Raw genomic sequence first — 69,622 nt, forward strand, 5'->3', positions numbered from 1 at the left:
GAACCCCTGGAAATGATTTATACGAGTGATGACGTCACCCAGAAGCTGACGTTTGTTTCAAGGTGTATGTGACGGTCAACAGATTTTTAAATTTATTTACAATAAGTGATAAGTTTGTTCTAGTTCCAGGACAACTCTATAGTGCAATAAAACTAAGTTCATCTATAGAATTAAACGATAAACATATTTAAATATCAGAGATTAAAAATATATGATGCATATCTCATCTCTTTTTTTATTTCTTAACTAGATTTTACTTTTGTAATGGTATATACTCTGCTTATGTAAAGGCGCGTGTTTGTTTGAGGGGTGTTAAGCTTTATTTCATCTCCCAAATGTTTCAAGGCTTTACGAAATGTGTGGAACTTTAAATTCCTCCTAGATTCAATTGAGATCCTTATATTGTACATTTTGTTTTTATAAAACACCAAACAATAATGCAATGTATTGAAATGCTCTTGAGCAGAACTAAAATTATGGCATTTATTTGTGATAATCAAGGAATAGAAGAGAAGATGGAGTGTATACAAATGTGACAACATTCACCAATAAGACACAGAGAGGATACAATATATCTTCAAGTCATAGACTAGTATTTAATCATTTAGTTTACAAAGTGGAAGAATACTAGATGATACCATTTTTGCATTTGAGTTGTAAAGGACAAGGTACGATAAGGCCTGTTTTTGGTCCCCTATTTTCTCATTTTTCAAATTCTGTTTTGGAAAGCTACTTATTATGTTAAAATATTCTCTGAGGTTTTGTTTGGATGAACTTCAAAACCACTAATTTTATATTATATTGACCTATACTGTATGCTCGACTTAACTTAGTAACACATTCTTTTTATACTGTCTTTCCCCCGATTTAGATTACTCTCGATATGCTTCATATTTAGTTTAGATGCCTGTTATTTGACACCACCGTACTTTTGTGCCAATAAAGTCACAGCTCTCTGCAAGCTCCCGTTATGACTGCATAATTTGTTTGTGTTAAAATTAAGAGTTTTTTACTCAGTTATATTCTTTTTTTTTTGTGTCTTTTGTATCGATTTTTGTTTTGTTATTGCTGTACATTTGTTTATTTAGACTAACACATTGTATGTTTTTTGTAGCCTTCTGAACATTTATGTTGTCTTACTTAAGAACATACAATTACAATGAAATGATCACCTCATTTTGAAACATGGAATGTTACAACATGATTCCACAAGATCGTGCCTCCTAACATTATGTATGACGTTAATACTAATACGAAATCTATTTATGAACCCAATGCTCTGTATGTTTCAAGACAAGTCATAATGTCACTATCAACGGATAAAATCTTGTCAGTAACTGAGAACATTTTGTATGAAGTGTTGGTAGTGCTTGTTTATCATGCAGTTTTTCCTTGATTTCTCTAAAGTATATGTATTGCAAGAAAAAAATACTTTTCTATGTTGACCTCTTTCGCTTTTCTTGAAATTTTCGGTACTCATTTTTGATGTTAAGAAGCAAAGCAAGAAAACCATGGATGTCGACTTAATTTATCGTTTTGTAAATACGTGTTCTGGTAGTTTGCCGGAAAGTTTAACAAGTTGTTAAAAGATCCAAGCCGATATAAACCAATACAGTATCGTTTCTACCTGTTTAGTATTTGTTACTTATTGATCAACATGCTTAGGCTCAAAATAGAGCTAACCGTATGGTTTTGCCACTTGAACATCTTTTAAGACTTTCAGATGACGTTTATTTGCATATGTTGGTGAATATCTGTTGTTTGGTTGAAGCCTTCTTAGGGTTTATTCTATTTATTTAAACAATCATGGGCACTGGTCAACAATTATTTTCGAAATATCACAATTCAATTCATACACACATGTTGCATATATTATTTATGATAAATGTATCATTAATTATGCAATGTTTGCATAAGTATGCTTTGCAAGTAAACAATCAATAATCTACGTTCATATTGTAGGAATTATTTAGTGCTGAAACATAACGAATGAACATCGACACTAGAAGGACAATGCACAGTTACCCAGATGAAATGAAAAACAACATTTATGGATTTATTTTTTATGTTTCTGTTATGGTTTCGGTTTCATAATCTGTTCTGTCTTTTCGTTTGTAGTCCAAATTATTATAAAATTGCCTTTCCATACATTAACGATACTGTCGTGGAAATTGTTTATATTGTAAAATAATTGTATAATGTTCGAAATTGCGTGTTAGTGACATAAGCGCAATACCGTTTTTTATATCCTGTGCGGTTTTTCGTTGATGGAGTATGTTTGTTGTTGTTCTGCAGTTATCATGTTGTGTCGACTGTTATATTATTTGTTTGTGCGTTTCTCTGTTATGGATGTTCTTGCGCGTGCTAGTGTTCTATTTCTGTCGTAGAGTATTTTTTTAGCGATATTTTTTAAACATTGCTTTAAAGCGGGACGTTTGACATGCCAGTAAACCAGGTTCAGCCTAACTTTTTTTTCTGAAATATCCTGAAACACGTCAGGAGTATTGCAGTTGTTGAACAAATAGTCAGTTTCGTTTGTGTTGGTGTTTGTTTTTGTTAAACTTTGGTGTTTATGTTGCTCCTATGTTTTCTCGTATTATTAATAGCGGATGTGTTTTCCTTAGTTTTGGTTTGTAACACGGATTGTTTTTTCTCAATCGATTTATAAAGTTTGAACACCGGTATACTACTGTTGCCTTTATTCATCATTTATTTCATTTAAGCAAGATAGTTAATAAGAGGCCAAAAACATAGCGTTAATTAAAAGACAAGCACCCACACAATATATCAACTCTAACAATACCAAATTCATTCACGAAAAAAACCCCAATTATATGATAATTTTTTTCAGTAATTTCAAAACGCAAACATGCTTTAGGAAACATAAAAATGGTTAAGTACCTTTGAAAATCTAGTCTAAAGTCAAACAACCCTTATTTAATCAATATTCAGTACTGTAAAAGGTATAACTATCTTTGTTCAAGCTTTATTATGAGAGCAAACCACTAAAGTGCACCCTAATTTGAAAAATGGATCCTTGCTCAAAACAAACCAAAACCACTCTTATATTATTCGAAGAAAGAAGATTTTTTAAATGGCAAAAGATTCAAAGATTTTCCAACTCTGTGACAGTAAACGCGTATTTAACTGTTGTGACACATCTTATCCCCTTTTCCTTTCATTTTTTACTAATTTCTTTAACCATATTTGATGTTCCCAACCTTGATAAATCCGAATATTCTGACAAGGGATGAAACAAATATCCAATCAAAACCCTTTCCTTGATATGACCAAGTGGAAGTGTTTTCTAATTTTGAAATTTCATCCTTTGACCGGGTAATCCTAGTTAAGACGTTAGGTCGTGAGTCAATCTTATATGAAAAGCAAAATTTGGATGGGAGAGGCTTTTGAGATGTTGAAATACACGAACATTAACCATCCTCAGTTCTGAGCCTAAGTGTAGACGAAACGCACGTCTGGTGTACTAAATTATAATCCTGGTACCTTTGATAACTATTATACATTGAATTTCAACGTCAGTAGGAGTTTCAATGTATATCACAATAAAGCATCGTAGGTGCATCAGAACTGTCAAGATTAACTCCCAATTTAATGAAAACTATGTCAACATCTTTGCGGTTAAAACATTGACAAACTAAACAAATCTCGCTTTTATCATAGATATGGTCTAACACAAATTAAAGATCGAAAATATTATGTACTTGATATTGCAGTCACCTTATGATTTGAGAACTTATACCTTCCGGTGATTTAGGAGAAAATAATCATAACAAATCAATAAAATTCAATGTCAATGTCTTGAAACATGTGCTTCTGTTTTTGTCTGCTTAAAATGATACATTTTTAACTTAAACTAAAGCAGAAAGTATGAGAGACCTAGTTTTAAAAAAAGCTAAAGTTTATTAAAAATGACACTACCATCCTTAACTGATGTACATGCACAATTTTGTTAACCGTTAAGTCAGCTATAAAAGACTTAGACAGAACTATCAGTTATTTAGTACATTGTACTTTAAATTGCACATTTGTTGACAACTTAGGGATTTTGCGGATATTAAACTGAAGTTGATTACATTTAAGTTTATACAACCTAATCCGATTTAATACCTTGTTTAATCATGAATACTATTTCTATGTGTTTTTTTTTGTAACTGACATACCAGAGTTCAAAATGTGGGAAAAGCAGAAATAAAGCCGGAGTACACAATTCCGCACTTCCTATTTAATATTTTGACATAATTTGATATGTGGATGCACCGCATAAAAAAAAGCAAATAGCGATCATTGTGAATGAGACACAGATCAATGAAAATGCGCTTTATAAACCCATCTATTAAGCAACACTCACCAGGTCTGTTGTCTTAAACTTGAAGTGACGAGTCAGTGTTTTACACCGTAAGTTTTGTAAGCTTAAAAGGCTTCAAAATGTAGAGGGGGGATAGGGTCTTTTTCGGGACTCCAGGATCGGGTGTTTTTAAGCTCGGGATTTCGGGATTGACCCTTTCGTGTTCCCCGGGAATTTATTTTTTTTCGAATTTTGGAATGTCAGGATTTAAATTTATTTAAATTCGGGACCTCGGGATTTCGGGATCTTCTAGTCACCTCCTTGTTCCTTAACTTGTGTTTTTTTTTCATCAGCTGTTTTTAAAGTCATATGAAACGAGTGATAATATATATAATGTTTATCCTCTTTAACCAATGCATTTGAGAATGAAAATCACGAAAAACAGTTGAATTTTAAACATCAGATGATAAAATACTACAAGCACTTGTAGTCGAATAGCCAACAAAATTTTGACATAATAATGCATGTATATATCATAAACTTAGTTTTCTGTGCACGGTTGTATAATTTTTTACGGAAAATTTTGTTTAATTTTTTGTTTAATTTTTTTTTTTTTTAATTTTTGTGTTTTGAAGCCGTAGTTTACCGATTATCACCTTATAGTAAACAATCAACAGAGAAGCACAGATATTGAGCAGCTGTATAACATGTACAATCAGATAGGAGTTTTTTTCAGTGACAGATCCATGCGTATTGCGATCACCAGATATTTACGAGAGGGGTCACACTAAGGTAACTTTGAATACAGAAAATATGTCGGCGAATTGCTTCCTGGAAGCAAGTAATAAACAAAAGTTCTTCTAAATGTGAACAAATTCAAGAATTTTCTTCAAAAAAAGTATATGTAGATAAGTTTAATAATAACAACTATCCATTTTGTAACAAAAAAAAACATATGCATATTTTTTTTTAATTTGAGGTTTTATATGACTTTAAGCATTTTTTGTCATGCAGTAATACGCTAATTTCTCCGTTAAACTTTACAATGTATCACAGGCAAGGATGGCTGTTGCCAGATCTTTAACATATTTTGGAATGTTTGGTTTTAAATGCTTACCAACGTATTTGATTAAGGCTTTAAACTTTTGATTAAAGCACCACTGAAGAGTCATGTGTTGACGAGGCGCGCGTCTGGCATATCAAATATAATCCTGGTATCTTTGGTGACTTTTTCCATCACTCCATTTCGGATAAATATAAACAAAATCACGACAATCAGTTGAATTTTAAACATCACATGATAAAATATTACAAGCACTTGTAGTTGAATTGCCAAAAAAAATTGACATATTATAAAACAGCTAACACCAATTCAGTTTATTTACCTGGTATAAACATGTATTATTGTTCAAAATGACAAAAGGATCAGACACAAGTTTTACAACTTAGTAACGTCTTCTCCATTTAACTTACGATTCTCTTGTATTCTGTTACTAATAAACAGAAGACTTCACAGGGTTTGCAACAGTATTAAGAACGAATGCAATAACTTTTTTGATTTCCTTTAATACCTCTTGAAGTTCCGTCCAGTTGTGGTTACCAATTGATGCTTAAATAAAAGAAATGATTGGAAATTAAAGATTTTTTTATCAACCAAAATGGTTGCACTTAATGTGTATAGTATAACTTCAGTGACGAAGATGAACTATGCACAACAAGTGTTTTAATTTCAAGTTTTATACAAAATTTTCGGGAAATTCCCTTTGTAAAACAGCTAGTAATTTTCGATTTGTTTTATCCTTCATGGAAGTTGATGGATTTTGGCTTTTCTATTATGTCCTTTTTGGTAATATAGCTCCCAAAGTATTCAAGTATTTATACCTCTTTAGGTATAAATGTTTCGAATTTGAATGTTTCTGGTTAAGATAAATCTTCCAAATTTATATAATATTATTTACAACTCCGTCAGAAAAAATGTTACTTTATATTAATTTGGCTATTATCTTATTTATCCTTTGTGGTCATATAGATCTCCATCTATTTCGCTTCATATTCATCCTCGTTAGTAAAACATTCGACATTGAGCATTCAGATGAAGGTTAATAAAAAAAAAATATTAATATTTAAATCATTTTTCTTCATCACTAAATTATTGACTGTTGACCTTTCAAGAGGACCTTATACTGTTGGGGTTTTGGTTTTTTTTAACAAATTGGCGTATTCAGTGTTGTCTGTTGGTCATGCACATTCAAATCTAATCATTATCGTAGCATAGGTTCATTGCTAGTCTTCAAGTTGTTACAACAGATCTTTTGAAAGTTTTCCATATCTGGCTTCAATTTACTTGTTTCTGTGCTAGGCATTGTTCTACTCAAGTCTGCAAACTGTCTGTACTTAGCTTTTTGCATTTATAAAATAACAGATTATTTGAGACTATCTTAATAGTGTATATGTTTTTAAAACAATATAACGATTGCAAGACTAAATAAGGGTTAAAATATGGGTTACATTCTTATTTGAGATTAAAAAGATTACTTTTTTTACTTTTTGGTGTCACCAATCATACTGATTTATGATGATTCAATATAAATCTTGCTGAGAGATTTATTTTATGACGTAACAAACGCATTTTTAACATATTTATGTCTATCAAGGTTAGAGTTGTATAACTTTGATATCTTGTTTACATTCTAGTGTTTATATAATAATGCTGTATCACCATAACATTAAACACATGTAACAAGACCGACAACTGTACTATACGTTCTACATTGATAACATGCAATGATCATTGATAAATAGTTTGCTCATTCATAATGATTGTACAAGTTTTTATCAACAACACACCTTTTATTTGAGATGTCCTTTTTTATAGTTTCACCTGTATTCCTTGCATTCAAATATTGAACTTTGAGCGTTCCTGATGAGGCTGAACCAAGAGCTGAGCGTCAAAGGCATGACATTTATAAACTGTTGTTTTCATTTTTACCGACTGTATATGAAATACTGTACAACAAGTTAATATAAAAGAAAAAACATCCATATTCTAATGAACGGTTTCAGCGAATAGTTTCTAGATTACAGAAAGGACAAAACATTGTTGGACAGACTTTTTCATATCTCTTAATGGCAACCGAATCATATTGGTAACTGTAACTAATTTTGATAAAAAAAATATAATTCTACCATTAATCTATAAAGTTCATAACTATATATTTGAGTATTAATCCTGCGGTATTTTTTCAACAAATTGGCGTATTCAGTGTTGTCTGATAGTCATGCATATTCAAATCTAATCATTAGCGTAGCATAGGTTCATTGCTAGTCTTCATGTTGTAACAACAACATATCTTTTGAAAGAAAACCAACAAAATGATGACATGCTGCAAAACACTACAGAGAAAACTGCGTATAATGAACTTATCTTGTGGTGAGTTGTCTCATTTGCGATCATTCCATATCTTTTTTTTTAAATATATATAAACTCCAAACGAAGCCCAAACTCAATACTTGGAGTTGCTAAATTTTGTTTTAGTATATATTTCTAATTTGCCCCCTTTTATTAGTTTGCTTTATAATGTATAATACACGTAAAACAACTTCCTGCTCTTATCCTCCAGCTCTAAAGTAAATCTCATCGGTCCTGTCATTACGCAAAAGTGTAATTATGTATCTACTATTCATTTTTGTATGTGCGAGATCGTATTGTCAGAAACTTATAACGATACGCAATGATATAGAAATTGAAGCCAGTTAAACTTTTAATGGGTTCGACACATCTTCCCTACCAAAAGCGTTTGCGGTTGTTATGCTACTTTATCCGTAAACCATCCTTTAAAACTGACCTTCTTTCAGATCAGTACTTTGTGCTTCAGTGTTTTTGTTAGAATATTTTGCTAGTCAATCAATTTCACCTGATTTTCATAGTTTTTTTCTCGTGTTGTATGTCCCAAGTCAGGTGTATGTAGTTCATTGTTTTATTTGTTGTTGCTGTATATTGTGTTTGTTTTACGTTTATTGTTTGAACATATATCAGGCAACCAATTTTCTTGTTTGAATTGTTTTATATTTGTCATATAGGGGCCTTTCATAGCTTGCTACTCTTTGTCATTATTTTGATCTTGTTTTCAAATCCCATCCTTTGTCGGGTATTTGAAGTAACGACGTAACGTTGTAAGACAGCCTTTCATAACACATTTTCATAGGAGAGGCGTTTAAGGTGTTGAAATACATGCATATAATGCAGTTTAAGTTTCACAGCAGGAGTTCAAAGGTGAATCGGAGTGCAAGCATGTACAGTAGAACCTATAACATAAATAAAGGCAACAGTAGTATTCATCTGTTAAAAACTCTTAAATCCATGGACAAAAAACTAAATCGGGGTAACAAACTAAAACTGAGGGAAACCCATTAAATATAAAAAGGGGAACAACGATACAACATTGAATGTAATACACACAGAAACGGACTAAGCATTAGACAAAATCCCATGATAATAACAATTATAACATCAAAACCATTTATTTCAAAGTTTATTACAACAATGTCAATAATATTGCTGTTAAAATATAAGTAAAACCATTTATTTCAAAGTTTATTACAACAATGTCAATAATATTGCTGTTAGAATATAAAGTTAAACCAAAAATATTGCCTTTGCTAGATAGATGGTCTTACAAAACAACATTTTGTACGCGGGGTTAAAAGTACTCTTGATTTTCAAGCGTTACACTTCCGATGTATAAGTGAAAAAAATCACAACAAATCAATAAGTTCAAATGTTAATATCTTGACGCAATACAGAAATATTTCGTTCAGTACTTTTAAAAATTCTTGAACCGATATCATTTACCCTGCATAAATAAAAGCTTCTATAAAAACACAAGCACGAATAATAGAATAATAAGCCGTTATCTCAATTGTAATAAGGTTTTTAAAGATTCTTATATGTGTATCTATGAAAGAAAAAGTACAGGTTATACATGAGATTTATTCAGGCTATAATACTTCAAAATCTGAATTCTAATACTTTACTGTGTATTAGAGGGTTTGTACGTCCACTACTTTACACATACAACTACTTTAAAAACCATGCACACGTATATTAAAAAAACAATATCCATAGAAAAGAATAAGTGTTGTCCCACATATAAGGTCGTTGTTGTTAAGGCTTTTCATATTGGAGAAACACAAAATCAGTTCCCTTTGGGGAATTTCCGCAGTATACATAAGGGATTTCTTGATCGTTTTAAAAACAAAATTATTATCAGTGTAAAGGTACTTGTTTTAAAACTTTTGATTCATATTACAATATATGATTAGGTTTGATATTATATTTAAGTGGCGCAATTGGTGACAATAGGAAAACCTTCATTCTGACGATAAACTTTATTGCTTAAACGTACAAAAAAGTTGTCAATCAGAAAAATCAACAGATTCATTTATCACATTACAGTTAAAGTAAGTGTATCTCGAAACGACAAAGGTATGAGTAAGGATACCTTTTGGCCCCTTGCAATCAAATACATCACTGAGTCAATACCGCTGCTATCCATGATCCCGAAGGTATCATCATCTCAACAGTCGGGGTTTCTGTACTGGCATAATTTACTAGTATAACAAATCTTTCAGATTATAATAGAATCTTGATTGTTGTACCCTATTTTATGACATTTTTTACCTATCCGGATGAAGATAAATCAAGAAATCAGCTTCGGTTTACTATTATGTCTGAGTTTTTTCATTCATCTTTGTCAATAATGGCATTTTATGCAACGATCATATAAGAGAGATTTATCTATCTATAAACCCGAATTTAATCCACCAATTTCTACATGAGAAAATATCTGTACTAAGTCAGGAATATGACATTTGTTTTCTACTGGCTTGATGTTTTTGAGAATTTGATTGAGCCATTTGATTACGGATTTTCCTTTTTAATTTTCCTCGGAATTCGGTATTTTGTTATTTTACTTTTGTTTCGGACGCATAAAATTTATAAATGTTTTATTATTTATTTAACAAGTATTAAAGATCTACCAAATAATATCCTTCGTGAGATGTTTCAGTGTTTGAATTGGTGATATATACTTCTATGACAATGACCTATGTACCCTTAGCAATTAGAAACATTCTATAAACGTTTTACAGAGTCCAAAAAATCACCCTCTACAACAGCTTTAAACCACTCTAAAAGGTAAACTTGCATACTTAAAATATATTCTATAAGGTTACTTCCAAACATCAGTAGTTACAAGTACACACCCGTGATATCCCGAGTCCGTGACTGATTTAAAGTATATAACTATGCCTAATTATATATATATAAGCCTTATTTTAGTAATTGGTATTGTCGATTATAAGATACATAGTTTTCTCTGCTTTCAAATCTTTCTGATTGAACCCGTCGACTTGGAACTTATCAATTATTGGAAATATTAATTATTTGGAAAACAAAAGGTTCTGGCTATCCAGGAATGGAGTATTTTTTAATCAACAGCATTGTCCTATATTAGTTATCTTAGACAATCTTGCTGATTGCTGAATAAAACTACAATAGGGAACAATTTGACAATGATTGAATCTAGTAGTGTCAGCCCTTTGATTATGACCCGTGTATGTAGCAAAATCATAAATACACGGTTTGGTGGTGCGCCTGTCAAATGCGGAACGTACAGATAAGGTAATAGGTAACAGGTGAATATAAACTATTGGTATCGGTATCGGATTCGACCCGGAACTTGTTAATTATTGGCAATATTAATTGTTTGGAAAATAAAAGGGTCTTGAATGGAGTAATTTTTAATCTACACCATTGTCCTATATTAGTTATATATAAAATGGAATTCTTTGATTTGTCGTTTTAACCCGATGACGGCTGACAAATTGGACCTCGTAATTTTAGTATTATAGATAACTGCTTATTCCTTTAATTTTTTGTTGGTACCCTTGATACCAAAAATAAGCGAACTTATTCCTATAAGAATATGATGAAAAATGATACGGAATGTAAAAAGAGGAGGGACAATGCAAGATTAATAATTGAAGAAAATTAGACAATTCCTTGGTCAAAAACAAGCATCACGTAATGATGTCTTAATGGTTTTTGTTAGATGTTTTTGTAAGTCAATCAATTTCATCTGATAACATGTTTTAGTTCGCCACATTCTATTGCACATGTCAGGAGCATGTAGTTTATTGCTGTTGTTGTTTTATTGTTGCTTTATATTGTGTTTGTTTTTCGTTTATTTTTTGTACATATACTAGTATCAAGCAACCAGTCAACTTGTTTGATTTTTTTTTTTTGATTTTTCATGTCGCGGCCTTTCATAGCCTGCTACGCTTTATCATCATTTGATAACCAATGATTTATCAATGATAGAATGAGAGCGCACGAAACATGCGTATTATCTTTTCAAAGTAAGAGGAAAATTGTTTGACCCATCAAAATATAAAAAAGAAGATGTGGTATGATTGCCAATGAGACAACTATCCACAAAAGACCAAAATGAAAAAAACTCTATTTTAATTCCTGTAGGTGTCAAATCTTTTTCGTTTTTTCAAATGTTTTGTTTATAATTCATTCCTAGTTTCTTCGCCCCACACCCTTATTTTTTGGTGTTTAAGCGTAAAACGATGATTAACAACCAATAGTATTTGTGTTTTACAAGGTGTGAGTTAGACCAGGTACGCTTATTTTCTTGTTTTCAAATCCCATCCTTTGGCCGGGTTTTTGAAGTCACGACGTAACGAGGCTAGACAGCCTTTCATATCAAATTTTCATAGGAGAGGCTTTTTGGGATATTGAAATACATGCATATAATGCAGTTTAAGTTTCACAACAGGAGTTCCAATGTGAATTGCAATGCAAGCATATGCAGTTTAACCTATAACATAAAACAGTTATTCCCAAGTTTATTACAACAATGTCAACCATTTTGCTGTTGAAATATAAGTAACTCAAACAAATATTGCCTGTGTTATATAGATGGTCTTAAAAAAACATATGGTATGCGGGGTTAAAAGCCTCTTGATTTAAGAACCTAGCATTTCCGGAGAATTATAAGGAATCATCACAACAAATCAATAAGTTCAAATGTCAATAACTTGACGCAATATATAAATATTTCGTACAGTACTTTTAAACATTCCTGAATCCAAACATTTACCTTGCTCAAATAAAAGGCTCTATAAAAACACAAGCATGAATAATAAGGCGTCATCTCAATTGTTAATTAGGTTTTTAAATATTCTTATTTGTGTATTTATGAAGGAAAAAAGTACAGATTTTAAATGGGCTATATTAACGCTGAATTCAAATACTTTGCCTTTTATCAGGAGATCACTACAGTAGTGTAAAAGTTAATGTTTTAAAACTTTTCTTTTAGAAGATAAGGTTTGATATTAAAGTGGAGCAAAAACTTCATTTTCACGATACACTGTATTGCCGAAACGTACATAGATGTTGTCAATGAGGAAATTCAACAGCTTAAATCATACATTACATAACAGGTACAATAAGTGTATCTCGCAACGAAAAGGGTATGGGAAAGGCTACTTTTTTGCCCCTAGACATCGAATATATCAGTGGGTCAATACCGCTGCTATCCATTCACGATCGTATAATCATCTCGGTCGTCGGCGATTCAGTACGTGGATGATTTATACCATACCTTTCTTAAATTGTTCGTTTATAAAACCAAAAATGATTGAAAATAAGGTACCAAATCATAAGGTAACGTTGACCTTAGATGGATTTGTTCTTTATTGTTTGGGTTCCTGTTGGTCATAAAGCTCTTCATACGGTTCTTATACATTCTTGTCGTTGGAACATTTAGCATTCCCGACGAAGATAAATCAATCAAAATTTTAGATTTTGATATTCAGGTATGATTCAAAAAGATATTTTACTACATATTGTGGTGTGTAAATTATCTTCCGTGTATAGTAAAAGATGTTACTAAAAAAGGTATTTTGACGAACCAAACAAAATAAACGGATTGAAATTACCAGTAACGGTGCATTAGATGCGAAATTCATGTTCACTGATTTTACTCAAAGTCTCATGTTTGATATATAACCAACTAAAACGCAAAAAAAAATTAAAATGCGTATAAAATAAACAGTTATCAATGCATGTACGTAATAATATATCAGAATTTCGTGAATATCCTGTGTTAGACGCGATCAAATTAACCATAGAATTGACCTCCGAGGACTAACAACGGTCAGAATACCCGATATACACATAATTATAACTCTAAATTCAAAGAATGTAGATAACGACATCTTGCAATTGGATTTGTCTATGTCAGTTTGATTTGTTATAGGTTTAAAAAAAGTTTATTATCGTTTTTATCTATAATAGAATGATTTTTTTTTGGATCGAATCAGTCAACGAAATGGTTCACCTTTTTCTATATCATTGTTGACATTCTTTTCCTGTAAATGTTTGATAACTATTAATACGTGAGTAACCAATATCTAGCTAATGAGTTATTTAAAGGTCAAATGAATACGGATTTAATGAGGCTGCATTATTCATTTGCAAGTGACCAATACATTTACGATGTTTATTTGCTTATTTGACTGATAAAAGCGAATAATTATTTCATATTTAATAAATGATTGAAGCGATCAAAATCATAATCTTTTTTTTGCAATTTCAGTGCCCGAATATTGGCTATGTTCGAATTTGGTTACAATATTGACACATTATGTATTTGTTTTCTTAAATCGAGTATGAGCCTTATCATTCTCGACTTTGAAAAGGTTAAAAGATGGGACATATCATAAATCATAACCGAGATTCAATTTACTTTTTAGAATGTTCGTATCACCCATTGATACTGATTTACGATGATCCGAATATAAACCTTGCGCAAAGATTTATTATAGAATGTCATAAAAGAACATAAAATGGTAATCGAGGTTTAAAAGATCTTTCATTCATATCCTGGTCATAACCTCTTGTGTTTATGATATAAACGCTGTGTCACAATAATAATAAACAGAAGTCATATGAGTCATATATTAATAAGTAACATGTAATGTTACGACTGAGTCTTGATGTATTGTTTGCTCACTATTGTTGATTTAACAAGTATATTCATCCTTAACAGTATTGTTAAAGTCTATAACATGAATATGGGTGTGGATGCATACGAGACAATTTCACGAAATACTACCGGATATCAAATAATTGTAATGATCAGTATTTATTGTTGTTCATGATGACAATAAATGTATAGTCTAACTATCAAATTGTGCTAGTCAAGAAGCACGTCAACATAGTATATGCCAGTGTTTCTATGAAAAGAAATTCGAAACTATGCGGAGACCCACAACTCATATAAAGTCAAAAGGGGATCTACAATTTAACGAAAAAGGAAAGACGGGAAAACGCATAACGGTTCGGAGAAGTGATTCATATACATCAAAAATAGAATATCATACACCAATTGATGTGTATTGGAAAGAAACAGTTTCCACTGCATGAGGTCATATTTTTAGTTACACGTTAAATGTAAAAATTGGCCTCTGAAACATGTTTTCAATGCTATTTTAATTTTCATTGTATGATGAGTACATTTCGTCTTTACCTTTTGGATATCTGAACAGTTTCATAATCAACCATTGGTGACGTCCGGATTCTAGTTAAGAAATTCGCTGTTTTTTTTAAATTCTCTGTTAGTTAATTTGGTCAAGATTATAATTTTCCTGTTTACAAACTTTTATTAGACATACAAGGATTTCCTTTTCCGGGAAAAAGCAATATCACGAAAATAATAAACTCTGAGGAAAATTCAAAAGGGATTTCTCAAATCAAAAGGCACAATCAAAAGCTCAAACACAGCAAACGAATGAATAACAACTACATAGATTACTTATTGGTTCTCAATACTCTTTACACTCATATTTTTTTTAAAGCGTTACTGAAGAGTCTTTTGTAATCAAATCACGCATATGGGGGACAAATTTATAAGCCGGTTTTGTTTGTTTGTCATACGATCCCTAAAGATACTTAACAATTAAAAATCCCTGGCTTTCAAATTTTAAGGTCTAGGCATTTACCGGTATATTAATAGTAGCACCACTGGTGAGTCTCGAGTAGAAGAAACGTGTCCAGCAAACCAAATGCTAATCCTGGTATATTTGATGATTGGTTATCGCATGAAGGTCCAATTAGAGGAACTTTCAATTTCCATTCTTATACTTTTAAAAAGCGAGATTTTATGCAACTTTTTGAAAGAACAACAACATCTTCAAAAAATGTTCACAATTCTCAAGACTTTACTCCTTTACACCAGTACTGAAATATGTAAAATGTAATCTTAGTGCAGAAGGTAACAACTCAGAAAATACAATGATTTTCACATCATCACAAACAATGCTGTACACATAGGGTTTCAATTCTAAGATGTTGATGCCAAAAATACATGGGAAAATGAAACTAAACGAATGTCATGGTTTTTGGTGGGGTTCGTGTTGTTTATTCTTTAGTTTTCTATGTTGTGTCATGTGTACTATTGTTTTTCTGTTTGTTTTTTTCATTTTTAGCCATGGCGTTGTCAGTTTGTTTTAGATTTATGAGTTTGACTGTCCCTTTGGTATCTTTCGTTTCTCTTTCATATTAATGGTAGATTTGGTATGCTGTTAAGCATGGCACATTATCCTTAACCAAATCAAATAAAACCAATTGTTCCGATGAGGACCTCAGAGATTTTACTTAAATTGAGGCAGTATATATGTACATTGAAATTAAGTAAATATGTGCCCTTTTCTTTTCAAATAGTTGTTAATCTTCAGTTGACAATAACTTGACACTCTTGTAACTTTTGATTCATTTTAAGTGTTAGAATCATCAATTACATTTAAAAACCAAACAAAGCGTTTTGTTTTTTTTCATTTAATGTCTTACGACTAATTTAATATTCACAAAACAATATTTTAACAAAATACAATTATATATATTAGCAAAATAACAAAATTCCATTAATTTGCGAAAAATCTGCTTCTACATATCTAATGATGAAATAAAAATATGCACATATGTAACTTAAACTTCTATCAAAGAGCTTTTTAAGAGATCAGTGATTTAAAACATATATAGAAGAACAAGCTGGTCAAATTAATCACCAACGGATCAGACAGAAGAAGAAATTTATATTACAATCCAATGTAATGTAACTGCTTTGTTATATAATTTTAACACTAGTTAATATAAGATAGCCACTATAAATTGTCAACCAAACCAGAATTGCAATTGTTAAAAAATGTCATAATACATAGTCATAGAATATCAGAGACTTCAATAACCTTTAGATAATTCCTGTGTGAGAGTGTGACACAAAAAGAGTGCATATTGTATACACTTGTTATGCAAATGATCAGCAACTCCTAACGGTGATTATTAAAATGAGTATAACTCCTTATTCCTTCCTGAGTAAGAATTGGAAATATGATGAATATATAAGTAAGAAAATCAAGGAAAACAATGAAACTACCATACAAATACAAAATTATATTGCACATTTATTATTTTCATTATAAGTTAAATTCTTATAAAATAATGTTTCAATAACTACCATGAGCTCGGTTAAACTACTTAATGGTCATTTGTATTTAGAAAAAAAGCAGCCAGATAATGATGATGAAATGTTTTTCTTATCACTTTCAACCTCAACATTTTTAGAACAAATTCAGAAACCTAAGAAATTATAATAACAGGCCTCAAAGAACCACTTAAAGCTGAACAAAATTCAAAAGGGCATACAAATTTGGTGAACATAACTTACAATATATATATTTTATCAACTGACTGAGATTATTATTGAGCAGCTGTTATCGAGACTCCTTAATTTGTATTTTATAAAAAATAAAAAACTTTATCAAAAATGTCATACAACTTTGTTGATTTCCTCTGTAAGTTAAATTATATAAACATATCTTTGATCATGAGGTTTGCAGTCAACTGCATGCCACTCACAATTAAATAAATTATTTTTATTGCACTATTAACTAACTCCTACATTTAAATCATAAAATCCATCTCCAATCACTAAATGCAATGAAGCTAAAGTTGCCTTTCAAACCTATCTTTCTTAAATCACTCACTTGATTGGAATTTTGTTTATTTTTTGAGTGGAGAACAATCCGTCAGTAATTTTTTACTACTGTTTTCTCTTTTTTTAATATTGTGACAATTCTCTATTACTCAAAGTGACATAGCTTTATCAAACAACTATGAATAAATGCCTATTTTTTGAGGATCATCAAATTCAGATTCTAAAAAAATTATATACATCAACCACACTACACTTTATGTTCATTGCTAAGAATGTGATATCAACCATCAAATATTCTCCACTGGACACATGAGACATTGGAACTGTAGAGACAGAAATGATTTGGATATATATGCTGATTGAAATGATTTCTTTATAGTTTGTTCTGTTCTATCTGACAGTTTGTGCCATATGAAGAGGATTCAACATTAGTTCAAATGCAGCTCCCTTTAAATTGGCCCCTCGTAAGTTGGCTTCTTGTAAATCACACCCGGACAGATCACAGTTCTGAAATAATAAAAAAATAAAATGTATATTAATAAAAATATCTAATAATTATATGAATTTATCATTGAGTTAATTCACTTTATTACTAATATTCCTAAATTTTTTGACATGTATTTAATAAGATTTCTAGGTGACAAAGTAATTGGAGTCTAAAATATTATTTAAAATACAGTGTAACCTGCCTAATCTGACACCTTGGTATACCATTATCCTGCTTTCACTAACATATTTCCATGGTCCTAAATTACGCCTATTCTTGCAGAAAGAACCTGAGTATTTCAACACCCTGATTAATCCTACATTTTTTCTGGTCCACAGTAACTCAGTAAAGTATATTCCATTGAATACAACAATCATTGTAGTGTCAGTAGGAGTTGAAGACTGTACCTTGACCTTAATGGTTTACTTTTATATATTGGGATATGGATGGAGAGTTGTCTCATTGGCACTCATACCACATCTTTCTATATCTATATAATAAATATAACATTACAAACCTTTAAATCAGACCCGACTAATACTGCTCCAAATAATAAATATAACATTACAAACCTCTAAATCAGACCTGACTAATACTGCTCTATATAATAATATAACATTACAAACCTCAAAATCAGACCCGACTAATACTGCTCTATATAATAAATATAACATTACAAACCTCTAAATCAGACCTGACTAATACTGCTCTATATAATAAATATAACATTACAAACCTCTAAATCAGACCCGGCTAATACTGCTCCTCTTAAATCACAGTTTTGAAGATTAGCATTCTTCAAGGTAGCAACACGCAAATTAACACCTGCCATATGACTTCCTTCTAAATCTACATTCTTCATCAGAGCACCTGGGGAAAAAATTGATAGAGAAAAAGCTAAAATCAAAGTTATAAATCAAGGCTAAATAGATGAATTAAGGCCTTTTTATATGGGCCAATAAGAAAACTACCCACTTAAGACCAATCTACAAAGTTGTAAATAACTACTTGTCAACATACAGACATCAACAATGGGAAAACACAAACCGCATAGAAGGCCACACATGTTTAGTATTCTATATAAGTAAAAAAGTAAATGGAGAATGTGTCCATTGGTCAAAGATGAAGCCCCCACTTGCATATCATATAAAGATACAAGGGATATAACTAAAGAATGGTGGAAGTGATGGTACTCAAAAATTTTACTGGATCTGTGTTTTGTGGTAATAAGTACTGTGTATAAGTGTCATAACATTTGGTTGAGGCTAACTAAAGTTAAAGAAGAAACTAAAATTTCAGTAATTTTTTTCTGTTTATAACTCTAGAACAGTTAAAGTAACACCACCTAAATTCAACCTTGATCTGTGTTTTGTGGTTATAAGCATTGTGTAAAAGTTTCATAACATTTTTTTGTGGCAAACTAAAGTTAGAGAATGGAAACCAACTTTGAGACGTACGGACGTACAAAGGTTACACTTAAAGCCACTCTGTTACGGCATAGTTTTTTGCAAAGTTTATAAGGTCATTTAAAATAAAATTATGAGTAATACTTTAGTTTTCCATATGACATGTTTATCAAATCTCTGAAGACTATGGCGTAAGTTTCAATCATTCATATACTAGTAAGCCCTAATTCCATCAAGAAGGTCTCTGTAAAAGTTCCTCTACATTATCATAAACATCAAACTTCCTGTCATTTTGGCCACATTTACAGTTAGTATCTTCGTCAGCCCTTAACATACCTTCCATATTTGCTCTACTCCCAGCAGGATCTTCAAAATTACAACCTCTCAGTGATGCTCCTTCTAAATTGGCACATAACATTTTGGCACCTAATAAATTGGCAGACTGAAAAGACAATAAAGATAAGAATATCTATTAACGTATTGTTTCTTCAAATGACTTAAAATCCATTTTATATGCTCTTTCCAAAATGCAATTAGATTTTTTTTTTAAGAACATCAGTATTTCTATTTTATAATTTTTCTTCCTTCAAATGTCATTTACAATTACAAAATAAATTTAACAATGAATATATTCTGGTTGTTAATTATCAGCTGCTCAAGTTTTACTAGTGTGAACAATTTCAGGACATATTTTCTCTTTAGTATCATTTTCAAGAAAATAAATAACTTGTGTGTGAAGATGAAATACACTAGTGGATTGCATGTGCTGTAAATTTAACATGTCATAATGAAAGTACATACACACATTGACAATCCGTATGACCTTTAGGAAACAGAATTATCTATAGCCATAGTAATTTCTTTAATATACAATCCTATTAATCAAATAAATGGGGAATGTTTCCTTGGGACACAGATGATGCCCTCACTGGCATATAAAGTTATAAGGCGAAATTATTTAAGAACTGTAAGAGTGAGGCTACCCAAATTTGTACTTGATCTGAGTTTTGTGGTAATTGGCATTGTTTATATGTTTCTGTTCATTCATTTGAGGCACACTCAAGTTGGAGAACAGAAACGAAAATATCCCACAATTTTTACATTTGTAAAGGGGCATAACTCTAGACTGGTAAAATCGATGCCTCCATAGTTCAAACTTAATCTGTGTTTTGTGGTAATAAGCATCATTCAGTTGAGGCAACCTAATGTTAGAGAATGGAAACACTCTTTGAGATGTACATAATAGGACGTACAGATGGACAAGGGTAAAACTTAATGCCCCTTTTGCTATAGAAGGGGCATAAACAAATCCTTTAACGTCTTTAACATAAAATAATGCAAAGGCATATTTAAAATTTTCTGCAAGGAGCTGACAAAATGAAAATATTATCAAAATCTCAATTTCCTTGAACTACATTTGTTTTCTCTGATTACTTCAAAAACATGTGTTTGGTCAATTCTTATGTGTAGGCTAATAAGAGAGATCATAAAGCATACTTTAAAATTTTATATAATTTTTAATCTCTAATTAAAATACTATAATTTGCTAACAAGTTCATAAGTAACTTTTTAATTTCAATTAAAACTAGAGGTGATCTTGATTTTTCTGTGACTTAGTGGTTATATCTACTAGCCTCAGTTTGAAAACTTGACAATGATTCTGTTTGACAAAACTTACATCCATCTTTGTGTGTGACAAATCCGCCCTTTCAAAATTACAATAAGATAGATTGGCTCCAGCCAAGTTAGAATTCTTTAATATGGCATATTTGAAATTGATATATCTCAAATCTAGTTTAGACAAATTGGCTCCCGTGAAATCCATACCCTAAAATAAAAGAGTGCACCTATACAGATATTGACATCTCAAATCTTGAATTAGAACACTTTGTGTTATGCAAAATATTAAGTGAATGAATGATATATCTGATTCTTCTTTAATTTCTGCATGCAAATATAACATGTGAAACTGTACCTTGTGACTCATAGATTTTCTATATCTAAAGCATTTGTATTCATATTGATTTATAGTGTATTTAATGGAATTGTGTATTGTAAAATTCATGTTAATCTGCCTTTAAAAATGACACAAATTCCAATGATATCTTGAGATTTCAAGGTGGTACCTAACACTACAGGGAGATAACTCTGTAAAATCAGCTAAACATTTTAATTACCTTGTGTTGTAAAAGGAATATTAAGCTTTTCAATAATCAAAATAAGTGTGTGATAAAATGCTATAAAAACAGTGTAATTTTTCTGATAAAACGGTTGGTTCGAATCTTTTCGAATTTTTATTTTTATGTCAAAGGGTAAAAGTAAATAGTTTGTCAAAATTTTATGAAAATTAAACAAGCCAAACTAATTTTAGTAAAAGTGTTGGGTACCACCTTAAAAGAATAAATGGGGCCAATCATATAATTTGGAGCCTTACCTGACATCTGAGTTCTTTGTCAGTTGGTGTGGCCAATAGACGTAGCACTAGCTCTCTTCTTGTTATAGGTGTATTATCATCAGCTTTCTGATTTTTCTGTAATGAAAATATTGAAAGATTTAAGTACTATTTTTTTTTTATCAAATAATGTCTTACTAGATCTCAGTTGAATAAATGTTTGAATGATCAATCATTTCATCCTGCTATAAGTCAACTTTTGTAGAAATTACATGTACACAAATAAACATTCATCCCTTGTTTCTACACGACCATACTGAGCAAATGATAATGTGAATATTTCTTTTTGGATATATGTTTATTGTGGGGTTCTCTTTGCAGTCCCCATTTACACTTTGTTGGGTTTTTTTTAAACCAGAGACTTCTATATATATGTTAACCAGATGCTACTCAGGGTGCAGCTTTATACGACCGCAGAGGTTGAACCCTGAACGGTTGGGGCAAGTATGGACACAACATTCAAGCTGGATTCAGCTCTAAATTTGGATTGTGATTAAATAGTTGACACAGCATAGGTTTCTGACAAAGAATGAATGTGGTCTAATGAACTTAAAATTTTTGTTTTCTCTTAAAGAAATTCACTATGCTGTTGAATATTAATCCTCTCAAAAAAGTGTTTGAAGAAATTATCTTTTTTTTTAATGAAATTTCAAATGAGAAAATTGAACCCAATTTTTTTAATCACATCCCCTTTCCCTTATTCCAAAACTAATCTCAATTAAAATTTCTAATGGAGTTTGCAACAATAACTACTCATTTAAATACATCATAAAATATTAAGATGTAAAAAAAACTGCTTGTTATCACTGAATGGTAAAGATTATTTTAATTTATCAGTTGGTAGTAAAAAGTGAATATACATTGTATATTGTATATAACAAAGATTTAAGTTGAATCTGGACAAAGAAAGATAACTCCAATTAAAAAAAATTCTTGCAATTGCACAATATTGTGCAATTAGATATTTCTTGCTTACTATTCTGGACAAAGAAAGATAGCTCTAATTAAAAAAAAAATTGCTATTTCACAATATTGTGCAATTAGATATTTCTTGCCATTGCGCAATACTGTGCAATTGAAAAGTCTTGCTATTGCATAATACTTAATATAATAATTTTAGATCCTGATTTGGACCAACTTGAAAACTGGGCCCAAAATCAAAAATCTAAGTACAATGTACATGTTTGGATTCAGCATATCAAAGAACCCCAAGATTTCAATTTTTGTTAAAATCAAACTAAGTTTAATTTTGGACCCTTTGGACTTTAATGTAGACCAATTTGAAAACAGGACCAACCAGATGCTCCGCAGGGCGTAGCTTTATACGACCGCAGAGGTTGAACCCTGAACGGTTGGGGCAAGTATGGACACAACATTCAAGCTGGATTCAGCTCTAAATTTGGATTGTGATTAAATAGTTGACACAGCATAGGTTTCTGACACAGTATGAATGTGTTCTAATGAACTTAAAATTTTTGTTTTCTCTTAGAGCAATTCACTATGCTGTTGAATATTAATCCTCTCAAAAAAATGTTTTTATTTATGAAATTTCATTTCAAATGAGAAAATTGAACCCATTTTTTTAATCACATCCCCCTTTCCCTTATTCCAAATTAATCTCAATTAAATTTCTAATGGAGTTTGCAACAATAACTACTCATTTAAATACATCATAAAATATTAAGATGTAAAAAAACTGCTTGTTATCACTGAATGGTAAAGATTATTTTAATTTATAAGTTGGTAGTAAAAAGTGAATATACATTGTATATAACAAAGATTTGAGTTGATTCTGGACAAAGAAAGATAACTCCAATTAAAAAAATATATTGCTATTTCACAATATTGTGCCATTAGATATTTCTTGCTTACTATTCTGGACAAAGAAAGATAACTCTTATTAAAAAAAATATTGCTATTTCACAATATTGTGCAATTAGATATTTCTTGCCATTGTGCAATACTGTGCAATTGAAAAGACTTGCTATTGCACAATACTTAATATAATATTTTAGATCCTGATTTGGACCAACTTGAAAACTGGGCCCATAATCAAAAATCTAAGTACATGTTTGGATTCAGCATATCAAAGAACCCCAAGATTTCAATTTTTGTTAAAATCAAACTAAGTTTGATTTTGGACCCTTTGGACTTTAATGTAGACCAATTTAAAAACAGGACCAAAAATGAGGAATCTACATACACAGTTAGATTTGGCATATCAAAGAACCCCATTCATTCAATTTTTAATGAAATCAAACAAAGTTTAATTTTGGACCCCGATTTGGACCAACTTGAAAACTGGGCCCATAATCAAGAATCTAAATTCATTTTTAGATTCAGCATATCAAAGAACACAACCGATTAATTTTTTGTCAAAATCAAACTAAGTTTAATTTTGGACCCTTTGAACCTTAATGTAGACCAATTTGAAAATGGACCAAAAATTAAGAATCTACATACACAGTTAGATTCCGCATATCAAAGAACCCCAATTATTCAATTCTTGATGAAATCAAACAAAGTTTAATTTTAGACCCTTTGGGCCCCTTTTTCCTAAACTGTTAGGACCAAAACTCCCAAAATCAATACCAACCTTCCTTTTGTGGTCATAAACATTGTGTATAAATTTCATTGATTTCTATTAACTTAAACTAAAGTTATTGTGCGAAAACCAAGAATAATGCTTATTTGGGCCCTTTTTTGGCCCGTAATTCCTAAACTGTTGAAACCAAAACTCCCAAAATCAATCCCAACCTTTCTTTTGTGGTCATAAACCTTTTGTCAAAATTTCCTAGATTTCTATTAACTTAAACTTAAGTTATAGCGCGAAAACCAAGAAAATGCTTATTTGGACCCTTTTTGGCCCCTAATTCCTAAAATGTTAGGACCAAAACTTCCAGAATCAATACCAACCTTCCTTTTGTGGTCATAAACCTTGTGTTAAAATTTCATAGATTTCTATTCACTTTTACTAAAGTTAGAGTGCGAAAACTAAAAGTATTCGGACGACGACAACGACGACGACGACGACAACGACGACGACGACGCAGACGACAACGCCAACGTGATAGCAATATACGACGAAAATTTTTTTTAAATTTGCGGTCGTATAAAAATTGAACCCAATTTTTTAATCACATCCCCCTTTCCCTTATTCCAAAACTAATCTCAATTAAAATATTCTAATGGAGTTTGCAACAATAACTACTCATTTAAATACATCATAAAATAAACTGTAAATAAAATGTAAAAAAACTGCTTGTTATCACTGAATGGTAAAGATTATTTAAATTTATCAGTTGATAGTAAAAAGTGAATATACATTGTATATTGTATATAACAAAGATTTAAGTTGATTCTGGATAAAGAAAGATAACTCCAATTAAAAAATATTCTTGCAATAAGATAGTTCTTGCTTACTATTTTGGACAAAGAAAGATAACTCTAATTAAAACAAAAATTGCTATTTCACAATATTGTGAAATTAGATATTTCTTGCCATTGCACAATACTGTACAATTGAAAAGACTTGCTATTCCACAATACTTAATATAATAATTTTAGATCCTGATTTGGACCAACTTGAAAACTGGGCCCATAATCAAAAATCTAAGTACATGTTTAGATTCAGCATATCAAAGAGGCCCAAGAATTAATTTTTTGTTAAAATCAAACTTAGTTTAATTTTGGACTCTTTGGACCTTAATGTAGGCCAATTTGAAAACGGGACCAAAAATGGAGAATCTACATACACAGTTAGATTTGGCATATCAAAGAACCCCATTTATTCAATTTTTGATGAAATCAAAAAAGTTTAATTTTGGACCCCGATTTAGGCCAAATTGAAAACTGGGCCAATAATAAAAAATCTAAGTTCATTTTTAGATTCAGCATATCAAAAAACCCCAATAATTTAATTTTTGTAAAATCAAACTTAGTTTAATTTTGGACCCTTTGGACCTTAATGTAGACCAATTTGAAAACGGGACCAAAAGTTAAGAATCTACATACACAGTTAGATTCGGCATATCAAAGAACACCAATTATTCAATTTTGATGAAATCAAACAAAGTTTAATTTTGGACCCTTTGGGCCCCTTTTTCCTAAACTGTTGGGACCAAAACTCACAAAATCAATACCAACTTTCCTTTTATGGTCATTAACCTTGTGTTTAAATTTCATAGATTTCTATTTACTTATATTAACGTTATGGTGCGAAAACCAAGAAAAATGCTTATTTGGGTCCCTTTTTGGCCCCTAATTCCTAAACTGTTGGGACCTAAACTCCCAAAATCAATTCAATCTTCCTTTTGTGTTCATAAACATTATGTTTAAATTTCATTGATTTCTATTCACTTAAACTAAAGTTATTGTGCGAAAACCCAGAATAATGCTTTTTTGGCCCCTAATTCCTAAACTGTTAAAACCAAAACTCCCAAAATCAATCCCAACCTTTCTTTTGTGGTCATCAACCTTGTGTCAAAATTTCATAGATTTCTATTAACTTAAACTAAAGTTATAGTGTGAAAACCAAGAAAATGCTTATTTGGGCCCTTTTTGGCCCCTAATTCCTAAAATATTGGGACCAAAACTCCCAAAATCAATACCAACCTTCCTTTCATGGTCATAAACCTTGTGTTAAAATTTCATAGATTTCTATTCACTTTTACTAAAGTTAGAGTGCGAAAACTAAAAGTATTCGGACGAGGACGACGACGACAACGACGACGATGCAGACGACGATGCCAACGTGATAGCAATATACGACGAAAATTTTTTCAAAATTTGCGGTCGTATAAAAATGAAGAATCTACATACACAGTTAGATTTGGCATATCAAAGAACCCCATTTATTCAATTTTTGATGAAATCAAACAAAGTTTAATTTTGGACCCCGATTTGGACCAACTTGAAAACTGGGCCAATAATCAAGAATCTAAGTACATTTTTAGATTCAGCATATCAAAGAACCCAACCAATTCATTTTTTGTCAAAATCAAACTAAGTTTAATTTTGGACCCTTTGGACCTTAATGTAGACCAATTTGAAAACGGGACCAAAAGTTAAGAATCTACATACACAGTTAGATTCGGCATATCAAAGAACCCCAATTATTCAATTTTGATGAAATCAAACAAAGTTTAATTTTGGACCCTTTGGGCCCCTTTTTCCTAAACTGTTGGGACCAAAACTCCTAAAATCAATACCAACCTTCCTTTTATGGTCATAAACCTTGTGTTTAAATTTCATAGATTTCTATTTACTTATACTAACGTTATGGTGCGAAAACCAAGAAAAATGCTTATTTGGGTCCCTTTTTGGCCCCTAATTCCTAAACTGTTGGGACCTAAACTCCCAAAATCTATACCAACCTTTCTTTTGTGGTAATAAACATTGTGTTTAAATTTCATTGATTTCTATTTACTTAAACTAAAGTTATTGTGCGAAAACCAAGAATTATGCTTATTTGGGCCCTTTTTTGGCCCCTAATTCCTTAACTGTTGAAACCAAAACTCCCAAAATCAATCCCAACCTTTCTTTTGTGGTCATAAACCTTGTGTTAAAATTTCATAGATTTCTATTTTACTAAAGTTAGAGTGCGAAAACTAAAAGTATTCGGACGATGACGACGACGCAGACGACGACGCCAACGTGATAGCAATATACGACGAAATTTTTTTCAAATTTTGCGGTCGTATAAAAACTCAACCTTTAAGTGCTGGTTGTAAATTACAGAATAAAAACTATGTATGTACATTATCATAAATATAGCAGGTATTTGTACTTGCTACTAAGCAGGACAAAAAGCTCTGCAAACCTTGCTTTTTGTCCAGTTTATGCAGCCCATAGAAATAAATTTTATATTTCCCGACAATGTACATATATCATGTATATTGTATATTTTAAAATTACTGCTAGTTCTCAAAGGAAAAGAAAACTGTAAAAACTTCAGAATTCATAGCAATTTTAAATGAAATGACTACACAACCAAAATTATTCACTTATGTTGCATTACCTCTGATGACAAATATTATCAATCAATTGTTTTTTCTACCAATTGATAATCTTGGCATTCTTTATATTTTTCAATACATTTTGAGTTATGGTAAACAACAATCAATTAATCAATCCATAAACATGATTAACATGATTAACACTAGAAGAAAAAGTTTTCAAATAAAATGAAAACTAGTTTTCTGTATTACATCCTCAGGAATAAGGTTGTTTTTGTTATACCAAGGCAATTCAAATACCCATTAATAAAATGTAAATAGCAACAAAAACCATGAAAACAGTATATTTTTTTCCACAAGGAAAACCCTGAAATGTTTATCATCTTTGTTATTTTTTGAAAATTTGTTGTTTCAACATTATACCTATACATAACGAGCTTTCATCTATCAAGTTGTTCTCTGTCTTTGGCTAAATAAGTCAATTTATTGTAATTTCAAATAGTTCAATGATAAAAATTACCACAATTATTTGTACACTTTAATTTAAACTGTAATTGTACTGCTCCTTCGGGCGTCTTGATTGACAAATAAAAATTGTTGTTGTTGTGATATGTTCCAGTTTAATGTTTACTTTACCCTTACCTCAATATATTCTTCAAGATGATCGATCATTGATCTAAATCCATAAAATTTGGCTTCCTCTAGCACACCTGAAAATAGACAAAAAATAATGACAAAAAATATGGCTTCTTCTAGCATGTCTTAAAATAGACAAAAATTAATGATAAAAATATGGCTTCCTCTAGCACACCTTAAAATTGACAAAAAATAATGACAAAAAATATGGCTTCCTCTAGCACACTTGGAAAAAGACAAAAAATAATGACAAAAAATATGGCTTCCTCTAGCACACCTTAAAATAGAACAAAAAATAATAACATAAAATTTGGCTTCCTCTAGCAAACCTTAAAATAGAACAAAAAATAATGAAATAAAAGGCTTCCTCTAGCACACCTAAAAACAGAAAAAAAACATAATGAAATGAAATTTGGCTTCTTGTAATATATGGCAATAATGACATATTAATCTGGTATAAAAAAAACAGTAAAAGTTTCATCATGCTTTTATGAAGACAGATACTCATTTTAATCCTGCTTAATAGTATCGATTTTGAACTCTAGTTCATGCAACACAAATGCTTACTTTTTAAAGTACAGAGAACTATTGGACAAAAAATACAGTATAAATCATACTAAAGTTACCTGATTTCTAATAAGTGTGGTTTAAATAAATTAAATGTAATGAGGAAACAAGTTAAGAGGGGTGGAAAACGATAACACAGTCCTAGTTATGAGCAATTTGTTTCCGAATATGCTTCAGTAAGATACGGTATTGAATGAGGTTTACCTTCAGCACTCATTCCTTTATCTAGCACTATCCTGCCATGTCGGAGATAATTTATGATTGGTTCAAAATAATGTGGACTACGATCTATGAGATAGGCTCCAGTTTCATCAACACTGCTCTGCCAAGACACACCTACAAATAAAGATGGGGTCTATTATTTTGGGTCTCTGTATCTGGGAACAATATTAATGGGGTAATAAGTTTATTCATCAAATAAATAGAGTATCCGCTAACAGATTAATAAAGACTTGTCATTCTAATTGTTAGTTTTGACTCTTTTCGGTTTGAAATACTTCACTGAGCACATATATTTATCTACCTATTTATTATCGTGTGGTGAAATTCACCAAATTGTTCAACTCATACTTGTTTTGAAATCACTGTGGGTCCATTTCCTTCTAATAAACAAACAAACAAATCAACATTAACATACCTGTCAAGTGACCCGTATTCTGCGGGTGTGACCCGAGATTTTCACAATTCTGAGGGATCAACCGGAACCCGCCGGATCATTGAAATAACCCGGGAATTCTGAAAATGACCCGATTTCACCCGTATTTGTTAGCCTTGAGATTGATTTCATAAGTAATTACTTTAATAATTAATTATATTAGTTTCATTTTCAATATTGTCAATTTTTATGGCGACACGCCCACTCTGACGGTGTGTATTCATAGGCTAACATGTGTGTACGTTGTCATTGATTATATAAATAATACAAAAAGTTCGTTGAGCCTTATTTTTGATAGTAATTTATTTATAATGAATGGCTTTGCGGATTATTCAATGTGAAGAGTCAAATACTAATTTTATGGTTCAATAGATTCAAAATAAATAATAGCCATTCATTAATATAAAATTATTTCATAAGGAGAACATGTTCCTTTTCAATGTATGAGCAATGATTGTATTGTACGACCTCTTTCTGTACTTATAGTTTTCTCTCTAACTTTTCATGTGAAAAAATAAATATAATAAAATAAAAACCATACTTACATTTTTCCCCAGAGAACATTCTAGCCAACATACTGTCTGGATCTTGTTGAGTTAATGTACTCCTGTAACACAAATATAAACAAAAAGTCAATCTGAAAACTTTCATCCTACGAAAGTCAATATCAATTTTAATGTTACTATATATTCAAAGGTAAATTCTTACTTCCATACTGAAATACTAGCAATAAAATTAAGAATGGAAATGGGTAATGTGTCAAAGAGACAACAACCCGACCTTAGAGCAGACAACAGCAGCAAGTATATTTCCACTATTTATTCAATTATATTCCAATTTTGATTTTGTTTAATCTAATTATTGTATATATATTAATACCCAAGGAATTACTTTTTTTAATAGTGGGTCTCATTGGGGGGTTCAGATCCTGGATCTCGCTAACTATGTATGTAAGCAATTCTCATTTTTTGTCATTTCCCAGGTCCCGCTAGACCTCATTTCCCGTTTTCACGACACAATTATTTGATTTTCACGTGTCACGCTTACAAAAAATTGGCAATCCCGCATCACTCTTAGACCCCAATGAGACCCACTTAACACACAGTACAGAGTGTTGTCTCTAACAGACAACGTCTTCATAGTATTTATCACATGTGCCAGCTTCATGTACATGTATCATGTGCACCCTCTGTGATTTTCAGAAATAAATGTTGAATGGATGTATTTTTTAAGGTAATATTAAAGTATTGGTTTAAATTATTCATGCACAAAATTACAGTACCAGCCTACCAGATATATATTAAAAGGTAAATGGTGAAATTGCACATTTTTTTAAACCATAGGAGCAGAACTATCTACCAAAACAATGTTTCTACGGAAAGTGTAACTTTTGTTTATCTAAGATTAAATTACTTTAAAAAACAATACTGGCAAGGCTCATGTTCTTCCAAAATTTAGCTTACATATTACCAAATAAGCCTTTTTCCAAAACACCAGAAAAATATAGCTTTATGACAAAGTCGATCTGTATGTCAGACAATGTATTAAGGCACAGCAAACATTGGCTAGAGGTATAGGGGAGGATTGAGATCTCACTAAACATGTTTAAACCCACCACATTTTTGTGCCTATCCCAGGTCAGGAGCCTCAAGCTGACCTTTGTTAGTCTTGTATGTTTTTTAATTTCATTTTTAATTTTCTCGCTGTTGTTTTGATTATAAGTATGACCTTTAACCTCAGACTGTTATATTACCTTGTAGTTGTGAAAACTTTCCCTCCAACATTAAGTGTTATCCATTCAGTACATGGTGTTGTTCCTCCAGAAGATAGGTTCCTAGTGTGACCCTTGACTGATGTTTTTTCATCATTGTCATGAACAGGGGGTACCGCTGTGGGTTTCAATGGAGCTGTAAATACACAAACCTTGACCTTGTACATTTGTGTACTACACAGTGACGGATTCAAGGGACTTGGGACCCTGCCCCCTCCTCCTCCCTAAATCCGCCTCTGCTACATGTATGACATATGATATGTAAAATAATTTCATATTAATTTCTGATCACACAAGAGAAATTTTACCTTTTGAAAGCGATATTGTTTTAAGAAATAAGAAGGTTAAATAGTTTGGGAAGAATGTTGCTCCAACTAAAAATATATACAATATGCAGAAATTTATCATTAATTATGTCAATTTAAGATCTGTAGAGCAAGCCTGCAAATTATTATCCCCTAAAAACAGTAACAGTATATCTATAACAGTGCTCTAGCTAGAAATCAAAAGGGGCAGGGTGCCAGTGGAGTGAGGGCACTTTTTATGATAAGAAAAGGCACTGCTCACTTTTTTGTCTATGTTTCTGTGTGTACCACGAGTTAACAAATCTTCTTTTTTTTTAACTGTATATATGTGGTTTTTTTTAAAAATAAAGATGCTTTTCAACTGTAGTCTTTATTTCATTGTTTGAGTAGTTATGAATGATAAAGTACATCTTCATCAACATGATAAACATATTATGTTTTAACAGTTTACCTAATCTTATTATATTACCCATTATCTACATGGGATTTTTTTTTTTTTTTCATGGGATTTACAGCTTTTAATACATCATGCCCACATTCAAGGAGTACAATCAAAATCACGTGATGGATATACACACACCGGAAGTTACAGTCGAACTCGCCGCTTGAAAGGTTAATAGTAGTTGCATTTTCTTGTTTATATCAATTAAATTTTGATTAATGAGTTGGCACACTGAATGTTGGATAGTATGTAGTTTTAAAATACACAATTGTTTTTGCTAGAAAGCTTGCAGTTATTGCAAACACTTCAACACAGTTATCTGTTGAAATTTTGGAACTGTGTCGAAGTGTTAGCATTTACTGCACGCTTTCCAGCAAGGATAATTGTGTATTTCAAAACAAGGTGCCCTTCTATTTTGGGCTAGCGAGACCACTGTATAAAATTTGTGACCATGGAAAAAAATATGGCAACCAAATTTCATTGTTTTAACTCTTCATTGTCATGATTGTGAACAATTTTAACACAAATACTTAAGACAGTCTGAATCAAAATAAGCTCTTCCATATAAAACATTACATTGTAAATCTTTTTTTATTTTTTTATATACCTACAATTGTACCCTGATTGCGTAGACATTTTGTTTGCACCTGCCCTTTTCCATAAAAAGACAAGAATTATTTACATATTTCTTGGCATGACTAACTATATTTGAATAAGATGATACATAAATTGTTAAATTAGATGTTGAATGTTAAATTTAAAAAACTCACATCTAAATGGCTCTCCTTCAGATACATAATAGATATCATCATCCCTAAAATATATATAATATATTTATTATAATTAGTCTCATATCAGAATTTGAAGTTTATAGTGCGTTCTATTTACAAAATAGAATTAGAACATGGATGTGCTTTTAGATGCTTATTTTTACCATATTCTGAACTTCTCAATATTTAAATATTTACTACAAAATGTATATGTTGCTATAATAAGTCGCTGTCACATAAAATTGGCACAATGATTTTGTCAAAATTTTGTTAAGTATCAGTCGTGTTCACTCGAGTTGGTGTTTTTTAATTAGCGGAAGAAAAATTCAGGTCAAATATGCATTATTGCCCTAAATTTTATTGTACATGTTTGCACTGTATAATCCTATACTATATATAGTGAATTTTTTTAAGTTACAGAAAGTTGTTAATGAAATGAGAGTTTGAAAATTGCAACTTACGTCAATTTGTATACACGTCTTATAAAAATCATACAAAATTGAAGATTTAAATCAGACTGTTGAAAATATCATTTATCAAGAGGCTGTCACAACGACAGCAAACCGGATTTATTAGCATTTATTTGTGTCCTAGCAATATCACAAGAACCATTACTGATGATTGGTGAAAGTGAAAATCGTCAATATCAAATTTGACCTCTATTTTGTCATCAGTATCAACATATTGAAATTTGAAAAGCTTAGATTGAACGGTTTGTGAGTAAATGCAACAACATGAATGGAAACACCATTTTACGATCTTTCAAGAACCATAACTCCTGAACAGTAAAATTCAAAATCTTCATTATTGAACTTGACCTCTATTTAGTCATCAGTAACAACATATTAAAATTTGAAAAGCTTTGGTTGAATGGTTCATGAGAAAATGCACAGACACGACCAGAAACACCATTTTTCAATCTTTCAAGAACCATAACTCCTGAACGGTAAAAGTCAAAATCGTCATTATTGAACTTGACCTCTATTTTGTTATCAGTAACAACATATTAAAATTTGAGAAGCTTTGGTTGAATGGTTCATGAGAAAATGCACGGACACGACCGGAAACACCATTTTTCAATCTTTCAAGAACCATTACTCCTGAATGGTAAAAGTCAAAATCGTCATTATTGAACTTGACCTCCATTTAGTAATCAGTAACAACATATTAAAATTTGGGAAGCTTTGGTACAAAAGTTCATGCGTAAATGCACAGACACGACTGGAAACGCCATTTTAAGATCTTTCAAGAACCATAACTACTGAATGGTAAAAGTCAAATTCATCATTATTGAACTTGACCTCTATTTTGTCATCAGTAACAACATATTAAAATTTGGTAAGCTTTGGTAGAACAGTTCATGCCTAAATGCACAGACACGACTGGAAACACCATTTTTCAATCTTTAAAGAACCATAACTCCTGAACGGTAAAAGTCAAAATCGCCATTATTGAACTTGACCTTCATTTAGTTGTCAGTAACATCATATTAAAATTTTAAAAGCTTTGGTTGAACGGTTCATGAGTTATTGCACGGACAACATTTGATTGCCGCCCGCCGAGCATCCCCAATTCAATAACTGACATTTTTGTCACAAAAATCCGGTTAAAAATTAAGCTTCCTACAGTTTACATTACCAATAATTAGTTTAACTACACAGAAAGTCAGTTAAAAATTATTGGACATATTTTAATAATGATTATGTCTATAATTGGTTGCTCCCATTTGGTCCTGTAGTCTTAAAGAAGATTTTTAGAAAAGGTAATGGATGCAAAATGGTAATAAGAATACATGCTGTTCAAAAATTCATGGACTTGTGAGAAAATTGAACTCAAAAGAGGATTTTAATAGACAATGTGGAGTATTGATCAATTTTGTTGTTTTACTTTTTTTGTATCATCTTTAATCATGTTAATTGGAAAAGTTTTTTTTTTAATATCTTGTTACCTAGAACAATGTAGAAGTTATTTAAATGATTTTTATAACATTACCTTATTAATGAAGCATCATCTAAAACAGCCCCTAAAGGATTGTACAAAACTTTTGCATTGATTTCTAGCTTTTTAACAGCATCTGCAAGTACATTGTCCAACTTCCCAGCATCAGAAACAGAAACTATCTAAAAAGAGACAAAAGTTTGGACATCTACATTCCAATGATGTAACCATTTCATGATCTTCATACAACATTTACCCCCTAAATTTAGAAAGTGAACCACAAAATATTACCATCATTTTGACAATTGTACAACAATGTGTCTGAAAATATTTTTATATAAAATTTAGTAAAAAGAACTTGCAAATAAGACACACAATTTAAATAATAGGAGTTAAATCATGTGTAAATAGTACATTCACTGAGTGAAAATAACATGTATAGACCTCCAAGTTATAGTCTTAAGCAGTAATATACTCATGAATGTATGAAATTCAGTGTTTCTCATGAAAAAATATAAAAGTTATTAAGCTGGGGCAAGCTGGGGCAAATTGATATTAGTAATAATAATTTTATTGCAAATCAGCATATAATATAATGCTATAGCATCAACAACATATATAATATAGTAAGCGACATAATATAAATGAAAACAGAAAGCAAAATAATAAAACAAAAACAAAAAAAAACAAAAAAAAACCACCACATATTAAACAGATAGTACCATATATAATATACTTTATCAATTGTGACCGTAGTTTCCAGTTTTCATTTAACAAACAACAAAGTTTTAATACCAAAGTCCTTGAACTTGTTTGAATAAGTGATAAACATTTTGACATATTAGGCCAAGAACAATAATATTTAGGCAAAAATCTTAAACGCAGATGTCTATAGGCTGGACAAATCATTACAAAATGATATTCATTTTCAATAGCTTTCATATTGCAACATTGACAAAGTCTTTCATTACGAGGCACATTATTATATCGTCCAGTTTCAATGTTGAGTTTAAGTGAACCACATCTAAGTTGTGCTAAGAGTTTAACATTGACATCAAGAAGTAAATATTTTTCTAAACAAAAGTAAATTTTGAACATTTTCAAAATATCCAATTTTTCACAATCGAACATACTAGAACGCCAGCTTTGTATAAACTGATCATTGAGGCGTAGTTTCAAAACATCATATGAAAAAAATACATTTTCTTGGTTATACCATAAAAAATTATAACCAAGATGATTTAACAAGGTACGAACATTTGACGCCCAGTTTGTTTTACCATTCTCAGCAGAAGGTTTCTTGGTAACAATTTTCAACCAATATTTAAGTATTCTTTGTTTTCTAATAATATACATTGGCAAATGTCCAAGGTCACCGATAACAGCACAAATAGGTGAATTTTTACCAACTTTAAGTACAAATCTACAAAATTTATTATGAACCTGTTCAATGTCCTTGGCATGATGAAACCCCCATATCTCAGAACCGTAGCTTAAGATCGATCCAACAAGACTATCGAACATTTCACATTTCTGTTGAGTTGATATGTACAGCATCTTAAATGAATTAAAGAGTGACGCAAGAGCTTTATTAGCTTGCTGGGATAGTCTCTTTTGGGTTTGCTGAAATTTTCCGTTATAGTGAAATAAATTCCCTAGGTAAACAAAAGAGTTCACAACTTTGAGCTCGTGCTTGTCATAATACCAACTGTGATTGACTTGTTGCCATCCATTACGGAATACAATTATTTCAGTTTTATCTTTGTTCACTTCAATGTTCCATTTTGAACAATATTTTAGAAGTTTATCAAGAAGTAGCTGCAGTGCCTCTGGTGTTTCACCGAATAAAACTGTATCGTCAGCAAAAAGTAGCAGATGAATCAAAATACCATTCACACAAACGAAGTCCTCGTTGTTACTTGTTTCAAGCTCCTCAGCAAAAAATATAAAAAGAAGAGGTGATAAGGGCTCCCCTTGTTTCACGCCAGAAATATTTTCAAACACTTCCGAAAATTCTCAATCAGTTTTCACACGGAGGCGCACAGTTGCATATATCGACTTTATCATAGTATTAATTGTTTTGCTACTTATTCCAGAGTTAAAAAGCTTATACCATAATATTCGTCTGTCTACATTGTCAAACGCTTTACAGAAATCAACAAATGCACAGAATAGTTTTTCTTTATTTTGTAAAGTATGAGAAATAATACCATGAAGCACGAAAATTGCATCAATTGTTGATTTATTCGGTCGGAATCCAAATTGGTTTGCTAATAGCTTTTTGTTCTCTTCAGCCCATGTTATAAGACGTTTGTTCAAAATATAAGTAAAAAGTTTGGAAAATATACTGACAAGTATGATTGGTCTATAATTATTTGGGTTTGACAGGTCCCCTTTTTTCGGCACAGAAATAACAATTCCATCACTCCAATTTTCAGGGTAATAACCATTATCGAACAGAAAGTTAAAAAGCGTCAGTAGAATAGGCACAAAAAGTTCGGAATCGGACATGAACATTTCTCCTATGATTAGTGTAATAGTCTAAGAGTTAAGCAACTTTAATCAATAGTTTGAAACAATCCATAACCAGATGCTCCGCAGGGCGTAGCTTTATACGACCGCAGAGGTTGAACCCTGAACGTTTGGGGCAAGTATGGACACAACATTCAAGCTGGATTCAGCTCTAAATTTGGATTATGATTTAATAGTTGACACAGCATAGGTTTCTGACACAGAATGAATGTGTTCTTATGAACTTAAAATTTTTGTTTTCTCTTAGAGCAATTCACTATGCTGTTGAATATTAATCCTCTCAAAAAAATGTTTGAAGAAATTTTCTTTTAATTTATGAAATTTCAAATGAGAAAAATTAAACCCAATTTTTTAATCACATCCCCCTTTCCCTTATTCCAAAACTAATCTCAATTAAAATATTCTAATGGAGTTTGCAACAATAACTTCTCATTTAAATACATCATAAAATATTAAGGTGTAAAAAAACTGCTTGTTATCACTGAATGGTAAAGATTATTTAAATTTATCAGTTGGTACTTGGTAGTAAAAAGTGAATATACATTGTATATTGTATATAACAAAGATTTAAGTTGATTATGGACAAAGAAAGATAACTCCAATTAAAAAAAAATCTTGCAATAAGATATTTCTTGCTTACTATTCTGGACAAAGAAAGATAACTCTAATTGAAAAAAAAATTGCTATTTCACAATATTGTGAAATTAGATATTTCTTGCCATTGCACAATACTGTGCAATTGAAAAGACTTGCTATTGCACAATACTTAATATAATAATTTTAGATCCTGATTTGGACCAACTTGAAAACTGGGCCCATAATCAAAAATCTAAGTACATGTTTAGATTCAGCATATCAAAGAGGCCCAAGAATTTAATTTTTGTTAAAATCAAACTTAGTTTCATTTTGGACCCTTTGGACCTTAATGTAGGCCAATTTGAAAACGGGACCAAAAATGAAGAATCTACATACACAGTTAGATTTGGCATATCAAAGAACCCCATTTATTCAATTTTTGATGAAATCAAATAAAGTTTAATTTTGGACCCAGATTTGGACCAACTTGAAAACTGGGCCAATAATCAAGAATCTAAGTACATTTTTAGATTCAACATATCAAAGAACCCAACCGATTCATTTTTTTTAAAAATCAAACTAAGTTTAATTTTGGACCTTTGGACCTTAATGTAGACCAATTTGAAAACGGGACCAAAAGTTAAGAATCTACATACACAGTTAGATTCGGCATATCAAAGAACCCCAATTATTCAATTTTGATGAAATCAAACAAAGTTTAATTTTGGACCCTTTGGGCCCCTTTTTCCTAAACTGTTGGGACCAAAACTCCCAAAATCAATACCAACCTTCCTTTTATGGTCATAAACCTTGTGTTTAAATTTCATAGATTTCTATTTACTTATACTAACGTTATGGTGCGAAAACCAAGAAAAATGCTTATTTGGGTCCCTTTTTGGCCCCTTATTCCTAAACTGTTGGGACCTAAACTCCCAAAATCAATACCAATCTTCCTTTTGTGGTCATAAACATTGTGTTTAAATTTCATTGATTTCTATTTACTTAAACTAAAGTTATTGTGCGAAAACCAAGAATAATGCTTATTTGGGACCTTTTTTGGCCCCTAATTCCTAACCTGTTGAAACCAAAACTCCCAAAATCAATCCCAACCTTTCTTTTGTGGTCATAAACCTTGTGTCAAAATTTCATAGATTTCTATTAGCTTAAACTAAAGTTATAGTGCGAAAACCAAGAAAATGCTTATTTGGGCCCTTTTTGGCCCCTAATTCCTAAAATGATGGGACCAGAACTCCAAAAATCAATACCAACCTTCCTTTTATGGTCATAAACCTTGTGTTATAATTTCATAGATTTCTATTCACTTTTACTAAAGTTAGAGTGCGAAAACTAAAAGTATTCGGACGACGACAACGACGACGCAGACGACGACGCCAACGTGATAGCAATATACGACGAAAATTTTTTCAAAATTTGCGGTCTTATAAAAAATATAGGAAATTATATATACACCAATCAATTAGAAGTTACCAAAAGTCTCTTAATGCGTGTGGAATACGTAATTTTTTCCTTTGGAGTTAAATTTCTTCTGTCAGCTGTTCTATCCGTGCGTCCGTAGTAATTATTGTTAAAGTACGGATTTCGGTCATAGCTGGTCCGGTTCAGATCCGTTCTTGTTGTAGTTTAGAAATTGGTTCATGGCAGACGAATGCAAGAAAATTTACAAAAATTAATGATGTCTGACAAGTTATTTGGAAAGGAACATGACGTTATTAATGCAATAAATGGATTAAACATTTACTAAAGGCAACTTTTATCACGTTAAAATGAAGTAACAAACTTATTTTGTCGCTGAAATTTAGGTTGATGTATGTTTTCGAGTAACAATCACCGGAACTTGCAAAAATGCATGAAGTGATAAAAAGTTGTATTGTTATCAAATAACCTGCTACACACTGCAAATACAATGCTTCAACCTCTTTTCTTAAGGTACAATGTAATGTATCCTTTATGTCTTAATTTCTTTAATTATGAATAAAAAACTGAGGTTTCATCAACTTGGTTAAAATTGAAAATGTCCAATGACAGAAGCAACTGAAAGTGAGTTTCGTCAAGAAAGGGCAACTTGTTTTCGCTTTTGGGGGTCAGGGAAAGCAAAGTGACGGTCTGGAAAGCAACTTCGCCCAAGTCGCCTGATCCCTGTATTGAGCACTTGAGTTTTCAGGTAATTTTCTAACAGTTCATAACTTTTTTTAATCTTCTTTAGAAATCAGTGTATCAGGGGAGGGGGGGGGGGGGGGGGGTGCTATGGGTGTTTTTTTTCTGGACTAATTTTTTTTCTTTCGCCTATGGCGAAAAACAATAATTTTTTTTGCGACAAGTCGAAAACAATTTTTTCTTCCAATTTTAACATAACATATAGTGGGAGCTGAGGGCGAAACAAACATTTTTTTTTCTCAGAATCAAAAACAAATTATTGTTTTCTCCAAAAACTGGAAACAAACTTTTTTTTCCCAAAAAAACCTTAGCCCCCCCCCCTCCTAAAATCAAATGGTTGCTGCCTAAGACATATCAGATTTAATGAAATATTAATGCTCCAAAAGAATTATAGTTATCCCGTACCATTGTAAACTCGTACCAACGTCAACTCGTACCACTTTACAAAAACTCGTACCATTGCAAACTCGTACCACTGCTAACTCGTACCAACTTATTTAAATGCATTTAAATGGTGTTTTATGATGTATGTAATTTACTTTCACTCAATACCTCTCAAGTCTGTAAAATGTATATAATTTGAAAGTACAATGACCAATTTGTAGCTAATGTTCCCTGTCTATAAAAATTTGGATAGAAAATACCGTGGCAGATTTGCTTTGTTGTCTCTTATGAAAAGACTTTTTTAAACTTTTACTGATAATTATTGAATTTAATTTTTAATCATTCCAAAGTGATTTTTCATGAATAAATCCTAGCAGTTAATCAAAACGATTTCCAAAATGAAATTCTTACTGTTTATAAATAGCAAGTTACAATGAAATGTAACCGTTTCCTGTTCCCGAATTTTCCCGCCAAAAAGCACATGGCTTTCAACAATTGTAAACAAAGCATTCAATGTGTGATCATGGATTACAGCATTAATTAATTTAATTTGGATATAGATATTCAACTTAAGGTACAGTTAAAGCAATTTTCTTTCTTTCTTCTGGATTATAACTACTTTGAAAGATCAGCTTAAAAAATAAAGCTTTTTAGAAAAAAAAAATCGTATTTTTGTCTATAAAATCCAGTATAAAATTCAAGTAATTCAACATTAGTTTTATTAAGTTTACAAAAAATATTCTTAATATTTTATATATTTTTGATGGTACGAGTTTGCAGTGGTACGACTTTCCTGTGTTACGAGTTAACTTTTTTGGTACGAGTTAACATGGTACGAGTTTCCGTTGGTACGAGTTAACATGGTACGAGTTTCCGTTGGTACGAGTTAACTTGCTTCCCTCCAAAACAAGCCATTAACTTTGAAACCTTTTTCATTTCATGAATTTCCAAAATTTATAAAAATAATCTATAAAATATTGGTCTTAAAGTTTTGACAACAGTTCTCTCTCAAAGGGCTAAGACAGAAAAAGGACTTCAGCCTAATAAGTCGTACGTAGGAAGGTATTATAATTCTTGTCATAGACGTCTTATTTGGAAGATCGTCGACATCAAGGATAATTTTGTCAAGTGTTTTAAAGTGTTTTACAGCAAAAATTTAAACCGGCAAAAAGTGGCAATACAGCCGTATGTCGGCTGTTTATAGCTTCACATAAAATTGTACCTTTCCATCTGTAGAACATCCATTGCGAAATATTAGAAATCTTTTCATTTCACTGCTTCAGAAGTGGATATTCATTTTCTCAAACCAAACCCTTTCGACTGTCAACTTTATTTATAGATTTAACCGCTTGTGCAACTGAAAATAAATATCGACTGGTATCCTGAATCATATACGCATATCCCAGCCCAAACCCCAAACAGATAAAAAGGTGAGAAACCAGTTCAAAGCGTATGTCGCTTAAATCATGTAAAAATTCAAATTATTTCTTGTTGCCCCGATCTCAAAATAGTATAATAGTGCTGAGACTACTATAACGTTATAGTAGTCTCAGAATAGTGTTAACACTTCAACATTAAGATATTGAAATAATAGGTATAATAGGTATAATACGAGACAGTTTTTTTAATTATAATAGTGCGAATTCATAAGAACTAACATAAAGTTCTGTTATACAGTACTGGAATTTGATGCCACTGTCATACGACATATATATATATATATCCAGAAATCAACGCCACTTTGCATATTATACTAAAGAAATCGGATACGGGTCACGGAAATTATATTGAAATGATTGGGAATTTTGAAAAAATATCTCTTTTAACTTTTATTAAAGTGATAGACTGGTTGCCGGGGCAGAAAATAAATATACACAACAATATACACAATTGAAACGAAACATAATCACTGTTGTTGCAAAAATCAAGGTTTCTGAGCTATTTTAAAAATCGAAGCGAGACGCTTTTAACATTGCAGTATAACATACAGGCTAAAATGGCTGAAACGTGAAATTTCCAAAAGTCGTGTCGAAAATTGTTTTACAAGGTCATTAGAAAAACAGGTTGACGGGTTAAATTTAAAACATGAATGTCCAAAGAAAAAGCAAGTCCAAACCTTGTATGTGTAGTCGTTAAACTCTAGGTTCCCACGTAAAGTGAAAATGGCCCCATTTCAAGAAGAATTACCGCACGAAAACACGAACAATTGACTAAATTCGCGTCCATTGTTTTGATTTTGACCGCCTGACAACTTTACGGAAATACCAGAGTGCCGATAAGGTAGCACTCCATAGTTAGGTGTGTAGTTTCTCATTTTGGCCCATGTGGATTTTTCAAATACGAGGGCTAGTGTGCAATAAAATTCATTTTTGGATAGCTGAGTATTAAAATAGCCTTTGTATTGGGTTTATATGAACAGCAAGGTTATGTATTGTATGTAATATAGGCTGTTTTCTGTATGACAGTCCGTATTTGGATGTTCCTACCATACATTGGTCTGGCAATTATTGTAATGTTTTTTTCCAAAATTTTGAACTGTATCCCACTATTGACACCGTGACTTCGGGAACTACTACTACCATACGGTTTGGACCCAGTGATTGGCGTCCTGATGCCAATGAGGCGTATTGTGTGTAACTTTGCAGTATCATGTATAATGAAAGATACATGTGAAACCAGCAGTATAATTTTCATTTGTTTTGCAGCCTTTTATTTTTTTTTTAAATCTAAAATAAGTTTAACAAACATTTTATCCTTTAACAAGTTTTCTTTGGGTTATTTTTTGTGGGGACAGATTTCAATGAGTTCTTCCTAATGTGGGTAGACCCCATTTATTTTATGTAAAAGATAAAATCATTTCCTGTACAAGTATTATAAAAGTAACCAATGAAATTAAACGAGCTTTAAATAGAGGGAAATCATCCATTTGCAACCCCTCTAGACTATAGATGCACTTGTACCATCTACCTGTCCGAAATTATCGTACTGGAACTCTCGGTTCTGGGGAATACAGAAACTGTCCGCAATTAGGCGAATTTCCCCTATCAAGAAAATGTTATGATATTTATTTAATTTCTTTTGAAATGTGCATATTGTACTATGAACAACAAATGTATTAATTTTTAAAAATATTTCCGTACTCCATGCACTCCTTTCGACAAGATTGTTTTTAAGTTACTAGTATATGTCACTGTATGTTATTGTATTAACGCCATATAGTTCAAAGCTATAGTTCTCTTTCTGTTATTGTTTTTCATATGTAATTTTATGTCAATCATTGAATCTCATATATATCACACAAGACGACAAATCAAAGTAACTAAATTTGATTTCTTTTCTAAAAAATATCCATCAATAAAAAAGTAAAATGACAAAAATACTGCATCCCGAGGAATATTAAAAACGGAAATCCCTATTGCAATTTAATTAGTAATTTAATTAGTAATTAAATTGCAAAATAAATCACTTAAACGAATGGATACCAGCTGCCATATTCCTGACTTCATTCAGACATTTTCTTTATGTACTGTAGAAAATGGTGGATTAAACATGTTGAACCTGATTTGTATATACATGTAGCTACAGTAGGTAAACCTCTCACTCATAACCAGAAATTTGAAACGCTTTTGCTAATCAATATTCATAATATGTAAATGAGAATTGTTCCACGTGATAATAGTTTGAACTGGACTGCCTTGATATAATTAAAATCTTTAAAACACGGATAGTATACGTTGCCCGTCACAGAGTCCTTGATTATAAGGTAGCACTCCACAGTTAGAAAATAAAATTAAAAATGAGCCACAAAATGTTTTATCATCTCCTATTCCTGGATTTCTAATACATTAACCGAACTGTTTGTGTTGTACATGTGCATATGTATGTAATTAGTATCTTCTATATATTTGATTTTCAAATGTTAAATTCCTTTTATGTGTATCCATGGCAACATTCTGCATTTATTTCCCATAAAATATATTATTGCAAAAAGGGGGGTGAACATTTCACATTTCCCCCCAAAATTTGGATCAAACTAGAATTTCAATGCCTTTGAGTGATACATTTTTAGAAACTGTTTTCCTAAATCTTCCTCATGATCAAAAAAAAAAATAGGTGTCTTTCGCCTCATTTTTTTCGTAAAATCCAATCACAAAGTTCGTGCCATAAAAAGTTGGAAAAAAAACATTACAATAATTGCCAGACCAATGTATGGTAGGAACATCCAAATACGGACTGTCATACAGAAAACAGCCTTTATTACATACAATACATAACCTTGCTGTTCATATAAACCCAATACAAAGGCTATTTTAATACTCAGCTATCCAAAAATGAATTTTATTGCACACTAGCCCTCGTATTTGAAAAATCCACATGGGCCAAAATGAGAAACTACACACCTAACTATGGAGTGCTACCTTATCGGCACTCTGGTATTTCCGTAAAGTTGTCAGGCGGTCAAAATCAAAACAATGGACGCGAATTTAGTCAATTGTTCGTGTTTTCGTGAGGTAATTCTTCTTGAAATGGGGCCATTTTCACTTTACGTGGGAACCTAGAGTTTAACGACTACACATACAAGGTTTGGACTTGCTTTTTCTTTGGACATTCATGTTTTAAATTTAACCCGTCAACCTGTTTTTCTAATGACCTTGTAAAACAATTTTCGACACGACTTTTGGAAATTTCACGTTTCAGCCATTTTAGCCTGTATGTTATACTGCAATGTTAAAAGCGTCTCGCTTCGATTTTTAAAATAGCTCAGAAACCTTGATTTTTGCAACAACAGTGATTATGTTTCGTTTCAATTGTGTATATTGTTGTGTATAATAGTGCCAAATATTGAATTGGTACCATAGAAAAAATAAAAAAAATACAAATTTTCGCCAGAGAAAAAAAGATGTCTCGATTACGCATTAAAAACGTAGGCTGCTTTAGCTTGCTTACAGACCAGACGAAAACATAGAATTGCTATGTTAAGGATCACTACATTTCTATCTTTTCTGTTTGTTTCAAATAGTTTTTTTTTTCTCCAAGGAGTATTTACATTTAGGCAGCACCCATTTGATTTATTTTCTGGGGGGGGGGGGGGGCTATGGATGCCCCCCCCCCCCCCGAAAATCAAATGGTTGCTGCCTTAGCAAAAAGAGGGGGTTATAGTTTTTTCTAGCTGTATTTAAACGGACTTGAGATACTGCACAAACAAACAATTAGCCTCACCCTTTTTCAGTATTGCATTTATGAGTGAATCGTTGATTGAGTAAAGACCAGTGGCAAATATTTCTGTCAGTGTGTACGTCAAGTCGATTTGGGAAGACCTTTTCAAATGAATTATGTGTTCGGCAATGATGATGGATGAGTCTTGTTTGTCTTAAAAGGGGTTAATAAGGCTACGTAAAAAAAATTATAACAAATAAATATATCAAGTTTATACAAATATTTCTTCAAAGAACTTTATTAATAAGTGTTATAAGTATCAATTTTATATAAAAATCGCTTCTTTTTTAAATATATATATGGGAAAATTAAAGTTCTGAATGCCTAGTTTAGTCTACACTTAACCTACACAATGCCTACATCGACTATCGACTGCATGTAGACAAAACATGATTTACACTACATGTAAACATTGTGTTTTATCAATGAGAACGTAATGATGTTTAGTTTATGTGTGAGTTACACTAACACAACACCGAGTTTAGGTCAATGTGAACACGGCCTTATACGTTCAGATATGTCACATTCAATCTTTTAATAAAATTATGGTAATATTCTTTACAACTTGAAGCACAAAAATGTCAGTATTCACCTCAAAAGCTTACAAAACCTTTAAACAGACTTATTGAGCAGGGATATAGTTACAATACTGTTGTCAGGTCATTGAAGATTGCATATTTTGGCTTTAATATTGATTCACTTATAGGGTCTTTGCATTGGAACTAAACACATTTACGCGTCTGGCGTATAAACTTATAATCCTGGTACTTTTGATAACTATTATTTAAAAAAGAGTTGTTTGTATGACGTTTCGGTGTTATGTCGTTGTTCTCCTCTTATATTTAATGCGTTTCCCTCGGTTTTAGTTTGTTACCCCGATTTTATTTTGGGTCCATGGATTTATGAGTTTTGAACAGCGGTATACTACTGTTGCCTTTATTTACTTCCAAGATTTAGGATTAATCCTAACACAGAAAAATCTGTTAGAGAAACCAAAAACGATATGGAATATGGATGAATCTGGAAAATCTTTCGAACATAACCCGGTGAAAGTTGTGGCAGAAAAGGGGGCAAAAAATGTACCAGAACGCATAAGCGCTATCAGCACACATGTGACGATAGTTGCTTGTGTCAATGCTATAGGGGATAAGATGAGTCCTTTGTTGGTTGTTAAAGGTAAAACAGAAAGATCGATATTTGGTTTCAATACACAAGAGGCTCCATCTGGGACCATGTGGGATTACCAGGAAAGTGGGTGGATGGATGATAGGATAGGAGAAAGGTGGTTTAAGGAAATATTTTTGAAACAATGTGGTAATGATCGGCCACATATTCTAATTTTGGATAGGCACTCCTAACATGAATCATTGGCACTAATACAAGAGGGAATCAAAGAAGATGTTGTTGTTTTGTCACTGCCGCCGCACACAACACACTATTTACAACCACTCGACAGAACTGTATTTGGTCCATTTAGCAAACAATATGAAAGAGCGTGTTCTGAATTTCTACAACAGAATATACTGCACAAAGAGGACAAGTGGACTTTCCCAACTTTGTTCCATACAGCATGGAATTCTGCATTAACCAATGAAAACATCAAAAGCGGTTTCCGAGCTTGCGGAATTTACCCCTTCAATCCGCTAGCAAATTCCAGAGTGTGCTTACCTTCCAAGTGAGCCCTCCCAATATACTTAACAAAGCAACTCGGTCATGAAATCGACTGAAGCTGAATTGCCGAGCACCTCTGCCTCTGTCTTGGGGACGTCAACGGAAATTGAAGCTATAGAGACAATGGTTCCATCTGGTGATGGACCGGTTTCAAATGTCAACCATAGCCAGATATTAACACTTATTGCCGATATTACTGATAGTCTACAACAACCTGAAATAGACGACCCGCAACATCTACTAGAGTTTATATTACAAAACAAAATTGAGGTAGCAGCTACTGCAAATGAGGAGGGAGTTGCAGCAGTCTCTGATATGTGGAATGCAGAGGTGACCTCTTTATTTCTACCGTTCAGCAATGTAAGTGAGAATAAACAAGAACTATCTTTAAAAAAGATATCCGACGTACTTAAATTTGAGTATATCTTAAAACTATCATTTCGATAATCGTCAGAAGCACAATGACTTAATGATGCAGGACCTCTTTAATAAAATCTCCATCTGAATGTTACTACAAGAAATACTTTACTAAGTCTACTAGTTATATTAAGGCAATATTGTGATGACACCTAAAAAAATTATTTGTCAAAAAATCTAGTGCAAATAAAAAGAAACAAATATACATTTACTACTGTTTACATTAAACTTAATTCATGGTTAACAAAGCTAGAAACTATTGGAAGTATAAGTAGTTTCTTTCTGTTTACATTCACCAAAACCCCGCGGAAATCTCACATGCGTAGGTGCGTTTTAAAAGTCATGTACGTTCGTACAACAAAGTTTACATTAAAAATTATATAATTATATAATTGTCCCGAATAAACAGCTGTCATGGATGCAAAGGGCTATTGGAGAAACAATTATTTTAATAAATCTTTGTAAGATCTAGTTCAAATATTTATAGTTTTTCACTTGCTTTCCATCACGATATAATTTTCGAGACGTTTTTCAAACACAACCAAATCACCCTGCATGACATCATTTTGTCCAATCACAGAAAGGATTTTTGAGCATGCGAAGTCTGTTGCCATAGTGAAGCGTCCTTAAGTTCAAAGTGCACAAACCGAAACTATACCGACTACGTCGCAAAACCCCACTGAAGTCAAAAAGACAAAGACTACGTCACACCAATCTCATCGTTTGCTGATGTACAAGAAAAACTGTTGCTTGCCCAAAAAAAGGAAAACAAAAAACTTGAAAACAAACTAAAAAAAGCTGAAAGAGAAATGAAGAAAGTAGAACAAGTATTAAAAAAGAGCAATCAATGTAAAATTAGTAAATGCAAAAAACCCAAGTTGGAATAATTAGTATTTGCAACTTACCTGATCAACAAACATTGGACAAATAAGTGAATAAATGAATTTTAATCCTATACAATATTCTGAAAATGAATATTGTTATTCAAAGTCAATGTTGTTTAATTTTCTTCAAAATTTGGCTGTTTCTGATCGTCTTGATTTTGTTGTAAAATTACTGGTGTCATAGGTGTAAATTTCATTTTGCTGGTACCTTTACCGGTACAGTGATGAATAAGTTCATCCATGTATTAAAAGATTTAAAGTTATACTTGTACAAGTAAGATGTTGATGATTTCAAATTAACGGCTTTTGTGTATTTAATTAGACAAGTAGCCTGCATATACCGAAATAAGTCATCATAGAAGGAGCTTTATAGTATGAACTGTAATATTACATATTTTATTCCTGATTTTGTTTTTGATCAATATATCATGATAACCTTTAGTTCATGCAGAAATACCGACAATTGGTGCGCTAATACAGTGGAATAAATTAGAAAAACAAATTGGATACCGATATTTGTCCAGACAAACTGACATTCTTCGGTTAAAATTCTATTCTTGAAGATATGACTCTTTTCAAGGTCATGATACTTTTTTGGGTGTAAAAAACAACATCATAATTCGAAAGAGACACGGTATTGATATACTACCGGTATAAAAGAGAATAAAGACCAAACTATAAGTCGAAAAAAACCAATCCATTACAAAAAAAATACCGAAAAACAAACAAGGACAAGCAAGTCAGAACTCTTCAGAACAGCTTAAAAAAAACAAGAAACTCAACAGAAACGATGGGCTTCGATATGTAACATTTATTCTGCTCCACAGGTGACATACGTCGTGCTGTTCTGTATGTATAGGAAGATGTGGTATGAGTGGTACTTTCCATCCAAGTAACCCTTTATAAAAGTAAACATTTATAGGTCAAGGTACGGCCTTCAACAGGAAGCCTTGTCTCACACCGAACAATAAACTATAAAGGACCCATAAAATACAAGTGTAAAACCATTCAAACGGGAATATATACATTCGGAAGGCGGGATAAGTTATATAAAGTGATTAGGTAATTGATATCACACATGAGATGATTCTTAATTTACATGTATCTAACCAGAACGCAATACCACAAGGACGATTTTTTTAGCCATTTGTATTCCTATTTGTAAACGCTTCACTATGGCAACAGACTACGCATGCTCAAAAATCCTTTCTGTGATTGGACAAAATGATGTCATGCAGGGTGATTTGGTTGTGTTTGAAAAACGTCTCGAAAATTATATCGTGATGGAAAGCAAGTGAAAAACTATAAATATTTGAACTAGATCTTACAAAGATTTATTAAAATAATTGTTTCTCCAATAGCCCTTTGCATCCATGACAGCTGTTTATTCGGGACAATTATATAATTATATAATTTTTAATGTAAACTTTGTTGTACGAACGTACATGACTTTTAAAACGCACCTACGCATGTGAGATTTCCGCGGGGTTTTGGTGAATGTAAACAGAAAGAAACTACTTATACTTCCAATAGTTTCTAGCTTTGTTAACCATGAATTAAGTTTAATGTAAACAGTAGTAAATGTATATTTGTTTCTTTTTATTTGCACTAGATTTTTTGACAAATAATTTTTTTAGGTGTCATCACAATATTGCCTTAATATAACTAGTAGACTTAGTAAAGTATTTCTTGTAGTAACATTCAGATGGAGATTTTATTAAAGAGGTCCTGCATCATTAAGTCATTGTGCTTCTGACGATTATCGAAATGATAGTTTTAAGATATACTCAAATTTAAGTACGTCGGATATCTTTTTTAAAGATAGTTCTTGTTTATTCTCACTTACATTGCTGAACGGTAGAAATAAAGAGGTCACCTCTGCATTCCACATATCAGAGACTGCTGCAACTCCCTCCTCATTTGCAGTAGCTGCTACCTCAATTTTGTTTTGTAATATAAACTCTAGTAGATGTTGCGGGTCGTCTATTTCAGGTTGTTGTAGACTATCAGTAATATCGGCAATAAGTGTTAATATCTGGCTATGGTTGACATTTGAAACCGGTCCATCACCAGATGGAACCATTGTCTCTATAGCTTCAATTTCCGTTGACGTCCCCAAGACAGAGGCAGAGGTGCTCGGCAATTCAGCTTCAGTCGATTTCATGACCGAGTTGCTTTGTTAAGTATATTGGGAGGGCTCACTTGGAAGGTAAGCACACTCTGGAATTTGCTAGCGGATTGAAGGGGTAAATTCCGCAAGCTCGGAATCCGCTTTTGATGTTTTCATTGGTTAATGCAGAATTCCATGCTGTATGGAACAAAGTTGGGAAAGTCCACTTGTCCTCTTTGTGCAGTATATTCTGTTGTAGAAATTCAGAACACGCTCTGTCATATTGTTTGCTAAATGGACCAAATACAGTTCTGTCGAGTGGTTGTAAATAGTGTGTTGTGTGCGGCGGCAGTGACAGAACAACAACATCTTCTTTGATTCCCTCTTGTATTAGTGCCAATGATTCGTGTAAGGAGTGCCTATCCAAAATTAGAATATGTGGCCGATCATTACCACATTGTTTCAAAAATATTTCCTTAAACCACCTTTCTCCTATCCTATCATCCATCCACCCACTTTCCTGGTAATCCCACATGGTCCCAGATGGAGCCTCTTGTGTATTGAAACCAAATATCGATCTTTCTGTTTTACCTTTAACAACCAACAAAGGACTCATCTTATCCCCTATAGCATTGACACAAGCAACTATCGTCACATGTGTGCTGATAGCGCTTATGCGTCCTGGTACATTTTTTGCCCCCTTTTCTGCCACTACTTTCACCGGGTTATGTTCGAAAGATTTTCCAGATTCATCCATATTCCATATCATTTTTGGTTTCTCTAACAGATTTTTCTGTGTTAGGATTAATCCTAAATCTTGGAAGTAAATAAAGGCAACAGTAGTATACCGCTGTTCAAAACTCATAAATCCATGGACCCAAAATAAAATCGGGGTAACAAACTAAAACCGAGGGAAACGCATTAAATATAAGAGGAGAACAACGACATAACACCGAAACGTAACACACACAGAAACGGACCAAGCATCAGACAAAACACCACGAGAATAACAAATATAACATGAAAACCAAATTCATGAATTTGGGATAGACAAGTACCGTGCCACGTCTTATCGCAATATCTCAAAAATAAGGGAAAACACAAACGACTCAACGTTAAAATGCAACACACACATAAACGAACAATAATATAACAATGGCCATCTTCCTGACTTGGTACAGGACACTTTAAAAGGGGAATAGAAGTGGTGGGTTGAACCTGGTTTTGTGGCATGCCAAACCTCGCACTTTAATGGCAAAGTTAAATATAACATTGAGATGACAACATAATATTACAGGACTACAATACAAATAAATAGGAGAACATATTAGACAAAGAAAAACATGATTAATAGATAACAAAAAGCATCAGGTTTAAAATTCAATACGCCAAAAAAACGCGCCTTGTCCACACAAAAATCAACAGTGACGCCCAGATATAAAAGATCGAAAGTGAAAAAAGTACAAAGTTGTACAGCACTGAAGATCAAAAGTTGAAAGTTTTTATGCCCGGGATAAGAACATTCTTATTATATAGAACAATTCATGCTATTGCAAACAGTAAATTTTATCAAATGTATATGAAAGAGTTAACATAAAGAAACTGAAGTATTAACTAATTACAGAAAACTAAACCCGAATACATAACGCCAAGATATAAAACATCGAAAGTGAAAAAGGTACAAAGTTGTACAGCACTGAAGATCAAAAGTTGAAAAGGTTTTGCCAAATACGGCATTGTTTTTATGCCCGGGATAAGAACATCCTTATTATATAGAACAATTCATGCTATTGCAAACAGTAATTTTTAACAAATGAATATGAAAGATATATACATAATGAAACTGAAGTATTAACTAATTACAGAAAACTGAACCCGAATACATAATGCTATTAAAGTTTAACACAGAATAGACACAACCGAATCAGTCCAGGCGTCAACGTAATTAAAAAAATGTGACGTCACATACGATGGCGAAACGGCACACACGTTATGCCACATTTGAATTTATGAAATTTAGAAACAGCATGACGTCACATATGAAAAACTATTAAAGTGAGATAGAATTAGGATTGATTTAAGATTATATTAGAACTAAATACTGATAATTCATTTAAACAAAATGCATATTGCAATACTTATTAATAGCAATTAACTGTAATATATATATATTTCCAGTTTGTTATGAATACAACTTCAAACGTAAATAATCGTTCAAAATTTAATATAATTAATAAAGGCGGTGATTAATTTTTCTATCCGTAACACCTAAATAAAATAAAAAGACGACAACACATTTGACAAAATCCGATGAGAATTACAAATATAGCATTAAACATGTAAACTAAATACATGAATTTGGGATAAACAAGTACAGAAACACGTCTTATAGTAATGCGAATTCACATTCAGCAAAACAGTCACAATCGGGAATAAGTCGCGATTGGTAATCAAAAGATTAGACGACATAATGACAAACCACAATCTACCATGTGGTAAAAATGTCCTTAGCTAGTTTGGTTAAAGAGACATCATATGGATCCACCAATTCGTGATGGTGTCCATAAAATTTACGGAGTGTCAATTTTAATCTGTCCTCCTCATAACTTTGTTGGAGCAGTTTCTGCGTAAGGAGCACACTCCTGTATTTGAAGTCCGTATAGTGTGAACAAGCACGTGAATAACGTATCAATTGTGATATGTAAACACCATACGAAGGGGCAGAGGGTATGTTACTGCTGAGAAATGGGAAATTGATAATTGGGAAGTTGAAATCGTCCCGTTTATCATAGATTTTCGTGTGAAGTCGTCCATCTACGTCAATATTGAGGAAAAGATCAAGGTATGAAGCAGTCCTACTAGTATCAGTAGTATCCTTAATTTCAAGTTCACTGGGATATATGAGATGTAAGTATTAGCTGAAGTATGGGTTGTTCAATGATAAAACATCATCAATATATCGGAAAGTAAAATTAAAGAATTTCGCAAGGTGCTTTTTCTTTTTGTCTTTTAGAAGGTTCTGAATAAATTCTGCTTCATACGAATACAAAAACAAATCAGCCAGCAGGGGTGCACAATTAGTACCCATTGGAATACCGACTGTCTGTTGAAATATAAATCCTCCAAACTCAACAAATATATTGTCGATCAAAAAGTCCAGCATTTTAATAATATCATCTTCAGTATATTTTCTGGAAGATTCAGTGTGGTTCTTCACAAAATATGAATTATTGTATCCCAAAACAAGAAATTTGTATCTACGATTCCCATTTTTATAGAAAAAGCTCTGTTTTATGAGATGGTGTAGTCGATCTTTCAACTGAGCATGGGGAATAGTTGTATATAGCGTAGAAAAATCAAAAGTTTTTATGTTGCTGCAAAATTGCAAAGATTGTGATCGAAGGTTAAGCAGTAGATCTTTCGAATTTTTGAGAATCCACATCTGGTTAACACCACTGGTAGAATATATCTCCTGACAATATTTTTGAAGCCCATCTTTAACTGTAGAAAGAATAGTAGTTAATACTGTAGAAAGATGTTTAGTCGAACATTTTGAAGACCCAGCTATGTATCGTTCTTTATATGGAGTTTTTTTGTAATTTAGGTATCCAGTATAATGAGGGCAAGTTTTCTTCGTTTTCTTTGATGTTGATACCAAAAGAAAGAAGGACACATTTATGATTTTGTAAAATTTCATCCTTGGTAAATGATGTTAAAGAATATGTAGGATTACCAGTAGTTTTATCAATTCCAAGCTCTGTAGTGAGACATTGCAAATAATGTTTTTTACATATGAAGACAATATTATTGGAGGCTTTATCTGCCGGAACAACGACATATTTGTCATGCAAAGAGGATAAAGCATCCACAACCTCCGGATTCTTGAAAGGGTTAGAAACTCTAGTACTCATATTACATCTTAGTTTTTGTATGCGCCTCTGAATGCATGATCGAATAGCTTTGATCCATTCAGACAGAGTGTCCAGGTCGGGTTCGTCTGGTTCGCGCTTTATCCATTTTCTTGCATAGTCCTCAACTGCATCCATCAGTAACTTGAAATTCTTTTTCCAGTTGATAGGCTGGGGGATTCTATACTTTGGTCCCTTGGCTAGCAACTCTCTTAGTTGTTCATTGGTAACAATACCAAGGTCACCAGTAATAATATGACCAGCTGGACTATAATTGTATTGAGAAGATGCACATGAGCAATCCGGAGGCTTGGATTTTGTATCTTTGAGGTTAAAAGCCTCTAAGTAAGCCTCAACTTTTTGACGGTTCAACATTCGGCACCATAGGGCACCGGTTTTTTTTCTGGTTTCCTAATTGTTAAATCCGGATGTCTTTCTTTAAGGCTTTGCCACCAGTCTTAACCGGGCGTTGAGTTCTTATTCCCCATTTCCTTTCTCAATTTTACCTTTGTATTTTGACGTACTTCAAACTTATGCAACGCGCTTTGAATGATTGCTAAGCGTTCCTATGGCGTGAAACTAACGTATACCGACTTTGTCAGTTTTCTCTGTACGTTTTATGTACGCTGGTCTATCCGCCAATGTGTGACGCCGGCATAATGTAATCTATTCCTTAGTATTCCAAAGAAACGCATGGAATTTAATCAGCTGAATTGCAACACATGACCGATTCATAGATGTTACAGACTTTGAACAGACAAAAAATAAGGCTAATTGATAACTTGGCGTAAATAATAAATTCATGCGAATTCGAGCGGCCAATCAGTCCATATAACGCTAATTTGAAGTGAAACACCTTTTTAATGAAATGCAGAGAAAAAAACTAAAATAAAAGTGCTCTTTCTATAAGGATACTGTTGCACCGTATTGTAATTTTTTCGTCATAAGTACATCTCATTTTTTTCAATGTGAAAATATAAACTCAAGGTAGTAAAACTGTTGTCTTGGCTAAATAACTCTTAACTGACACGATTTAAATTGTCCAACCCATTAACAGACTGTACTTCCCTAATATTCATTAAAATTAAGAAATAATTCATGGAAGCCATAGATTATTGGAAATTCTAATATGACGTACTTCTTTCGCTTTGTAAACAACACTGTGATAAAATTCTCGATATATCTATACTTAGCGCAGACTCCGTGGTGTACATAATAATGGCTGGTACAATATACTTCCCACGTAAATCCACATGGATTGAAACCTATTTGCAAACCCTTTGTCGATTTAATTGTTTTAAAAATTGCAATTCAGAAGAGACAAAATCACTTTTATTCTTATTCGGATGCATAATAAAAAGAAGTCATGCATAAGAGCTCGGAGAAAACAACAAAATAAAAATAAAATAAAATTCCGCGAAAGTCTATAAATGTTTTTGGCGCATTTAAGTCATTTCAAAACATGACGTCATACAAATGAAAACTCTAGAGTTGAACGTTTTCTGTTACGTTAACTATTGACATGTCGTTTATTGTATTAAAATTGATTATCAAGGTAGGTTATGTTTGATTTTCTATTCTATTGCATTATTCGCATATGTACTGATTTCAGCAAGTCAACATGGCGGCTCATACACCTTATCGCTATTTCCGCTTGACCCGAGAATCTGTTCCGCTTGAACTATTGGCGTCATACAACAATCACTTTTCCATTGTGGCGTCAGACATTTTGAATTATGACGTCAAAATTTTACGGGACCCTGTGTGATGTCCAGTAATGGCGGACAAATAGCGATAAGGTGTATTGGTTACGAAATGTCAACTTTGGATTTGACGGTAGCTCACGGGAAAAACATATAAATCAACATGACAATTGTTGGTTTTGAGAATGAAACATATTTTTTTTCAGCGGTTGTTCACGAAATAATCCGTGCAAGCTACGGATCTATTAAAATGATGAGCTTTATCTAACAGGGAGTAAAAAAGAACAGCCATACACACGGATTTACCCACCCTCGCTTCAGTTTTTTTAATGATCGTATTTGTCCTATTAGAATCGAAATAATTCATGGAAGCCATAGATTATTGGAAATTTACACATGGCCTGGGCCGTGATATTCGTTGATTTTATCCCTCGCTAACGCTCAGGATAAAATTCGAATATCACGGCCCAGGCCATGTGTAAATTTCCAATAATCTATGGCTTCCATGAATTATTTCTTAATTTACACATGGCCTGGGTCGTGATATTCGAATTTTATCCTGAGCGTTAGCGAGGGATAAAATCAACGAATATCACGGCCCAGGCCATGTGTAAATTTCCAATAATCTATGGCTTCCATGAATTATTTCGATTCTAATAGGACAAATACGATCATTAAAAAAACTGAAGCGAGGTGGGTAAATCTGTGTGTATGGCTGTTCTTTTTTACTCCCTGTTAGATAAAGCTCATCATTTTAATAGATCCGTAGCTTGCACGGATTATTTCGTGAACAACCGCTGAAAAGAAAATGTTTCATTCTCAAAACCAACAATTGTCATGTTGATTAATATGTTTTTTGCCGTGAGCTACCGTCAAATCCAAAGTTGACATTTCGTAACCAATGAGCCGCCATGTTGACGTGCTGAAATCAGTACACTCGTGTATGTAACAATGTTTTAGATTTTAACGAGAGAAATTTATGTATTACTGAAAAATTATTACACCAGGGTTTTCGGTATCACAAACTAGTCAAAACATTTACTAAATTTTATCATCGGTATAAAGACATCATTCGTAAATATAGCTCAACATGCAGACTTTTTATACGTTCAGGTATTTCACATCCAATTTTTTATGGAAATATTCTTTATAAAGCACAAAGGTGTCAGTATTCACCTCATAAACTTACAAAACCTTTGAATAGACTTATTAAGAAGGGATATAATTACGATACTGTTGTCAAGTCATTAAAGATTGCATATTTTGGCGTTAATATTGAGTCACTGATAAGGTCTTTGCGTCGGAACTAAACACATTTATTCTAAAAACAGTTGTTGGCATGACACGGGTTATGTTCTTCTCATATATGTTATGATGGTATGATACTAAACCCCTTACGGGAAGGATTGTGCCTGATGTTCATATGATGAAATCATAATCTTTCAGTCAGTTTAATTGAAGTCTGGAGCTGTCATGTCAGTTAACTGCTAGTAGTCTGTTGTTATTTATGTATTATTGTCATTTTGTTTATTTTCTTTGGTTACATCTTCTGACATCAGACTCGGACTTCTCTTGAACTGAATTTTAATGTGCGTATTGTTATGCTTTTACTTTTCTACACTGGTTAGAGGTATAGGGGGAGGGTTGAGATCTCACAAACATGTTTAACCCCGCCGCATTTTTGCGCCTGTCCCAAGTCAGGAGCCTCTGGCCTTTGTTAGTCTTGTATTATTTAAATTTTAGTTTCTTGTGTACAATTTGGAAATTAGTATGGCGTTCATTATCACTGAACTAGTATATATTTGTTTAGGGGCCAGCTGAAGGACGCCTCCGGGTGCGGGAATTTCTCGCTACATTGAAGACCTGTTGGTGACCTTCTGCTGTTGTGTTTTTTTATTTTGGTCGGGTTGTTGTCTCTTTGACACATTCCCCATTTCCATTCTCAATTTTATTACATATGCGAATAATGCAATAGAATAGAAAATCAAACATAACCTACCTTGATAATCAATTTTAATACAATTGTAAACGACATGTCAATAGTTAACGTAACACAGAAAACGTTCAACTCTAGAGTTTTCATTTGTATGACGTCATGTTTTGAAATGACTTAAATGCGCCAAAAACATTAATAGACTTTCGCGGAATTTTATTTAATTTTTATTTTGTTGGTTTCTCCGAGCTCTTATGCATTACTTCTTTTTATAATGCATCCGAATAAGAATAAAAGTGATTTTGTCTTTTCTGAATTCCAATTTTTAAAACAATTAAATCGACAAAGGGTTTGCAAATAGGTTTCAATACATGTGGATTTACGATGGAAGTATATTGTAACAGCCATTATTATGTACACCACGGAGTCTGCGCTAAGTATAGATATATCGAGAATTTTATCACAGTGTTGTTTACAAAGCGAAAGAAGCACGTCATATTAGAATGTGGTATAACTCAACTTATATAACAGTTATGAAATATTTATCAATGGCTATTGACTTTTCAGAACCAAAGTACTACTTTGTGTCCTATAAAACATATCTAAAAATGGTTTTTGGCCTTTTATCTAAAATTTGTTATGCGTACAAGCATAAAAACCACATACTTGCGCGACGCCTTTTCGTTTTACTTAAAATTGCGCAGGCAATGCTTTTTTTTTAATAGTGGAAAATGTTCTATGATAGATATCATTTTGTCAGACACTTTTCTTTTTTTAATGTGATTCTCATAATGTGCCAAAAAATCTGTATATTTAACAGAGTTTACCATTAAATTGTGAGTTTTACTCATAACAGACGTATAACCAACCCGATTAACAGAACCACCGCCGATATTGTCGCATACTCAATATAGATTAACCGACCTATCTCTCGGTTAGCCGAGTGTCGGCCGTGTACTATCTGACAATACATAGTATATACTAAAACAGGCTATAATTTGCACTTGGAATTATTTTTAATTATGGAATTTGCTAATTTCTTGTGCTTGTAATTTTTTAATAAATTCCATTTTTATTCTGTACTTAAATGTTCTGTGCTGTGCACAACTGATACTATCTTTTACACAAACAAGATGTTGCATTTTCAATAGAATGTACTGTGCCGCACACAACACTATCTATACAAAATACATTGTATGGAAAGTGTTATGAACCGTTAAAACATTATAATACCAAATAAAAATGGAATTCATTAAAATTTTAAGCACAAGAAATTATGCAAATTCCATAATTAAAAATAATTCCAAGTTCAAACAAAAGCCTGTTTAATGTTTATTCTATGTTTGTATACTCTGAAAGTAATTAAATCAGCCTTACAAGCTGTCGACAGATCATAATGTTTTTGAACTTTAAACATTAATATATCATCAAATATCCTAAAGAGAATTGCGAACAAAACATATATGAAAAAAAAGTTTGGTATACACAAGTTCAACATAATTATGGCGGGAGTAAGTGTTATGTTCGCCACCGAGAATATGCCGAAAGTAATTGTCATATACAGGTGTCACATATGAATAGATTACCAAAGCTGCATTTGGCAAACCATTTCGGAAATTTAAGTCTTAAATGCTCTTCAACTTTTTATTTTATTTGGCTCTTTTTGAGTCAACAACTAATCTTTTGTAGACGAAACGCGCACTAGTGTACACAATTTTAATCCTAATATCTATAATGATTTTATTTATGACCTTTAACATTAATGGAATTAAGGTCCGTTAAAAACGACGACGACCCCTTTGAAAAAAATCTCATCATATCTATTGAACAGCGGTATACACTATTCCCTTTACTGATTTATTCATCAAAGACAGGTGATAAATTTACTCTACGTAGCACGACTATAAACATCTCATGTTTTACATAAATAGCCATTAGTTATCATTGTCTTGCAACGTTGTTATATTTTACGAAAGCGCGATACAACAGATTACTGAGTTGTCACACATTATAGACTTTTGAAATAAAATAGATATTACGTAATCTAAATAGTTTCATCACTCAATTTCATAATTTCAAATTGAAATGTTTTCGTTTGTCATAGATTCTTTTATTAAGATCACTTGTACATTTTTATTTGTGCTTGTGCTGTAGTCAAATTGGTAGTTACTTGTATTGTTTGGAATTTAAGAAGGGGACGCTGAACATGTGGTTTCTTTAAACTCCTTTTCAGGAAGGGGGATACAAATGGGATCCAATCAGTAAAGTTTAAATTATTAATGGACACAGTTTAGATTATTAATGGAAATAAAATTGAGAAAAGAAATGGGGAATGTGTCAAAGCGACAACAACCCGACCATAGAGTAGACAACAGCCGAAGGCCACCAATAGGTCTTCAAGGATCTTCAATGTAGCGAGAAACTCCCACACCCGGAGGCGTCCTTCAGCTGGCCCCTTGAAAATATGTATACTAGTTAAGTGATAATGGACGTCATACTAAACTCCGAATTATACACAAGAAACTACAATTAAAATTATACAAGACTAACAAAGGTCAGAGTCTCCTGACTTGGGACAGGCGCAAAATTGCGGCGGGGTTAAACATGTTTATGAGATCTCAACCCTCCCCCTATATTAGTCCCTCTAGCCAATGTTGTAAAAAGTAAACGCATAACAATACGGACGCCATTAAAATTCAGTTCAAGAAAAGTCCGAGTCCGATTTCAGATGATGTAACAAAAGAAAATAAACAAAATGACAATAATACACAAATAACAACAGACTACTAGCAGGTAACTGACATGCCAGCTCCAGACCTCAATTCAATTGATAGAGAAATTATGTCTTCATCATATGAATATCAGACACAATTCCTCCCGTTAGGGGTTTAGTATTATGCTATCATAACATATATGAAAAGAACATAACCCGTGTCATACAAACAACTCTTTTTAAATAATAGTTATCAAAAGTACCAGGATTATAAGTTTATACGCCAGACGCGTAAATGTGTTTAGTTCCAATGCAAAGACCCTATAAGTGAATCAATATTAAAGCCAAAATATGCAATTTTCAATGACCTGACAACAGTATTGTAACTATATCCCTGCTCAATAAGTCTGTTTAAAGGTTTTGTAAGCTTTTGAGGTGAATACTGACATTTTTGTGCTTCAAGTTGTAAAGAATATTACCATAATTTTATTAAAAGATTGAATGTGACATATCTGAACGTATAAGATGTCTGCATGTTGAGTTGTATTTACGAATTATTTCTTTATACCGATGGTAAAATTCAGTAAATGTTTTGACTAGTTTGTGATATCGAAAACCCTGGTGTAATAATGTTTCAGTACTACATAAATTTCTCTCGCTTAAATCTTATACGTTGTTACATAAAGAACATAATAAACATGATTTTATTAATGAAAAATAAAATATGAAAAAGTAACTTAGAGGAAAATCTAATCGGAAAGTCCATAACCACATGGCAAAATTAAATAACAAAACACATCAAAAACGAATGGATGAAAACAACACTTTATTGAATACATGTATTCGAGCGCACTTCGGTATGTACCTTCATCAGGAACACTAAAAGTCTAATATTTGTAAACCCAGGATGTATAAAAATCAAAACTGTTAAAGATCTGTATGAGTATATGACCAAATAGCATAGTCTAACAAGGGCAAAAAAAAGTCGCCTTTTGTTGTCTAAATCAAACGCATCATATATACAAGGTTTATACTTGTGCAAGCCACACAATTCACAAAAGCGACTCCCGAATAAAATATTATTTGGGGTTTAAAATATTTCAATGAATTATAAAACTTAAAAGATTTTATCGATTTAATGCTTAAAAATGTTCATGAGTCATGCACCTGAAAAATATTATAGAGATGTCAATACTGTACTTCTAACAGTCACAAAGGACCGCAATACCGTATGTTTACTCCTTTGAATAAAAGCAAAGTTACAAAACAAGTAGTGACATATTGAATGATAACTTTTTAAAACTTTGATACGGTCCACATTAGCCTATGTAATGGCTTATTAGTATCAATAGGTATTTTAAAGATGGAATTTAAAAGAAGGATAATAGTTTTATATTCACCTACTTACATATTTACTATGAGGAGGGATAGGAGGGGTGCTGATCCCGAAATCCCGGGCTTAAAAACATGAAATCCCGAAATCCCGGAATTAAAAAAAACGAAATCCCGAGGTCTCGAAATTCGAAAAAAAGAATTCCAGGATCTTAAAAGGGTCAATCCCGAAATCCCGAGCTTAAAAACACCCGATCCCGGAGTCCCGATAAAGGTCCTATTCCCCCTCTACTATATAACGACATGCCAATATAAAGAAAAGTTTAATTAAAATCAAGAACTCAAATTAAAGAAATGCTCCTTCTGTTACAGATCTGCGATTTAACACAGATATATACTGTATATAAAATAAGTGAATAAATAGTCAACGATCAATCTTACAGGGCGATAGATCATATAATGATACTGTACACTACAAAATATAATATACAACAAGTGAAAAAGGGTACAACGTCGCCATAAAATAACTATAAAATTAACAAATATTAGATATTTCGGATGACAGATATCGTTCTTCGGTAATAGCACTATGTCAAATGAATCATGTCAATATACGAAATACGAAATACGAAAAACGAAATATTTTATTAAAGAAAGCTCAAATATGAACATAGTCATTAATAGCATAGATACAACAAAGAATAACATTTAAACAATCTTAACTAAAATTAATACTACAAGTATCAAAGTATAGTGTTCCAAGGAGAGTAACTCTAGTGTAAAAAAAAAGTAATCGTCACTGTATATTTTCGTTTATATTTGTTATTGTATGCAGATGATACTGTAATTTTAGCCGAATCGGCAGCAGAGTTACAAGCCTCATTAAATGCCATGTATTTATATTGTCAAACTTGGAAAATGCAAGTTAACATATCTAAGACAAAAGTTGTAATATTTTCAAGATCTAGACTTAACACAGATAATATGAACTTTAAATATAGTGGTGAAAGCCTCAATATTGTTACAAATTTTCAATACCTTGGTATTATATTTTCATGTAAGGGTAATTTTAATGACGCCAAAGCACATCTTGTACAGCAAGCAAGAAAAGCCATGTTTATAGTCTTAAGAAAGGCTAGGAAGTTGAATTTACCAATTGATATGCAATTAGAACTTTTTGATACAATGGTTGTACCTATTTTGTTATATGATGCAGAAGTTTGGGGTTTTGAAAATTGTAATATTATAGAAAACTTGCATATGCAATTTTGTAAAATAATTTTGAATGTTAAAAAAAGTACTGCTCATTGTATGATTTATGGAGAATTGGGTAGAATACCATTACATATTCTTATTAAAGCTAGAATGGTTAGTTTCTGGCAACGTATGGTAAAAGAGAAAAATTTTCATATACACTGTATTCTATATTGTATCAGCTTAGTAAAAGGGGTATCTACCACTCTAAATGGTTGTTAGAAATTAAAAATACTTTATATGAATGGGGATTTAATTTGATGTGGGATAATCAAATAATTGCTAAATCTGATAATATTAGTAAGAATGTCAAGAAATGTTTAAGTAATAAATTTATGTTGAACTGGAGTAATAATGTTATGAATTCTGCAAAATGTCTTAATTACAGAGTATACAAGTCTGATTTTTGTTTTGAGAAATGATTTAACTGTGTTACCATCTGATCTAAGAATGTATTTATGTAAATTCCGTTGCCTTAGTAATAAATTGCCCATTGAAACGGGGAGATTTTTTTAATATTGATAGATCTGAAAGACATTGTAATCTTTGTAATGCTAATGAACTTGGTGATGAGTTCCATTACTTATTCAAATGTACCTTTTTCAACAATGTTAGAGCTAAATTTTTACCTTTAGATATATGTAAAAACCCAAATGTTTTAAAATTTAAAGAATTGATGAATACATCAGATTTATTCACACTTACTGGAATAGCAAAATTTTGTAAAAGTGTTATTAAAACCGTTTAATACATGTGCTTAATATGTTACTATATTTTGTACTTCCTGTCAAATATCTGTATTAATTATATATACTATTATTGCACCTTTGTTAACCATTTTCTAATGTAAATATGTAAATATGTTCATACTTTTATAGTTTGTTGAAAAATGTTGTACTAACATACCCCATGTGGGGGCTTTAGTGAAATAAAATGTCTTATGTCTTATGTCTTATTTCTTAACATTATAATTAGCTTTTACATTATAAGCAGCAAACACACATTTCACACTTATATTCTAAGCCCAAAAAACACATGTTTATGTACTTAGCTATACTTTTACATACATCAGTGTCTTAATTACTTCAAAACATAACAACCACATAAACTGAGAATTAATATTTGTGGAATTAGCAATATATATTCAAACTGAGACACTATCAAAATCTTGAAATTTTATACACTTCAAGCGAACATCACAGACGCTGGTACAATTTCAAAAGTTCCAAATACGGCGCAAAGACTACAAAGATATGCCAAAATAAAAATAATTATTTACGATGTGAACTGACACAACACTAATTTCCAAAGGTGGTGGCAGTTGAGATGTTAAAATTACTGCATGGATAGCAGTCCTCAAATAAAAAAAATAAAAAATGCCCGAAATGATCCAAGTTGGTATAATATTTTAAATTTGACAACGGTAGGGCAAATGCAACAGACGTGGCTACGTACTTTTACATCCATCCAAATGAATGGAGCCCTTTTATATATTATAGTACATGATATATCTAATATTAATTGTCTTCAGAAGATAAGAATAAAAGAAAATTATAATTAAAATCATAATTTTGGGAAATTTCTATATGATATCATTTTTTAACCATCTTTTTCTAAACTAAGACTCAAAATGTACGTTATCTTTAGCCAGTACTTCAATCATTTCGCAGATTCATGTGGTGTTTGGTTGAGAAATGGTTTTCCAACACCACATGATTATCGATAAAAAGGTGTTAAAATCAAGGTGTCTTTTCAAAATGAACAATCTCCGCCGTATTCACAGTTTTGTTTACTCAAAAATAATACGAACTATACGGATGACATAGTGACACTAGGTACATATTGTTTATCATAATTTTAATATGTCAGAAATCTTTTTTGTTAAATGTCGGGCATAGAAGCTGTTGACAAATTAACATATGTATGGCCCTTAAGTTAGACCTTAGGTCACTTTCTGAGGTCACTTTCTGGACTTAATACATATATAAAAAAGCACCCTGAAGATAAACATATAGTATAAAAGTAGATTTTATTTCAAATATTACGCATTAAAAAGCATAGAGTTTGAGACCGTAAGTATTCATACAATTTATATGGGGGTAACCTAATGTTTGGGTTTTTTTTAGTAAGGGATCAGCAAATATGATTTTGCTGTATAAATTATTCAAGTGTATGTGCAATATCTAAAAGGTTTAAACATTATTTTTCATCGGAGCACAATGCAGTCATGACGTTTTTGTTTCCCCAATTACTTGATTCAACTGTCTATATTATATAAAACAAATTTTTGTTTTTTTTGCTCTTATGTGAATATTAAAAAAAAGATGTGGTATGATTGTTAATTAGACAACTCTCCACAAGAGACCAAAATGACACAGAAATTAACAATTATAGGTCACCGTACGGCCTGATATTCATTTGCCGTGGCTCTTATAGATGCCGTCATTGTGTTATTGTTCTTTGGTTTACATTTTGTCTTTCATTTTTGCTAATGTGCTTCGTTTATATGCTTGTTTGTGTTTCTTTGGAACATACGACGTGGCTATGAACTTACACGTGTATATCCCGTCATTGCGTTATTGTGCTATGGTATATTTTGTATTCTTGTCTTTCATTCTGACTTACGTGCTTTTACTATATTCCTTTTGTGCTTCTTTGTTAAATATATCTTTTTTTAATAGTGATTAGGATCATAACACATGTAACACAATGTTGACTGCCGTGCCCCTATTTTTGACATTATATCTATTACGTCTGTTTGATTTGTTCATACATCGTTGTCGATGTAATTGAATTTTATGCGGCTGTCATACAAGTGAAAGGTTTATCTAGCTTTAATACCAGATTGATTCAATCTGGTGAATCCACAATTTTCTGCGTAAGAAAATGCCTGTACCATGTGAGGAATATGATGGTTGTTATTCATGCGTTTGATGTGTTTATGCTTTTGATTTTCCCATTTGATAATGAACTTTCCATTTTAAGTTTTCCTCGGAATTTAGTACTTTTTAGATTTTACTTTTTATGATATGATATTTTTATCTGATCTTTTTTGCGATAATAACTTGTTTTTAGATCTGTAAATTTTCGGACACAATTTTTGTGTTTTTCGCTGGCCGGGATTCGAAATCATGCTACTGAGATATCGTGGCACCATACCCAGCGCGCTAGATCACTCGACCACCTGAGCTCGACAAAATCGAGCTTTCGGTGGCCGGTTGTTCCTTTTCCTAGTCAGTTGTTATTTAGCGTCGTATCACAGATAACACATGAAGATGGAATATATGGTGTTAATACCATGATCTATATTTTTTAATCAAATACACTAAATTGTAGTAGTTCGTCTGGTATGCTTCTTCTCTTTTCTTGTGTAGTTCAACATCTTTATATAAACAGAAATATGAATTATGTATGAAAGAAGCAAATGTAAAGAAAAAAAACCACATCAATTCTTCATTATTACTATCATTGATATGGTCATAATCATAAATAAACTGTTTACATAACTTTGAATTTTTGAAATACAAAGGCTTTTCTACCTCAAGATTAGATTACCTTAGCTATATTTGACAAAACTTTTAGGAATGTTTTATCCTCAATACTCTTCAACTTCGTATTGATTTGGCCTTTTTAACTTAAAAGATCAGAGCGTGACTGATGAGTCTTTTGAAGATGAAACACGCGTCTGGCGTAAATACAAAATTTCAATCTTGGTATCTATACTGAGTTTATTCAAAGTAAATGTTTATTTTTTAGATCTAGAACACAACAGAAATGAATTTCACATTAGTTTTCTTGTTGCTGGGTAAGTTCATTATATACACTATTTCGTAAGGGACGCAGGTTAAATTTATAAGAAAGACCATCTTCCTCATCGTTAAAGATTGTTTCACGATACGAGGGGTATTTATGATCTTCACATCACCTGATATGTCAGAATAGGTAGCAGAAGAAACTAAGCAAAATGACAAAGATATATTGAATTAAGAAAAGATACCAGCAGTTACTGACATGCCAGTTCCAGACTTCTATCTAATAATTGAAAGAGTATGTCTGCATCATATGAAAATCAAGCACAATACCTCCTGTTAGGGGTTTAGTATCGTACCATGATAAAATATATGAGAACAGAACCCGTATGTTGCCAAAATCTGGTTTTAGAATAAATGTGTTCAATTCCGATGCAAAGACCATATGAGTCTCTCACTATAAGTTCTACAAATGCCATTTTCATTGACCTGATAACTGTATCCCGTCTGAATAAGTATGTTTGAAATGTCCAATGTTAATTTCCTGTTAATTGTGTGGTTCAAGATCCATGATTTTTTTATATTTTTGTCAACAGGTCAATATAAATGTGAAATATTGTATTGAAAACTTGTATTAAAGTCTTGATTAGTATTCTAATATAGGATTTTAGGTAGAATTTTCCTTATATTTTTACGTAACATGATGACTAATGTCATGTACAAAAATATCATCTATTCTACTGCAATCGTAAATGAAATTATAAAAAAAATTAATGCTGACATACCTTTGTTTAGTTTTCAATCTGCAATTCCATCAAATCTACTGAAAAAATCTAGATATTATTTCTAGGTGACCAGAAAATAAAGTTGGATAAAAGTTGTGTAAAAAGAACATTACTTCTAGTACAATACATTTGAGTTGACTTTTGTCAAAGCTTATATTTATCATTCGCTATCTAGAAAGTTGAATTTTAAATGATTCAAATTAGTTTACCAAATATAAGTTTATATTCCACAGGATTATCCTCGATTTTCGGTGAAAAATGTGTCGTTTACAAAGACTATGGGTCTATACCGAGTCTTCCAAAAGGTGCTTTTTATGAAAGATATTGTCGTAGTGTTGGCGGATCTGAAAAACAGTATTGTGTTGAATGGGATTGCCCCAAAACAGACTGTTCGTATCCAATTGTTCCAGAGACGGGTTGTCCTTATTGTAGAGGTAAGTTCAAAGTGGAACAGAAATATAAGACATGAGATATGCTGTATTAATTAAAAATCAATTTTATTATACCAAATACGGTCTTAAGTTGAACTTGAAAATAACAGATAGAACTACACAGTTGAAAGTTTTTACAATTTTGATATTTCCATAACTGAGTGTGATTACTTTCATGCTTCGTTACAGAATTGTGTTTAAAGCAAGATTTTGTTTGGATCCTAGGTAATAACAGATTATGTAACTGTTATAAAACTATGGTTAAATCTCTCTCATGGTTTAGAGTGGTTTGCTTGTTAGTAAAATCTCTTTTACTGTAAAATAGAAAGTAAAATAACAAAACAAAAAAGAACTCCGCGGGAAATTCTAAACGGCAAGTTCCTGATCAAATGGAAAAATCCAAAGCTCAAACACATCAAACGAATGGATAACAACTGTCATATTCCTGACTTTGTACAGGCATTTTCTTATGAGGAAAATGGTGGATTAAACCTGACAGTCGCATAAATTAATAGGCATGCTTATAAAAGTCCCATATGCTTATACAAGTTTTACACTTTTGTTTTGCAAATTTTGAGCATATATGATGAAAGTTATTCCAAAAATACGTTTTGCACATTACAATCAGTATCCTTATTTTTATATATATTGATAAAAAATGAAGGACCAATCTTGAATTTATTCCTCTACGGGCGCATTACGTTTGCGCGCATTTAGGGATTAAAATGTTTTACGTTTGCGCGCAGCTTTTGGTTACATTTGCGCGCATTTATCTTTCAGGTAATCTCAGGTAAAAAAGGGAATAAGATAAAATATAAATAAAATCAAAATATAAATGACTAATTTTCATATTAGATATGACCATGATGACTAAAAATTATTTACTTTGAACATATATTTTCATTATATATTGTTTATATTGAATTCTAAGACAAAATATAAAGTGTTCATGATAAATTTCGTTATAACTTAGAGCATACATGTAACTTCATTGCAAATTTGTCAGGGCGAACAAGTACCCCAACAGTAATCTCTTTTAAATTCGTAAAATATTTAAGTTAGTTTTGTCAAGGCACGAACAGCTGAAGG

The 69,622-nt window shown here is 32.0% G+C and overlaps 3 protein-coding genes across 3 annotated transcripts in view; 1 reads left to right on the top strand and 2 right to left on the bottom strand.

Moving 5' to 3' along the window:
• Nucleotides 1–16,203: 16,203 nt before the first annotated feature.
• LOC134714884 (BTB/POZ domain-containing protein KCTD9-like) lies at nucleotides 16,204–41,803 on the bottom strand. The gene is made up of 12 exons (XM_063576544.1): nucleotides 41,649–41,803; nucleotides 34,814–34,941; nucleotides 32,822–32,865; nucleotides 31,287–31,440; nucleotides 30,079–30,140; nucleotides 29,083–29,214; nucleotides 28,318–28,385; nucleotides 21,701–21,796; nucleotides 20,945–21,094; nucleotides 19,603–19,708; nucleotides 18,597–18,730; nucleotides 16,204–17,880 (listed from the first exon to the last, which is right to left on the bottom strand). The coding sequence occupies exons 1-12, from the start codon at nucleotides 41,694–41,696 to the stop codon at nucleotides 17,764–17,766; spliced, it is 1,239 nt and encodes a 412-aa protein (XP_063432614.1). The 5' UTR covers nucleotides 41,697–41,803; the 3' UTR covers nucleotides 16,204–17,763.
• A 9,010-nt stretch (nucleotides 41,804–50,813) lies between these two features.
• LOC134716491 (uncharacterized) lies at nucleotides 50,814–55,008 on the bottom strand. The gene is made up of 2 exons (XM_063579496.1): nucleotides 54,459–55,008; nucleotides 50,814–51,541 (listed from the first exon to the last, which is right to left on the bottom strand). The coding sequence occupies exons 1-2, from the start codon at nucleotides 55,006–55,008 to the stop codon at nucleotides 50,814–50,816; spliced, it is 1,278 nt and encodes a 425-aa protein (XP_063435566.1).
• A 10,496-nt stretch (nucleotides 55,009–65,504) lies between these two features.
• The window catches only part of LOC134716492 (kielin/chordin-like protein), a 6,573-nt gene continuing 2,455 nt past the window's right edge, over nucleotides 65,505–69,622 (top strand). Inside the window, exons 1-3 of the mRNA XM_063579497.1 lie at nucleotides 65,505–65,640; nucleotides 67,325–67,373; nucleotides 68,336–68,536. Coding sequence (XP_063435567.1) covers nucleotides 67,343–67,373; nucleotides 68,336–68,536 — 232 coding nt within the window. The 5' untranslated portion in view covers nucleotides 65,505–65,640; nucleotides 67,325–67,342. The remainder of the gene's footprint in view (nucleotides 65,641–67,324; nucleotides 67,374–68,335; nucleotides 68,537–69,622) is intronic.

This window comes from Mytilus trossulus, chromosome 4 (assembly GCF_036588685.1).
Source record: "Mytilus trossulus isolate FHL-02 chromosome 4, PNRI_Mtr1.1.1.hap1, whole genome shotgun sequence".
NCBI classification, from domain to species: domain Eukaryota; kingdom Metazoa; phylum Mollusca; class Bivalvia; order Mytilida; family Mytilidae; genus Mytilus; species Mytilus trossulus.

Excerpts from the sequence above, each read along its gene's own strand:
- LOC134716491 (XM_063579496.1), bottom strand. The coding sequence starts at position 55,008 with ATGTTGAACCGTCAAAAAGTTGAGGCTTACTTAGAGGCTTTTAACCTC. Across the intron at positions 51,542-54,458 it reads TGGAATTGATAAAACTACTG|ATTTAGGATTAATCCTAACA; the intron begins GTAATCCTACAT and ends TTTACTTCCAAG.
- LOC134714884 (XM_063576544.1), bottom strand. The coding sequence starts at position 41,696 with ATGAAAAGATTTCTAATATTTCGCAATGGATGTTCTACAGATGGAAAG. Across the intron at positions 31,441-32,821 it reads TGAAGGAGAGCCATTTAGAT|CTCCATTGAAACCCACAGCG; the intron begins GTGAGTTTTTTA and ends GTGTATTTACAG. Across the intron at positions 21,095-21,700 it reads ACAAAGAACTCAGATGTCAG|GGTATGGATTTCACGGGAGC; the intron begins GTAAGGCTCCAA and ends CTTTTATTTTAG.